This window comes from Pantherophis guttatus, chromosome 8 (genome assembly GCF_059756535.1).
Source record: "Pantherophis guttatus breed Tessera chromosome 8, ASM5975653v1, whole genome shotgun sequence".
Classification (NCBI taxonomy): domain Eukaryota; kingdom Metazoa; phylum Chordata; class Lepidosauria; order Squamata; family Colubridae; genus Pantherophis; species Pantherophis guttatus.
In genome coordinates this window covers 11,846,612-11,906,503 of record NC_142070.1, presented here as the reverse complement: position 1 = coordinate 11,906,503, position 59,892 = coordinate 11,846,612, and the positions used below count along the sequence as shown (strand labels likewise).

The 59,892-nt window shown below is 40.4% G+C and overlaps 3 protein-coding genes across 9 annotated transcripts; 2 read left to right on the top strand and 1 right to left on the bottom strand.

The window, feature by feature from the left end:
* Positions 1 to 8,172: 8,172 nt before the first annotated feature.
* On the top strand, positions 8,173 to 25,255 carry ABRAXAS1 (abraxas 1, BRCA1 A complex subunit). The gene is made up of 9 exons (XM_034431147.3): positions 8,173 to 8,349; positions 12,098 to 12,188; positions 13,072 to 13,108; positions 13,891 to 13,957; positions 16,215 to 16,408; positions 18,173 to 18,292; positions 18,760 to 18,844; positions 20,356 to 20,467; positions 23,055 to 25,255. Exons 1-9 carry the CDS (start codon positions 8,263 to 8,265, stop codon positions 23,438 to 23,440), a joined length of 1,179 nt encoding a protein of 392 aa, XP_034287038.1. The 5' UTR covers positions 8,173 to 8,262; the 3' UTR covers positions 23,441 to 25,255.
* MRPS18C (mitochondrial ribosomal protein S18C) lies at positions 23,953 to 36,066 on the bottom strand. The gene is made up of 6 exons (XM_034431148.3): positions 35,890 to 36,066; positions 28,356 to 28,414; positions 27,362 to 27,445; positions 25,122 to 25,179; positions 24,370 to 24,429; positions 23,953 to 24,290 (listed from the first exon to the last, which is right to left on the bottom strand). Exons 1-6 carry the CDS (start codon positions 35,987 to 35,989, stop codon positions 24,214 to 24,216), a joined length of 438 nt encoding a protein of 145 aa, XP_034287039.2. The 5' UTR covers positions 35,990 to 36,066; the 3' UTR covers positions 23,953 to 24,213.
* Positions 36,067 to 36,218: 152 nt separating this feature from the next.
* HELQ (helicase, POLQ like) lies at positions 36,219 to 59,427 on the top strand. Of its 7 annotated transcripts, none has more exons than XR_015729201.1 (18): positions 36,219 to 36,747; positions 38,696 to 39,410; positions 40,466 to 40,644; positions 42,024 to 42,224; positions 42,336 to 42,408; positions 43,987 to 44,084; positions 45,538 to 45,636; positions 47,808 to 47,953; positions 48,545 to 48,784; positions 49,117 to 49,258; positions 50,526 to 50,630; positions 51,045 to 51,264; positions 52,061 to 52,218; positions 53,933 to 54,031; positions 55,286 to 55,487; positions 56,109 to 56,222; positions 57,509 to 57,643; positions 59,115 to 59,374. XR_015729201.1 is itself a non-coding variant. In XM_034431149.3 (18 exons), the coding sequence occupies exons 1-18, from the start codon at positions 36,559 to 36,561 to the stop codon at positions 59,190 to 59,192; spliced, it is 3,165 nt and encodes a 1,054-aa protein (XP_034287040.2). In that variant the 5' UTR covers positions 36,219 to 36,558; the 3' UTR covers positions 59,193 to 59,427. The 7 variants fall into 7 exon arrangements, 6 of the variants coding, with proteins under 6 accessions (XP_034287040.2, XP_087731156.1, XP_087731154.1 ...); XM_034431149.3 differs by having other exon boundaries at positions 55,314 to 55,487; positions 59,115 to 59,427; XM_087875030.1 differs by lacking the exon at positions 42,336 to 42,408 and having other exon boundaries at positions 55,314 to 55,487; positions 59,115 to 59,427.
* Positions 59,428 to 59,892: the final 465 nt, after the last annotated feature.

Sequence of the window (59,892 nt, the reverse complement as noted above, 5' to 3'; positions counted from 1 at the left end):
TACTGCTTATAAGCGCTATGTGCTTAGAGCTCAAAGCATTGTTAGAGACCTTCACTTTTTCACCTGTTTCTATTGCTCCCCTCTGGGAGGAGGTTTCGAAGTATTTCTAGCAGGACTACCACAGATCCTGTAACAGCTTTGTTCCCTATACCATCCTTCTGGTAAACTCGCAAGATTCGTTTTTCTCGCCATGTACATGTATACATCCGAACTAGACTGTGTTTTTTCTCGGTGTCATATATGTGGGTATATGCATAATTTTGCACTTATTTATTTGGTCATGTTTATGTAGTGCAGGAGTGTCAAACTCACGTTGTCATGGTGGCATCACATAACGTATCAGGACTTTCTTCCCCTTCACTAAACTGGGCGTGGGTGTGGCCAGCGCATGACACATCCAGCCCACAGACTGGGAGTTTACCTGATGTAGTATATATTGGAGGTGGTGACCCTTTGAGAGCTGTATGCAACGAAATTTCATTTTAATGTATGCCGATTAGTGTACATTCAAAGTGACAATAAAGTCTGTCTATCTATCTATTACAACAGCACAGAAAAAAAGTGACTTGTGTCCAGTCTTCGCCCATAGAATCATCACAGCATCTCCAGTGATGTGATCAAAATTTGTGTGCTTGGCAACTGGCATGTATTTACAATGGTTGCATTATCCCGGGGGTCCTGTGACCATCTCCCTCCTTCTCAGCTGGCTTCCGACAAGCAAAGTTAATGGGAGAAGCCAGATTTGCTTAACAAACATGTGATTCATTTAACTGCAACAATCTGCTCAATAATCATGGCAAAACAGTGGTAAAAATCAGGTGTGACTCACTTAACCATGCTTAGCAATGGAAATTCTGGTCCTAATTCTGGTCATAAATCAAGGACTACCCATAAGCCAGGGGTCTGCAACCTTAAACACTCAAAGAGCCATTTGGACCCGTTTCCCACAGAAAAGAAAACATCGGGAGCCACAAAACCCTTCCCGTGCCTGACTATTTCTCGAGCGGCCAAAAAACTAGCCTATGTAGTTGAATTAAATGTTCTGTTTTCTTCTGAAACTTTTTTCTTCTCTTGGATTTATCCATGGTTGGCCTACCGGGGATTGAAAAGCTCAATAAATCCTGTGCTGGCGGGTGTTGCACATTGGCGGTTGACACATATTTTGAATGACGGAGCCGCAGCAGAGGGGTGAAAGAGCCACATGCGGCTCCAAAGCCGCAGGTTGCTGACCCCTGCCATAAGCCATGACATGATTTGGTTTTGGAATAGGTAGGCTTCCATATTGGTCTGTAAACCTTATTCACAGCTTAGTACATTACATGAACCCGCATGAGTTTGCTATGCAATCCAGTCTTTGGTGTTGTTTGATCCTCATCAGTCAATTTCATCACTTTGACTTCCTTTTAAGAAATCTGATGATTCCTAAATTTAGGAGAACAGTGAAAAATCTCTGCCAAAAGGCAGCATTTAGGCCTTTAAATCTCTGTAATCCTCTCTCTAAAGCAGCAGTCACCAACTGGTGGTCCGTGGTCTGCAAGAAAATTTTGGTGGTCCACAGAAAAATTATTTGCATTTTTTATATTGCATTAAATCAGGGGTCCTCAAACAAAGGCCATTGGGCCGGATACGTGCAATGAAAGTTTGTCTTGCTGCACCCTTCAGGATCTTTTTGTATGGGTCAGAGGGGGGGCAGATTTTTTTTTTTTTAATTGCACTTTATATGCCGCCCTTCTCCCGAAGGACTCAAGGCGGCTTACAAGATAAAAATTCAACAATATGAATTAAATATAAATTAAAATCCAATTAAAATTAATTAAAATTATTACAATGTAAAAACCCCCCTCAACGGGTCAGTCCATTTGATGAAAAAGCCACGTCTTCAGTTCCCGGCGTTTCCCTGTCACACAAAATTCCAACTCAGGGTCTGCTTTGGCCTCCTGATGTGGGGCTTTGGGCGAAGGCTGGAGGGAAGCACCGCTGGTGACGAAGAGCCGGAGGGCCTTGTTACATCATGGCCTGGAACTGGTTGACCATCTCAGCCCGCTGAGCCTCCAGGCGCAGGTACCTGGCCTGCATTCCCACATGTCTTCCCTCTGCTTGGAAAGCCTATGCTCCTAGTCCTCAGTGAGGTGCTTCTGCTGAGCTTCCTTCTCAGCCAGATCCAATTTGAACTGAGCTGTTTTGCCAACTCTTTCTCATGGTGGCTGCTTAGCTCCAACAACTGCTTCCTGTCGGGGCCCTAAGGAGCCCGGGCGGGCAGGCAAGGAGTAGTAAGTAGAGGCTGGCAAGGCGGCCCTCGATGTGAGTGACATCAAGTTGGCCACACCCACCTAGTCACATGACCACCTTGCCACGCCCACCCAGCCAGTCATTAGGCAGATCATATTAGTGGTCCGTGGGATTTAAAATTATGAATTTAGTGGTCCCTGAGGTCCAAAAGGTTGGTCAACCCTGCTCTAAAGAGAACCCTGCAAATTATTCCTTGCTGTTCAGGGTAGAATGAGAAAATGAGACACCTTCATCCTTAGTTTGAAAAGCACATGGAAATCTACCCTCACTGAAAAGCCATGGGGATCAAATCTCTATTCCCCTATTTGTTTGATCCAGTCATATCCATGTGCATCTTTCTTGCACCTTTGTTTCAAAAAGCTAGGGAGAGAAAAGCTACCTATCCTTGGCAAATATTTTTCCAGGGTAGTTCAGATTTCACTCACCTAAGCATCTGCCCTTGTCAAAGCCAGGAGCTGGCAAATTTTTCTTCAGGTCTATAGAAGCAGATGGAAATGAAGCTTTGAGAAACATGTCCCAAAGATGCTTTTTCAAGAGGCAACTGGACTTTCTTTGAAGACATTTCGCTTCTCATCCAAGAAGCTTCTTCAGTCAAAAGTCAGCTCTAAAATTTTGGTCGCGAGTCGAGGACTACCTATAGAGAAGCTCTGAAAGAGAAGCAGATAAAGAGATGCCTGGAACTACTGGAGGAATGCCACAGTGTTAATGGGTTAGAGCAGGGGTCGGCAACCTTAAACAGTCAAAGAGCCACAAACGTCCTAACCGGAAGCCCCCTGTTCAATTCTGGAGCCGACCGGAAGTCCGGTTCCCCCACCATAGAATCTCCTCCTGCGCGGCGTCCTTTTTCCTCTACCTGTCCTAACCGAAAGCCCTATCAATTGTGGAGCCGACTGGCAACAGGGAGCCGCAGCAGAAGGATGAAAGAGCCACATGTGGCTCCAGAGCCGTGAGTTGCTGACCCCTGGGTTAGAGCCACTATTAAGATCTATATTGTGACAGTAAGGGTGATAAAGCAGCCATATTTCCCAGCCCTTGTTGCATCTGCAAATAGATGTCCAGCAGTCTTGTTCTGGGTGACTCAAGTCCTTTTAGGAATGAGCAACTCAGAGGTTTCCCTTCAAGACCATGCAGAGAAATTTGAAAGCCATCTGATGGATAAAATACATGCACATACAAATACAAAAAAATGATAAGAGTGGCTTCAAAGGAATGATTTCTACATGCAGAGCAGTAAAAGGTACAAGGCCGAGATCTGTTAAGAATTTTAACCGACTGTAAAATGTCTCGTACACAGCAAAAAAATGTTCCTAATCTGAATAGTCTTTTATAATGCAGTTGTTGGCAAAACCCTGCCATAGAAGATGCTAAAGTTCACTTCTTGTACATTTATCTGCTTCCTCATCAAAATATAACTGGTGGTTAAACCAGCATAAAAATGCTGATTAAACAAGCAGTTATTTATGTACCTTGGCCTTTTTTTTCCCCACTCAGTGGCACAGATTTTCTTATTGTGCTCCAGAATTTAGACTCCCAATGACCTTCCATCAAGGAAAGATTGAAATTCTATGCTCCTTTCTCCACTAAATATCACAGGATTTCATTTCAAATAAATAAGCACAAATCAAAACAATTGCTATGTACATGGTTATATTGTCCATTTTTCCTAAATCTGCATATATAACTCCAGAGGAATCTATTTCATATATGAAAAAGAGAAAGTAGGATATACATTTTTTTCCAAATAAATATGGGTAATCCTGGGCTTAAGACCATAATTGGAATTAGAACTTCTTCACTAAGCAATGCAGTCATTAAATGAGTCCCACCCAATTTTACTTTTTTTACTGTGGTCATTAAGCAAATTTTGCAGTTGCTAAGCGAATCCAGCCTCCCCCCCTTGACTTCCCAGTCAGAAGTTGGCTGGGAAGATCACAAAAATGGTGATCACATTACCCCAGGATGCTATGATAACTATGGTAAATACATAATGGTTGCCAAGCACCTGAATTTTGATCATGTGACCAGTCCATCTTAATACGCTATTCCTGGTGTGTGATGTTTTGTATACATACAGAGAAAGAAGCACTTTTGTGATCTTTGACTTTTAGGCTTGCTGTCAAACATCAGCCATAATACTAATGACTGTTTTGAACAATATGCAGGTTGTATTACACGAATGGCTATTTTATATGTGAAATTATGACTGAAATATTTCTACACCTATATTGGTTCCCACTGTCAGGAAGTTTCTCCTTAGTTTCAGGTTGCTTCTCTCTTTGTTCAGTTTCCATCCATTGCTTCTTGTTTTGCCTTCTGGTGTTTTGGAAAATATATTGCCCCCCCCCTTCTTTCTGGCAGCCCCTTAAAAGCCTGTTGCCTATCACACCCTTGGGCAAAGCATGTGAGCCATTTCCTCCTTTCAGTGGTCCATGAAAGTGCATCTATAGTATGTAGATAATAAAGTTGAAAAAAGGTGAATATTTTTGCAGAACTACAGATACGTTGAGGCTGGGTGTGACAAGGAATGGCTGGGAGGGGAGGGGCCAGGCAAGGCACCCCTTGATGTGAGTGACATTGAGTTGGCCACGCCTACCCAGTCAAATGACCATCAAGCCACACCCAGTCACATGACCATCAAGCCATGCCCACAGAACCGATAATAAAAAAAATTAGAACCCACTCCTGGACCACAGGGATACTGCAACAGTACTAAGTGTGAAGACCAGTGTTGTTAACTTCAATCACTAAATAATGGTCATAGAGAACTATCTGTACCTTATTTAAAACCTAATCCACATTATAAATTAAATATTATCTAAAGATGCTATAATAAACGCATAATACATAAGCTAATTTTAAAGACATTCCTCTCTCTATTCTGCAGAATTTTGCAGTTCTATTGCAAAACTAGCTATGAATGCCATATATTGTTTTCAACAGATTCTATGGAGATTCTCAGTCATCCAGGTCATAGTTGTCTCGAAAGTGCTTTTTCAAGAAGCAATTGGACTTTCTTGGTTTTCTTTGAAGACTTCTCATCCAAAAAGCTTCTTCAGCTCTGACTGGATGGTGGGGAATGGAAAGATTGTCTCCTTGCAGACAGCTGGTCATTTGCATCCTTTTAGAGGGTCGTTGAGGCCACCTGGAGGTCACCTGAGTAGCGCAAATGGGTGTGGAGGCACCTTGGAACTACCGTATTGAAAGGACTGTTGTAGACTGGAGATAGATTGTTCTCAACAGATTCATTTCCTTGTATGTAGTAATTACACAGAATCAGGGGTATTATACGGATCGGTTTAGTTTTAAACTAGTTTAATACACTGTTATTGTTTGTTTAGTTACTTTTCTTCAGTGAAACTCAATTTTTCCCAAGTTTATTAGTAATTTGTAATGTATCTTTAAGACTTTGTTTCATGTAGTGGTTAAACAACCAAGTATTCTGCCCCAGCTACGGACCCCAAAGAACGCAGCACACACAAAGTCTGTACAAACCTTAGTTTACTAAATTAAATCAGTTTTTTTTCCAAACAAAGGCTGTTAATTAACTTTCTTAACAGCCTACAAGAATCCAAAGAATAAATAATCGTAATCTTACTATGGTTGGCAGAAAGCCCAGAAGCAATTTGCAGGAAACTGATAAGAGAACCAAGATCAAGACGCGAAGGAGAGTGAACGAAGTTGTTCCCTGCAAATTGCCTCAGTCGTCATCCTTCCTTAAATAGGCTAAGAGAGTGGCCAATTAGCCCCAAGCCTTACTGGGGGTTGTTGTTCTGGGGAAAACAGGAGTAGGAGGTATATTCACTACCTTATTTTTAAAAATAATAAAGTCGGAATTAAAATAAACAAAGACCTCCAGCTCATTTCCTCCGGGAGGGAAAGGCCATTAAAACACAGTGGCCTAATAAATATCATGCCTTAAACCAGTGGTGAAATCCAAATTTTTTTACTACCGGTTCTGTGGGCGTGGCTTAGTGGGCATGGCAGGGGAAGGATACTGCAAAATCTCCATTCCCCCCTCCTTCCAGGGGAAGGATACTGCAAAATCTCCATTCCCAACCCACTCCAGGGGAAGGATACTGCAAAATCTTCATTCCCTCCCCAATCTGGGGCCAGCCAGACATGGTATTTGCCAGTTCTCCGAACTACTCAAAATTTCCACTACCAATTCTCCAGAACCTGCTGGATTTCACCCCTGCCTTAAACCCTAACATTACAAGTAGTCCATAAGTTGTCGTTATGACCACAGTTGAGCCCAAATGTTTGCTAAATGAAACATTTGAGTTTTGCTGCCCTGGTCGTAAGTGTGAAAAACGGCCATAAATCCCTTTTTTTCCAGTGGCATTGTAACTTTGAACAGTCCCTACAAGAACTGTTGTAAATAGACGTCCCCAAAGGTGCTTTTTTTGGGAGTTGAAGTCCACCAGGCTTAAAGTTGCCAAGGTTGGAGACCCCTGACCTGGATGACTGACAGTCTCCATAGACATGTTGTAAACGGAGGACTACCCATATGCTTCCTTCCTCGTTGCCTTAAAGTCATTCTTGCTCACACCACGTCGTCCTCCTTAGTATAGGTCTCCTGAGTGAGCAGGGGGTTGGATTAGATGACCTCCAATGTCCCTTCCAAATCTGTTACTGTTACTTAACGAGTTCACATCATCCTCGCCTCCTTTATGGCTTACGCGCACCAAATTCCCCTATGGTTCTTTTCCCATCAAGGTTTACGAGATGTGATAAACCTAGAGAATAGGTTTGAACTGGTCTCGCCACATGTCACCCTTACTGGAGCGTGCAATCCAGCATCTGCATTTCCTATGTTGGATGAGGAGAGCACATCTTTTGCCTTCTTTCCTGGCCACTTTTTACAGAGGCACGATTGAGAGCGTTTTAACAAACTGCATCGCTGTTCGGTTTGGTGGCAGCAGTGCCTCAGATAGAAAGTCCATACAGAGAGTGGTAAGGACAGCCGAGATTATAGGAAGCTCGCTTCCTGTCATTCAGGATACTGCTTATAAGCGCTATGTGCTGGGAGTTGAAGTCCACCAGGCTTAAAGTTGCCAAGGCTGGAGACCCCTGACCTGGATGACTGAGTCTCCATAGACATGTTGTAAACAGAGGACTACCCATATACTTCCTTCCTCGTCATTCTTGCTCGCGCCACGTTGTCCTCCCTAGGATAGGTCTCTTGAGTGAGCAGGGGGTTGGATTAGATAACCTCCAAGCTCCCTTCCAAATCTGTTACTGTTACTTACCTAACGAGCTCACATCATCCTTGCCTCCTTTACGGTTTATGCGCACCAACCCCCCCCTCCTTTTCCCATCAAGGTTCCCATCAAACGGGCCTGCTGTGTTCAGCAGACTGATAGCATTGTGATTAACACCAGCTGTCTGCAATTACTGTAAGTTCGAATCTCACCAGGCTCAAGGTTGACTCAGCCTTCCATCCTTTCTAAGGTAGGTAAATTGAGGAGCCAGTTTGTGGGGGCAATAAGCTGACTTTGTATAAATATACAAAAGTATGAAGGCTATTGCTTAACCCATTGTAAGCCGCCCTGAGTCTCCGGAGAAGGGCGGCATATAAATCAAATTAAAAAAAAAAAAAGGTTTACGAGATGTGATAAACCTAGAGAATAGTAAGTTTACCCGGTGAAGCGAACCGTGGGTTGGAGGGGCTGCCTCAACCGAAGCGAGGACGGTCCCCCGCCCGGTGGACGCAAATGGGGAGGCCGCGCACCACAAGCGGGACGCGGGAGGGTCCAGCCAGCGGCGCTTTCCTCCCCCACAAGCGCGCAAAGGCGGCGGCGGGGCGCAGTGCCGCGCTCCCTTTGGGCGCTAGAGGTCTCTGCGCGCTCGCCTCCTCGCTGGCTGGCCGGGCGCGGCCATTGTTGCTCCGTCCTTCCTCCCAGCGAAGCCCTCCTCCTCCTCCTCCGACCCGGGGGTGGCGGGGTTGGGGGGGAGAAAGGCGGCTCGCCGGGGATGGAGGGGGAGACCACGACGGCGTTGCTGCCGGGCTTCCTCTTCGGCGCCCTCGCTTTCCACCACCTCAGCACCGACTCGGATTCGGTAGGTTTAAAAAAAAAAAAGGGGGGGGGGGCCGCGCCGCGCTTGGAGAGGTTGCCTTGCGCGCGCCCGCGCGCGCCTACGCCTCAAATCGGGGTCCCGCCGCGCCCCGAAGTAACAGTAACAAGAGTTGGAAGGGACCTTGGAGGTCATCTAGTCCAACCTCCCCCCCTCCCTGCTCACGCAGGAGACCGACCCGCCTCGCCCCGCGGTTGTTGGGTTTTGTTGTTGTTGTTGTTTTTGTTTGGAGAGACGCCTCCAAAGAAAGCCTTTCCAACGGGGGCAGCGCGCGTTGCCTTCCTTCCTTCCTTGGGGAAGGTTTAGTTTCAGTTTCATTTCGCCTGGAGCCAAATTATCACCCCGCCGGCATTTCTCCCCAAAACATTGTGGTTCCACCCCACCCCACCCCCGACTATTTTGGAGGAGTGAGGGGGCCAAATGGTGGACTTCAGCTTCTTTTTCCTCCTCCAGAAGCTCCAAAACGGGGAGGGGGGGAATCCTTTCCTTACTAATGGGTTTCCCACAACAACCCCGCGCGGTAGGCGGGAAGGAGCGCGCCCGCGCGCTTGGCGCAGTCCTTCTCCCCCCACAATTCATTCCCGTGGATTTGAACAAGGGATCCGCTTGCTTTTTTTTTTTTTTTTTTTTTTAAATGCAAGATCCTCTCAATGTTTCCACACTCTAAATACAAGTGCTTGTTTAAAGGTTTGGCGCCCTGGCTGGAAATCCTGGAGGAGTTTGTTTTTTTGCTTTTTTGCAAACACCCGAACTCTCCCAACCGAGAGTTGCTGCAAAACAGACCCGGGGATTGATTTCTTTGCAACAGTTGGCGGAAAATCTTGCGCGGGGATTTCCGACCCCGTGGAGGATTTGATTCGTGCCCCGCACGTGGCATCCCTGTTAATAGATATTAATAGTTAATATCTTAATAGATCTCCCCTTTGTGAGCAAACTGTTAAGTTGTCTGTGTGGTTCTCGGTGGCTGCTGCGTTGCGGTGTTATTTTGAATTTCCCTCGCCTTCAAACGCTGCTGATGGACAGCCTCCGCCGGCGCAAACTCTTCCCGCTGAAGAGACGGGATTTATTTCATGGACTTTTTTCAATCAATTGTATTTAATTTTCTATTTATTGCACGTCTTAGTGTTTAACAAACATCGTGTGGTCTGGGTATTTTAAGTTGCTTAACAATACAGATTCCCTTCCTTACTCCCCAACCATTGGTAAAATAAGTTCCATGTTTGAAAAATATTCTGTGGCTTCTTTCTGTTTGATTTTCAATGTGAGCCTCTCCGTTTCTGCACAATCTCCTCAAAAGCAGCCTCCCCCAGCGCAAAGTCTTCCCACTGAAGAAACTCTTTTGTTTCATTGACTTTTGACTGCTTCATTTGCAGTATAGGTCTCCTGCATGAGCAGGAGAAATTTCTGAAATTTCCTGACAATTAATCAATGGAACAACTTGCCTCCAGAAGTTGTGAATGCTCCCAACACTGGAAGTTTTTAAGAAGAGATTGGACAACCATTTGTCTGAAATAGTATAAAGTTTCCTGAAAGCCTGAGTAGGGGGGTTGGATTAGATGACCTCCAAGGTCCCTTCCAACTCTGTTACAGTTACTTCGAGAGGAAGTAATGCAATGCCATACCAAGGCTTCGGTGAGTCCCCCAGCTTTCCTAGCTGGGGCCCTATATATGTCAGTCTTCCCCCCACCTCACAAAAGCTTGATTTGCACAGAGCTGAAGAATATATGCGGATGATCCTGTCCTGTAAATTTGGGGTATGTAAAACAATGTAAAGCAAGGGGACGCAGCAAGGTTAAGATGCTGAGCTTGTCGATAGAAAGGTTGGCAGTTCAGTGGGTTCGAATCCCTAGTGCCACGTAACGGGGTGAGCTCCTGTTACTTGTCCCAGCTTCTGCCAACCTAGCAGTTTGAAAGCATGTAAAAAATGCAAGTAGAAAAATAGGGACCACCTTTGGTGGGAAGGTAACAGCGTTCCATGCGCCTTTGGCGTTTAGTCATGCCGGCCACATGACCACGGAGACGTCTTTGGACAGCGCTGGCTCTTCGGCTTTGAAACAGAAATGAGCACTGCCCTTTAGAGTTGGGAACAACTAGCACATATGTGTGAGGGGAACCTTTACCTTTAAAACAAAATAGAATGAATTAAAGTGTTGGGCATTTATAGTTGATCCATACAGCAAGGCTGGCAGGGAAGACCTTAGAAAAAGGATGCTTGGACCAAGTGAGCCTACAGGTAGTCCTCAACTCACAACCACAATCGAGCCCCAAAATTTATGTTGTTCAGTGAGAAATTCATTAAGTGAGCTTTTGACCCATTTTACGATTTTTCTGGCCACATTTGTTAAGTGAATCACTGCAGCTGTTAAATTAGTAACATGGTTGTTAAGTGAATCTGGTTTCCTCCTTGACTTGGCTTGTCAGAAAGTTGCAAAAGGGGATCACGTGACCCCGGGACATAAATGTGAGTCAGTTGTCACATATCCGAATGATCATGTGATTTTAGCATTATTATTATTATTATTATTATTATTATTATTATTATTATTATTATTATTATTATTGTTATTATTATTAATTTTATTTAGCATGATCACGTGATCATGCTAAAACGGTCCTAAGTGTGAAAAACATCAATGTCCCCTTTTTTAAAATGATGTTGTAACTTTGAGCAGACACTAAATGAACTGTTGTAAATTGAGGACTACCTGCATAAGGAACACACTGTCAGATATCACCCACTGGTTAGTTTGCAAAAGTTAAGATTTTTTTTGTTTTTGTTTCTCAACTTGTATTAACTACAACCCATTGTAGACTACTTGATGAAAACAATATAAGATGGTCGATTGATTATGAATACAAGTAGTCCTTGACTTATAACTGAATGTTATCCAGAATTTCCATCCTAAATTATGACAGTCATAAGTTGAAGCATTTACATGACCGGACCCAATTTTAACATTTTATTTGCAGCGGACGTTCAGTGAATCAATGTATTATGGCCGAGTTTTTTTTTTTTCCTGAAAACTGGACGAAAAAACTGGAAACTGTCCAGAAATGTTGTAAATAAAGGTGAATTTGTTGCCGAGCACCTGAAATACAGTAATTTGACCACAAAGATGCATGTGCAGCTGTTAGAAATCTGTCATAACTAACTTTTGGGGGTACATCATAACTTTGAACTGTTGCTAAGCAACCAATCATAAATCAAGGATTAACTGTACCTGTGATAGATATTGCATCTCCTGCATGAAGGAAACTTTCAAATATTGGGTAAGATTAAGAATTTATATTTGATGACGGCATTTATTCTGAACTATATTGCTTTTAAATGAATTATTTGTGTATTCATATTGAGTGACATGTATTTTTCTGTATTAAATAAAGCAATGTTTTCTTTCAAAAAAAATATAATTATTAACCAATATCTGCTAATGAATCCTCATTTCAATTGCTTGGTTCTCAAACCCATACATGCATAAAATAGGTTAACCCTTGCTCCCAATTTCATGTCAAGAGGAATAAAAATGAAGTAATAGAGACACTTAGAAAAAATATGTGCCATCTTTTTGAAAGTTAGCAATTTGCTATTCTACAACAGAGCATTGTCTTTTAAGTCGTCTCTTCAGCATTTTCCCAAAAAAACAAAAAAAAAATCTAGACTTACATTTGCATTTAAATCTTGGGATTTTCTAATACAGTCTTAGTTTGACACATGTTTTTATTTTGCTCACAGGAAGGTTTTCTTCTTGGAGATGTGAAAGGTGAAGCCAAAAACAGCATTACCGACTCTCAGATGGATGATGTTGAGGTTGTGTATACAATTGGTAAGTTCACCGATTTAAATAAAGAAAAGAGGTGCAAAATAATTCCTTTTTGAATAATTTCAGGCATAAAACTTTGGGGAACACCTGATTTCAAAGTGCAAAAACTTTCCAGCATTTTAGTGTAGTCTTTAGCTTGAAATATCACTGTTGCAAGCTTGGAAGGGTCCATTTTATTTAGGGCAGAAGGGTGGCTCAGATAGATGTTTTGTCACATGTGAATGAAAGATTTTGCACACCTGAATAGGTTTTTGCAAGGTTTCCCACTATCACTACCATCTGCCTTCTGAGATTTCTAAGACCATACAATCGATATGTAGTACCAATAAAACGGGAATATGTGCTATTTTAACGTAGTTTTCAGAAGGAACAAAATGGAACACAGTAATATTTTCCATCACATATAATTTCCTACATCTTCCTCCCATTTCTGAAATTATTCGAAAAGATCTTTAATTTCCCTGCTTCGTAAGAACTATAAAAAGCAAGGATACAAATGGGTTTGTTCTACACTATGAAAAACTGTTCAAGCCTTTAAAATTTGCCACTAATCCCATAAATGTCGATTATCATTAATTTTTAAAATTAATTTTAATGTTCGAAAAACCCAGCTTCATGCTGTCATTCCAAAGCTTCTTGACAATATGATTTTTAGCTCATCTGCACTTTTAAGTGCAGATAAACTAAAGTGATAGAAAAACTGAATGGTGTTGCATGAAATACTACATTAAGTGATTTTTCCAGGATTTACAAATCTCATATGATTATAATATAAAGCCATGTATTGAATAATACATAACTTTTATTTTAAATAAAAGAACATATCACAAGCATGTCTACATTACACTTTCTGGAAGAAGTAATATAATATCTTACTTTATTTCAGATATACAAAAGCACATTCCATGTTATCAACTCTTCAGGTAGGTAAAATAAATTGTATATCTTTTTATAAAACATAAGGTGATACATTTTAGAAGTGCAGGAGGGTGGAATTAGCTGTGATTGTGAATTAGAATCGTATCTGCAGGATAGTCTCAAGAAGTTCACGGAAGAATTAAATGACAGCATCTGTTTTCACTGAGAGCTTCATATCCATTTAATGTGACCCTAAAACAGAAATGTCAAGAAAGGAAACTGTAGCCCTGTAGATTATTCCAATATAAACTTGATTGAGAGTAATGTGAGTTTTATATGGTTGTGAGTTCCACTTAAATTTTTTTTAATCATCTTAATGTTACATTGAAAAATAATAAATTGACTATTGACTACATTGTAAAGAGTTTTATAGAACCTATGGGTATATTCTTGGAATAGCGTATTAATCATAGCAAATGATTGCAATGTAGTCAATAGTCAATTTATTATTTTTCAATTTATTATTTTTCAATGACGTTAAACATTTCGACTGGTTATTTTATGATATTGGCCCTTATCTCTTTGCAAATCAACCACAGAAACACATACATACAGCTCAGATTTTACTGTCGCCAAACCAAATTGTAATTCAATAATTTTGTTGGGAGAAGGAACATTTATTCTTCTTGTTGTCTACTTCCCAAGGCCAAAACTTTTGATTTCTGTGTTATTTTTTTATTTCCTATGAAATCCTCAGGGGGAAAAAATTAAAAATGACTAGAAACAATACTAACTGCAGATATATTTAACTCAGTATTTCTGTTCCTTCCCATTTCATCATTTTTAGCTTTTACAATGCAGCTGGAGAACTGAATAAACCAATGTTGAAGAAAATATTGTCAGGGTGCAAAAAGGTATTTTGTATTTAAATTTAATAGTATTGCATGAGCATATTCAGAAACATTTTTATTTAAACTCATCCCCAGTTCTCCATAGTTTGATTAATAGATGTAATTTGATTATGAGTTTATAAGTAATGTCTCAGCAAGGTTGGTAGGACTTGTTCCCAGATATATATGCCTAAATTTGCAGATAATAGGTCTATTTGTACAAATTTCCTCAAAAAGGAATTATATTTGACACCACTGTCAGAATTTTTGTACTTTGATTATGGATCATACTGGTAGTCCTCGACTTACAACCACAATTGAGCCTAAAATTTCTGTTGCTGCTTAAGAGAGTTGTTGAGTGAGTTTTGCCCGATTTTATGACCTTTCTTGCCACACGTTAAGCGAACCATTGCAGTTGTTAAGTTAGTAACACGGTTGTTAAATAAGTCTGGCTTCCCCATTGACTTTGCTTGTCAGAAAGTCGCAAAAGGGGATGATATGAGCCTAGGATACTGTAACCATCATAAATGTGAACCAGTTGCCAAATGCCCAAATTTTAATCACATGACCATAGGGGTGCTGCAAAACATTCACTTTTTCCACTGCCATTGTAACTTCAAATGGTCAATAAACAAACAGTTTTAAGTCGAGAACGACCTGTATTTAAATGCTTCTGAATTAACACGGACTAAGCAATGTACTCCCTAGATTGTATACTTGTACAAGCTGTCATAGTTCCGAGTAATGCTCCCAGTCAATTCAAGACTCGGAGGCTGTGGCTTTTCTCAAAGATCATCCTGTTTATTGGATACACATTCAAATGTGAAACCAACTCTGAACAATTCCCGCGCTTTGGTATAATTAAGGAATAGATATTGTCCACCTGCCTGGTGTCACAAGTCACATTAACCAACCAAGCAGGCAATGACCTTCTCATCATTCCCTCCTGCCATTGCTAGGGCAGGTTCAGCTGACCTTGGTTCTCATGAGCCTTATTGCTGTTACGTCTGGCACTGTAGAGGAAAATATTCTACATTCTTCACATCCTGTCCACATACACACACACACACACACACACCATACATGGCAACTTAGAAACGAAGCCAAGTAGAGTATGGTTTCAGCTAGAGTCGTTTCGAGAGTTGACACAAACTTGTTATCCATTATAATCATTATATTCCTTTGGCTGAATTTTTGTCCTATACATACATACATACATACATACATATATTTTTTTCTTTTTTAGCATTCTTCAGTTAGAAGTTAAGTTAAAATGTATATGCATAAAAGCAAAACGGTGTCCTTGAAATAAGTATTGTTAAACATAATTAGAAATTATAACCAGGCTTAAAATAAAGGCAGGCATAAAAGCTGGAGTCAGTAAATGTGAGTCAGTTCCTTAAATGATGCAACAAATTGTTTTGAAACTTATTAGCCATTAGGTTTTACTCTCTTGTTCATTTTGGATTTTGAGTTTAGATTATATGTTAGATGCAGAATCCCTGTTGAAAGATAAGTAGCTATATACCGGTAAATAGATTGAAAGAAAACATACATACATACATACTCAATTGCAAAATATAAATATGAAACTAGATAAATAAATACATTTTCAAAGCCAGTAACGTTTGTGAATTTCTTTGAAAGATTGGGTTAGATCAGGGGTCTGCAACCTTAAATACTCAAAGAGCCATTTGGACCTGTTTCCCATAGAAAAGAAAACACCGGGAGCCACAAAACCTGGGCGTGGCCAACTTTATGTCACTCAGTTCTACTGGTCACATGATGACCCCCCTAGCCACGCCTACCCAGCTGGTCATTAGGGCAGAGAACCAGTTGTTAAAAAACACCGGGAACCACAAAATCCTTTTGACATCTCTCTCTTTCCCCCTCCCTCCTTCTCTCCCCCCTCCCTCTCTCTCTATATCTCTTTATGTCTCTTTCCCCCTTTCTCCATATCTCCCTGTCTCTGCCCTGGCTGCTTCTCCCACCCCTCGCCGTCGCCCTTACCTTCTCAGGCCAGGCGAAGAGTGACTGGGAGGGGAGGGCGAGGGGTGGGGCCAGCCAGTGGTGGGATCACCCGACAGGGAGCCACAGGTTGCTGACCCCTGGGTTAGATATAATTACTGGAACTCATTTATCCCAGCTGTATTAGTTATTGTAGTGACTCGTGGATTAAAATGTTAATCACAGTTCTTTTTCATCATGTTCTCTTTGAAAGTAATAACACATTTCTACGTAGCCTTTTTTTTTTTTTTAAAGAATGCCCTTTCTTTTCCAGAATGTGATTGGTTGGTACAAGCTCAGGCGTAATACTGACCAGACAATGACGTTCAGAGAACAGCTTCTTCACCAGCACTTAAAATCACACTTATCAAATCAGGATCTTGTGTTTCTGTTACTCACTTCCAACGTAACCTCTTCAAGCTCATCCACTTACAAACTCGAATATGCCTTGCATAAGCCACAAGAGACGTAAGTAACAAATCTTGCACAATTTCTTTTCATTCAGTTCCTTATTCATTCTGGTCAGAAATAGCATCTTCCGATACAATAGCATGATCTGGCATTAATACCGTGTAACTCAAGGTAAGAGGACTAGATCAGTGCAGTGGTTAGAGCACTAGGCTAGAAACTGGGAGAGTTTGAGTTTTAGTCCTGCCTTAGGCACAAAGCCAGGTGGGTGACTTTGGTGCCAGTCACTCTCTCTCAGCCCTAAGAAGACAAGGCAGAACACTTCTGAAAATCTTGCCAAGAAAACGACAAAGTTATCCAGACAATTTCCAGGAATCAAGACTGACTCAAAGCCCACCCCACCCACCCCCCAAAATAACTTGGATTCTATGTCAAAGTCAAGGCCCGTGGGGTGCTTAAATCCGCCCTGAACATATGAAAGGACCGGCCCACGGTGCCTCTGCCGGCCAAAACAAGCCGTATGCCCCCTCCCCCGCCCATTTTCGGCCTTCCCGACCTCCTGCAGCATTCTGCCAGCCAAAAACGGGCTGCGTGGCGCCCCGTTTTCAGCCAGCAGAGTGCTGCAGGAGGCCATGGAGGGTGAAAATGAGGCACGAGGGGAGGCTGCACATGACTCCCCGCACCCTGTTTTGGCCAGTAAAATGCTGCAGGAGGCCATTCAGGCTAAAAACGGCAGAGGGAGCCACGCACAGCCTCCCCCCCTCACGCCCCGTTTTGGCGGGCAGGGTGCTAGAGGAGACGTCCAGCCTGTGTCCCTCCCGCTGCCTCCCCCTGCTGGCCCATGGAGGAGAACTACAATGCTGATCCAGCCATCGAAAAAATCCAGTTTGATACCCATGTTCTATGCATTCCGTTTGAAAATTGAAACAGTTTATTATAGCAGAAATTATTCATTTCAGTTAAAACTTTCATATTTTACTTTTATCATCTCTGGCAACATTAACCAACTGATTCTTACAAAAATTAAAACTGTAAATAAAGCCTGTAAGTTATTTTATCCGTCTATAACAGGGGTCTCTAAACTTGGCAACTTTTTAAGACTTGTGGACTTCAACTCCCAGAATTTCCCAGCCTTCTCGATATCAAAGTTTCCCAGAGGCCTCGTATGGCCTCTTGCCATGGTCATAAGAGCAACCACTACTTCCGTTGCTATGCAAAAAAAAGAAAAGTTTTGGTCTCCAAAGGTGGAAAACCCACCGGCCAGTTCGCTCCCACAGAGAGGGCCTCCTCAGGGTGCCGTCGGCCAGACAATGTCGGCTGGCGACCCCCAGGGGAAGAGCCTTCTCTGTGGTGGCACCTACCCTCTGGAACAATCTACCCCCAGAGATACGAGTGATCTCCGACCTCCGGACTTTTCGTTGGGCCCTAAAAACCTATTTTTTTCAGTTAGCCGGGCTGTCCTGATTTTATGGTTGGTTTTAGAATTTGATATGGATTTTAAATTGAAATGTTTTAAATTACGGGCCAAATTTATTTAATTATTTTAAATCTATTTTAACTTTTGTGTATAAATGTTTTATCTTGGCTGTTCACCGCCCTGAGTCCGAAAGGAGAAGGGCGGTATAGAAATCTGAAAATAAATAAATAAATAAATAAATAAATAAATAAATAAATAAATAAATAAATAAATAAATAAATAAATAAATAAATGAGTTTGCAAAAATCCTATGGTTCTTGGAGACAATTAACAAATTGCACATTTGTCATATGCAACAGAAAATAAAATCTCCAGTATTTCTAATTATGTACTTGGGTTTTCTGTAGGCTTTTTCAGAAAGTGCCAGTAGTTGTAGCCAATCTAGGAATGGGAGAACAACAAGGTTATCGAACTGTATCTGGTTCCTGTATCTCTTCGGGGCTTGGTAAAGTGATGGCAGAACACAGGTAGGAAAACAGCCTTCTCCTATTTTGCATGGTATTCTCAGTTATACTTCAGATTACGGGTCTCTAACGGTGGCAAGTTTATATATAGAAAGGTATTTCTATTATATTATATTGAATACATAATTTTAAAACACTGATAAAAGTTGCTTAAGACTGCTGGAATTTTGACTCTATATGGCTGATACTGTTGGATGTTTGAAATGATTACTATTTGTCTTAACTTTTGTTATGTTGACGCGATAGCCTTTAACTGTTTTTGTTTTTAACCTGAATGTCAATTAGCAATATCTTTACAAAATAAACTTGTCTATTTCGAAAGCACCTGATGGCATTTTCTTGTTTCAAATAAAGGTTTGTTAGTCTGTATGATTAGATTTTGAAATATCTACATTTCAGTACTGTATTTTCTGGAAATAAGATAAAAATAGTACATGCTATGGTTTTGTTTTGTTTTTTTTGTATCAAAGGTCAGAATTCTTTAATGAAGATGGGTCTCTAAAAGAGGTTCATAAGATAAACGAAATGTATTCTACTTTGCAGACAGAACTAAAGGTAAGTTATGAATACCTATTTTGTGACTTTTAAGTAGCGGTGGAAAATTTGAAACACAATTGTTAATACATCTCAAATAAATATTCAGGAAAATATTACTTATTAGGATATCGTAGTCTAGGAAAGATCCAAATACATCTATTAGAACTTTTGCCAGGTTCAGGTCATCCTCGACTTACAACCAGTTGCTTAGCAGTCATTCAAGGTTACAACGGATCCCCCTCAATATGTACTCATGACTCAGCTCCAGTGGCCACTCCCCCCACAGTCACCTGACTATAATTTGGGCACTTGGCAATCAGCCCACATTTACTTCCAGTTACAGGATCCTGTAGTCACATGACCTTAAATTACGATTATTATTATTTTTATTTTTATTTTTTGCTGAAAATCAATATTTATTTCTGGTCTCCAGCAAAACCACCCATAGCCAAAACAATGGGCTTGCTTAATGACCACTACAAAAAAAGATAATTAAAAACAAGCCGGTCGTGTTTTACAACTATCATGACTTATGACCATAATTGGCAAGTTCCATTACAAACATAAGTCAAAAACTATCTATATGGCATTATTTTTGAAAATACAGCCATCGTGCAAAAACACCACCATAATTTACACAAATTGTGGTAGTTGTGCAGCCTCCAAGGCTAAAATGATTGCGCATTCCTATGAAGAATATAGGAATTAGGGTAATGTAAGAACTAGTGCACCAACTAGGTTCGCCTGGTGCACCAATTGCGACCCTACTTGGGTCAGGGGGCTCTCCTCAGTCACTCATGCCCTTGTCATCTCACGGTTAGATTATTGCAACGCGTTCTACATGGGGCTATCCTTGAAAAGTGTTCGGAGAGTACAGTTGGTCCAGAACACAGCCGCGCGAGCTGTCGTGGGTGCACCTAGATACACCCACATTACACCAATTCTCCGCGAGCTGCACTGGCTCCCTATTGGTCTCCGGTCACAATTCAAGGTGTTGGTTATTACCTTTAAAGCCCTACACGGCTTAGGTCCAGGTTATCTTCGAGACCGCCTTCTGCTGCATAGCTCCCAGCCACCGGTAAGATCCCACAGAGTTGGTCTCCTCCGGGTCCCGTCAGCTAAACAATGCCGGCTGGCGGGCCCGCAGGGGAGGGCCTTCTCTGTGGCTGCCCCAGCTCTCTGGAACCAGTTACCTCCTGAGGTCCGGACCATCCCCACCCTATTGGCCTTCCGAAAGGCGGTGAAGACCTGGCTTTTCCGGCAGGTCTGGGGCCGTTGATCTCGCTCTTGTGATCTGGCGAGATCCGGCCGTGAATGGCGTGAATGAGTTTTTAATGTTTTTAATTTTTAAATGTTTTTTATAATGATTTTTTAAATGTATTGTGAGCCGCCCTGAGTCTTCGGAGTGGGGCGGCATATAAATTGAATTAATTAAATTAAATTAAATTAGAAAGCTACCCTTAAACATGTTTTGATTGCTGATAAAAAACCTTGCATTCCATAGAGGTGTTCTTTTTCTCTTCTTCTAGAACCTGTGCAGTAAAGTAGTGGATAGTGAAAAATCAGTAGAGAATCTATTATCACAAATAGATCAGCTGAGACAAGAAGTAAGAAGCAAAAAAGAACAAAAGAAAACTACAGGTAAGGTAGCTTATTGTGGCTAAAAAAGCTAAAGTCCTTCAGGCCCTTAAAACATACTACAAGTTTATTGTATAGAAAATTTTCTTAATTGGTTGTTATTACATTATTGGTTTTGCTATAAAAGACCTGCATACTTATCTCCCTTATTTTTCTCAGCAAAACATGGACAAGCTGTAATTTTAAAAAATTATTTGATAGTAAATAAAGTACTTCCAAAGACTGTGAAAATAACCATTTTAGTAAGCTGGTTCATAAATTGAGCTCTCCAGCTGGTTTTGTTTTTATGCATACAGATAAATGCTGCATATACCAATGTTTATAAAAGTTCATTGTTGTAGGTTATCTGACAAAATAACTTAAATGCGTGAAAGTTCTGGGTCATTTTGTCATGTTTGTTCTCATGAGAAAAGTGAACATAGAGAATAAATGGCTAGAGCACAGATAAACCTTTAATATAGTCAACCACAAATGCTTCATGTGTCTGAACTTGCTTGGTGCATTCCTTGCATGAGAATTGGGATCAGACAATAACCTACCCTTTCCCAAATTTCTTTACCTGCTCTCTTAATTATGCCCCAGCCATTTTGCCAAACCAGATCCAAGACAGTACAGGTAATTCTCATCTTACAACTGTAATGAAGCTTGCCTGTTACAGAAATCAGTCATGATAGTTGTAAAACGAGTCATCACATGACTGTATCCTTTTTTGCAGTGCTTATTAAGCAAATGCCACATCATGGTATTTAAGCAAACCTATTTGTTCACTATGGAGTATTTTTGCCAAAATTTGAAAGTAAAAGCTGGTTTTGAGCAAAAATGTCCTAAATCGTGGCCACATAGATACATTTCAAATGGCCATAAATTCAGGCTAGTTGCCAAGCAACATAAATATAGTGATGTGACCACAGGACCTCAGAACCAGGTCACAAGTACTTTTTGGGGAAGTCTATCGTAACTTTGAACTATCACTAAGTGACTGGTCATGCGTTGAGGACTACCTGTAACTAGCAAAAGGTGGCTTATAGAGAGGATCATGGTGCATGCAGGGGTGAAATGCTCCCGGTTCGGACCGGATCGCCCAATCCGGTAGCGATGGAGGTGGGTGGTTCGGAGAATCGGTAGCAAAAATCCCTGCCCCCCACCCCACCCCGTTGCCCAGCTGAGCCGCGCAATCATCAGAGGCTTTTTTTTTTAATTTTTAAAAGCATTTTTTCTACAACCTCTTTAGCCGAAAAAATGCTTTTAAAAGTAAAAAAAAAAGCCTCTGATGATCACAGAGACTTTTAAAAGGATCTTTTCTACAACCACTTGGGCCGAAGAGGTTATAGAAAAAATGTTTTTAAAAGGAAAAAAAGCCTCTGCCGATCAGGCAAGTCAGCTGGGATCGTCAGAGGCTTTAAAAGCGTTTTTTTTTTTACAACCTTTTCAACCTCTTTTTTTACAACCTCCATGCCCACTCAGTCATATTACCCCCCACCAAGCCACGACCACAGAACCAGTAGTAACAAATTTTACATTTCACCACTGGGTGCATGCCATAATTTCCATTTAATTTATACATCTCCATCCATGGTTTAAACTTGGCATTTAATAGGTATGTCAGGGGGCTGTCACAAACATCCATTTATGTTACAAGTAACTGTTACAAAAAACCAAAAACAATGATTTTCCCTTCTTATCCAATAATAAAGGATTTTACAAATGATACATGGATTTGTATGTGCATACATGTGTTGTATATATGTAAAGAAACCAAGGGGTGGTATATTGTAGGCGCTGTAGTGTATAGCCAGGCAGAAAAATAAAGAAAGATTTCATTCTTTAGCTACTTATTACATGTAATCAGAAAAAGTGATTTAAAATAAAATCTAGTTTGTTAAGGAAAGTAGAAAAATACTTTAAAATGTTGAAATTGGTTTGGCAATTTCTGCAGCATTTTAAAATTGTAGTCAATTGTTGAAAAATTTAATGACAATTCCTGTCTTGCCAACTAATGAGGAAACTACAGTATTCCAAGTCAGTTGGAAAAAATTCAGGAGAGCTACATTCCCTCACTAAATAAAAAATAGCTTTCTCTGAAATCCCTTGATACTATATACCAGTGTTGGCAATCCTTTTTGGCACCGAGTGCCAAAACAGGAGCACACGCAGGGGAGCACTGGAAACCGGAAGAGTAGTTACCCGGTGCGCACGCACGGGAGTGCCAGAAACCAGAAGCTCAGCTTCCCAGCGCGTGCACGCACACCAGGGAGCTGCTCTTCCGGTTTCCAGCGCACCCATTTGCGAAGACCAGCTGACTGGCGTGCATGTGTGCACCGCAATCTGGAAGAGCAACGGGCAATGGCTGGTGTGCCCGGAGAGATGGTTCTGCGTGCCACTTCCGGCACGCGTGCCATAGGTTCTCCATCACTGCTAAATACCTTATATTCTTATTTGGGCATCTAATATAAATTGTTTCCCTACAAGGGAAAAAAAAAACTGCTTTTCAGTTGATATATTCAGCCTACTGCTATGGTCTTTCCATCTAATGAAAATATCTTCTAATCTGATTCTCCCCCCCCCCTCCCCCTTTCTCTTTTCTTCTTAGGAAAGGCTAGAAATTACTCAGATGAGCCAAAAGAGAATATTTTTCTCTGTCAAGCTTTGCAGCACTTTTTCCCAAATTCTGGGCTGCAGACAAGCACGGTTACGTTGAAAGGAAGGCAGATTTCTAAGCAGGGATGCACTGCTGATCACAACATCCAAATCATGGACCAATTAACTTTAATGATCAAAGAAAGTAATTTCCCTGAAACTGAAACGAGGCAGGCGTCGAAGCGAAAAGCCACTGTGAACGCAAGTGGGCCAAAGGCATGCAAAAGACTGCGCTCTTTCCACCTTAATCAAAAACTATTTCAAGAAGACCAGGAAAACAATGACCAAGAATTAAATGTTACGACCAACAGCAATGCAACCGAAGATGTGACACCTTGATGGGCTCATGCTGTCCTCAACTCTTTAATCCCTTCCAGTGGCAAAGGATTTTAGTAGTTGTTATTCTCACCTCTGGTGCTGCTGGTGTTATCAGCACACTTCATTAATACGTGGAATACTTGAGGCAACGTTTTGGAAATAAAACCTCAACCCTTTTAAATCGGCATCATTCGTACAACATGGACAAAGGTTCAGGTTGCTTTTCATCACTAAATCTTAAATTGCTTACTCTCTTAGAGGGTATATCAGAAAACGGCAAAGACCAAGAACCTACCTGTTCTTTTTAATAAGAACTTTATTAAGAATGCAATGGTACTTCCTTTAAATAGCAAAGCTGGTTTTGAAATGGAACATTGATCCCAGAATCAAACACTTTAGTGAAAAAGACCAATCTATGAATTCCGTTCACAATTACCGCTTTACATTGTTTTAATACTTCGAATTTCTACAACCTTATTACGTATTTCAGCTAAAATGTCCAAGAGATGCTAATTCAAAGTAAGAATACAGTGTCAGTAGATAAAAAGATTTATTTATGCTGCATCTTAAACAACTGCATTCTGATAAGTCCAAAAGACCGCATACAAGTTGAAGCAAACATATTTACTACAAAGACACATTCTCTCCTGACAATGCTATAGTTGATGATCAATTTGTCATCAGAATGAATGAAATAATATTCTCATCATGGACATATTGATAGCTCATTAATTAACATTCTAATAATAAACATAGTCTAATTACAAAAATAGGCTAGGCATAATTGATACAATTTATTCTGGATATTTAATATTACATATTTTGGGGTCGTTGCGAAACATCGGGTCCTTGTGCATAATCGACATAAATCCTGTAAAAGAATAATTAGGTTTTAAAAACAAAATGTTTTTATAAATCATCCAAAGGTATGAGTATTTTATAATAATTACCCTTGCAATGGGCTCTTCTAATGGCTCTTCCCATTTCTTTTTGTTTCTTTGTACATAAGCCTAAGAAGCAAACAAAGTCATTTCAAAATACATTTCAAAAATACTAATTGCTCAATTTCATTTGAGCCTTTGTTTTAAAAAAATTAAAATTATTTTAAGTAACTTTTTTACTTTCTTATTTTAGAAAGCATGTACCGTATTTTTTGGAGTATAAGACACACCTACCTTTTTTGGTGAGGAAAACAAGAAAAAGAAATCTACCTCTGCTTTCCAGCAATTTTGCCTTGTTGCAGCAAATAGCCTGCTTTACTTTCATTTTTGTTTTCAGCATAGCTTGATTAGCACAAGGAAAAAAAAAAATCTGCTCCCAGCAATTTACCTCCTTGCAGCAAGCAGCAGAGGCCCACGCAAAACAGCTGAGAGTCAGGAGGCTGATCCAATCAACTTGTGCTAATTAAGCTGCGCTGAAGTGAGCTGTTTTTTCTTGCTGCAAGGAGATAAATTGCTGGGAGGTGGGGGCCAGTGGGTGGGCAGGGCTACATTTGGTGTATAAGACGCACCTAAATTTTCACCCCCTTTTTTGGGGGTGGAGGTGCGTCTTATATTCCGAAAAATACAGTACTTGGGCCAGAATAACTCAGAATGAGTATCAACGATTTAAAATTCTTATGTTAAAAGTACTGAATGGTATTTCACAATTTGGTCTGGAGATGAGTAGATATAATTCTGCTAAAATTGTTTTTTGTACATACCTGTTATATGACTACCAAGTATGCGACCGGTGTATGGTGAAATAAACTGTGATAAAAGCTGTTGGAGAAATAAGTTGGTTCAGTCTTCAAAGCAGTAAAAGAAAAATTTTAAATAAAATACTTTGGGTAGCAAATATTTGCAATTGGATAATATTTCATAGTTGTTTAAACAAAATGAGTGCATTGGTGTAAAATCATATTTTATTTGAAAATCTAAAACCATAACGTTTGGTTGTTTTAACCATTTAGTCATGTCTGATTCTTGACAGCTTTATAAGCAAGTGCTCTCCATGCTACCCTGTCCAGCACAAATTCTTTCAGTTGTTGGATAGTTTCTCTTTGAATCGGTTTTGATGTTATCAAGCCAGCGGGTTCTTTGCTTGCCCCTTCTTGTTCCCCTAACCTAGGGGTGTCAAACTCGATTTCATTGAGGGCTGCATCAGGGTTGTGTTTGACCTTGGGGGGGGGGTGAGGGGCAAGGGGGCATGGCCAGCATGATATCACTTGTGTCGGGGGCGCCTGTGGTGGCCAGAGCACTCTGCCAGTGAAAACGGGTTCCCAAGTTCCGTTTTCAGTTGGGACAGCCTCCTGCAATCCTCAGCCAGAGAAAACTGAGCTCGGGGGGTTGGGGGGGGACCATATGTGGCCTCCTGGATTGGATGGGATGGCCTCCTAGAACTCTTGTGAGCTCCGTTTTGGCTGGCAGAAACACCGCAGGCTGGTCCTTCACTATTTCCAGGGCAGCCCTGCAGGCCAGGTCTAAGTACCCGAGGGGCCACATCCAGACCCCAGGCCTCGTTTGATACCCCTACCCTAATCATACCTAGCATCATTCCCTTCTCCACTCATGACATAGCCAAAGTAAATCAGACGTAGTCTTATGATTTTATCCTCCAGTAATGTATCTGATTTTATACTATTTAACACCTCTCTGTTAGTTACTCTGGATGGCCATGGTATACACAATAACTATTTACCTGTGTAATTAAAATATGCAGTTTGATTTGGAACACCGTGGTCGATTGTAGCATAGAGGTTTGTTGTGGGTAAAATGCAGCCTATCAAACTAGATACACGAGTTGGGAGCAGGGTCACATATTCCATCTTTTTAACCATAGTTTTCTGATTAAGCAAAAATTGTCAAGCTATTTCTTAATAGTAAGAAAGTGGGTTCACATTGCTACAAGCCTTAAGAGTCGCTACATCTAGCCAGCAAGAAAGGTACAACAATAATTGAGCTATGGCAGTTATTAAATGGGTCGCCACATGACCACACTCGATACTATGTCCTTTTTTGCAGCAGTCATTAGGTGAATGCTGTGGTTGTTAAGCAATCTCTTTTTCACCAGTGGGAAATTTTTGCCAGAAACTGGAAGTAAATGCTGGAAACTGGCAAAAATTGTAGAAAATTGCAATCACGTGACTGGGCTGTGTATGCAGATGAGTGTGTGCAGCAGTTAGAACATAAAAAAACAGGTTATAAGTTATAACTAACTGGGGAGATCTGTCTTAACTTCAAATGTTCACTGAGCCATTGGTTGTTAAGCAAGGCCCGCCTGTATTTGTTACGCTACAACAATACAAGATTTGCCTTTCTTCATTTTTCACTTGTACTTAGATTTAAATAGGTTTTTTTTTAATTATTTAAATTTATTATATCAACTGCAACATACCCTGGGCTGCTTACAAAATATAATACTAAATTAAAACAATTGCAAACAGACAAAAGAAAGCAAGGCACCCCCTGAATAAAAAATGAATAAAATAAAACATGAAGCGTATCCAGAAAATTTCAGCTGGTGTAGAACACAGCTGCATGGGCAGTTTTGGGGGCGGGAGGGGAGAGGCTACAACGGCCCATGTTATACCATTGTTTTGCGAGCTGTACAGGTTGCCAATTTGCTTCTGGGTCCAATTCAAGGTGCTGGTTGTCACTTTTAAAGATCTTGGTGGTATGGATCCAAGTCACCTGAGAAACCAGCTCATCCCGATGTGATTAGCCCATCCCACACACCAGCAGAAGGGGCATACTAGGGACCCCGTCGGCCAGGTCATTTCAGTTGGTGGGTTCCAGAAGAGATAAAGTGACTGGCCCAAAGTCACCCAGCCATTCATTTCATTCCTACCAGAGGTCTAGAACTCCCCGTCTTCTGGTATCTAGGCCAACAGAATCTTGAAACAATTTCTGCTGTTTGTGTTGTAACATAACACAACATCAAGTTCTTAAGTTATTAATTTACCTGTACATTCTTGTAGTCAATTGTTACACCGCACAAGACACACTTTTTAGGAGGCTCCTTGTAGGGGTTTTCCATTGAAACAGGCTGAAACGACAGGAATTTTAGTTGGGGTTTTTTTTAGCTCTTCCTGAAGTCCTTCATCAAGGAGGGCATCTTTTTGCATAAACTCTGTCAGCCCAATTAGATGGACCAAACCAGGAAATAAAATCCACAAGAGGGCTAAAACTACTTTTTTTAGTTTTACTTTACTTTATTTTATTTATATTTTATTTATTTATTTATTTATTTATTTAGATTGGCTGTAATGACACAATAGTGGGTTGCAGTGGTTCAGTGGCTAAGAAGCTGAGCTTGTCTATTGAAAGGTCGGCAGTTCAGCAGTTCAAATCTCTAGTGCCACGTAACGGGGTGAGCTCCCATTACTTCTCCCAGCTTCTGCCAACCTAGCAGTTGGAAAGCACGTAAAAAAAATGCAAGTAAAAAAATAGGGACCACCTTTGGTGAGAAGGTAACAGCATTCTGTGCGCCTTTGGTGTTTAGTCATGCTGGCCACATGACCACAGAGACATCTTCAGACAGCGCTGGCTCTTCAGCTTTGAAACGGAGATGAGCACCGCCCCCTAGAGTCAGGAATGACTAGCACCTATGTGCGAGGGGAACTTTACCTTTTTTTAATGACACAATATTGAGGTTGCAAACTGGTGTAACTATAATGTCCTATATGTTCTTTTTCAATGCGCTTATCTGTAATATCACTTTAAATTTAGGATCAACTTTTCACAATTTTATTGGAAGAAATTAGAAACATCCCCATTTTATTTGTAGATATTTTATATTGGTCTCTATGAGTTATGGAAAGTGCAACCAGATTTCTTTCTTTTTTAAAATTAATTACACATATTACAAGTACTTTACTGTATTCACTATATTCTGACATTCTGTGTCAATTATTTAACAATCCATGGAGTTTAAGTATGTTATAGTAAGATCTTACCATATCTTCTTGATTGGATTCCTGTTCATGTGAACTACTCTCTCGTTTCCATGATCTACCTGAAAAGAAATACAAAAGTACAAACCTGTTAAAAGATACTAACCAGCCAAATAAAGAACTGAACAGAAATAGCTGACTTCCTGAAGATCTTTTTCCTTTTTGACCTTCTTGTCATCAATATAAAAAAACTGAGATGGACGCATGAATGATGTATTTGAAACTAGCAAAAATGCTGACAGCTCAGGTTTGCATTTAATCATATGGATAGCTACCATAAACAAAAAGCAACCCCATGCAAGCCAGTGGAAGAATAGCCTGCAAATAAGTAAGAAGCCTACCAGAGAAGTAGGCTTCTCTGGCTTGCTTGCTCCCAGCCATATTGGGAGAAATTCCCTCCAGAAGCATTATTAAAAAGATACAAACTGATGGAGGAAGACTTGATAGCTGTCCTCACTACAGATACCAAGCTCATAGAGTATGATCTAATTCTCTCCAGTAAAGCTGATAGTCAGAAGGCAACTTTTAAAAACTAGCCTAAGATTTTGCAAAGCTTACATTTCAATACTAAGTGTAGAGAAGTTTGTGTCTGTTCCTCCAGGAATAGCAGCAGAGTTTACTTCATATTAGGCTTCCAAAAAAAAAAGTTACTAATAGGTTTTATGCAGTGGTGGGATTCTGCCAGTTCGCACCACTTCGGGAGAACCGGTTGTTAACTTTCTGAGCAGTTTGGTGAACTGGTTGTTGGAAGAAATCATTAGGGTAGAGAACCGGTTGTTAAATTATTTAATCCCACCACTGCTTTTATGGACAAATTAATGACTGTGTTGTAGTAGCCATTTAAAAATGGTAACTAAACAATATGGTTGAAAAATAATAGTATGTGAAAGACCATAAAAACAGCCCTTCTGGATCAATCCAAGGTACGTCATGTTAAAAAGAAAAAGCTGTGGAGGGACAGAGAAAAGAGTATAATGTAAACTGCACAGCAGACCATATTTACAAAGCCTATTAACAACAAAAGCTATTTTATTATTCTACTGCAAGGTATGCCTCCCGCAAAGGCTCATAACATCCAAACTAGATAATTGTAACAGGTGTCATTTTGATGCATTAATTCCCAAAATTCACATTTGGCCCTTTTTTACTTAGGGTATCTGTAATTATTTTTTTTAAAAAAAATTTAAATTGCCCAATAGCCTATGGTCTCTGGGCAGTCTGCAATAAAAAGGTACACTTTAATAACTATATATACACATTAAAATGAAATACTATACAAAATGAAAATGACTGCTTGCCACGGTGGTCATTCAAAATAATAAGGCCGATTAAAAAGCCTGAAAAAAATAGAAAAGTGGCGCTATACATGCTAATGTGAGAGCTAGTTATGCTTCTCTGGAGAGACAATTCCGTTGTTGAGGTTCTTTCGTTTTAATGGACAAAGCCACGTTTTGATGTGGTTGCCCATTAAAACCACATCGCTCAAATGCCTGAATTCTTTCTGTCAGATGTAAATGCCTTATTCCCTATTGTGTAAATAATGTATATATGGGGTATCAGGGGTTAACTTATTCTTTGTTTCTTAATGTATTCATAATTCACCACTCCCACTCTTGGCTCCACCCTTTGTATATATAAGGAGCCACCTTCACCATTTTCTTTGCTTCTATCTGTGAATATTCAGTGAATATAGAATGCCTACTATAATTAAAGAGAAATATATTTGAAACTCTAACTCTCATTTTTATTATTGAGTCTGATCCTAAAAATATTGCAACAAACTGGTAGCAGAGGATGGTTAATTGACTCAATAAATAAATAAAAATGTCTAAGAAAGATAGGCCCAACACCAGGGCCTACAGCAAAGAAATAGAAACTGAACAAGAAATAATCAACGAATTCACAAACGCGATTTCGAGAGAATCCGAAGAATACACCACTGAAGAAGAAGAACTAATAAATGAAAATGATGGCCAGGAGGAAATCGAAATAGAAAATAACGAACTCAGGTCAGAGATACTGAAGCTTTTAAAAAGCCAGAAGAATGATGAAAGCCTCGTCGCGAACCTCCAAGAAATGCTGAAGAACAGCGGAGCAGCGAGAGAGAAAAACATCACTAAAGAGAAACCCAAAGACCAAAAAACCGTGAGTGAGATGACTACAGAGAAAGTCGTTATGAAAAAGAAAAGATGTGATCCCGCGCGAAATTTTGAATGGCAGCCATCTTGGTTTCAACAAGCCTCCAAAGTAAGCGAAGCAGAGCCAATCAAAATGCTCAGTTCAAAATTTCTGGCGCGAAAAACGTTATCAGACAACGAAAGTGAAAAGGAGGATTCAAACTCTTCGGAAGAGCCAGAATCAGAAAATGAAAACGACTTAACGAAATCCCAAGTAAAGTCAGCAATGAAGACGCTTTTTGCTGCATTCGGGCCAAAATTAAAAATTTCCAAAGCGCCAACGAAGAAGCAAGCGAACAAGCCGATACTTCAAGACCTGCACGCTCCCATCCTGACTTCGAGGACGACGACGCCCGAGCCCAGAGAGCCATGTCGATTCCGCCCTACACCGCAGACCGAAGCAAGTGCCAACGCACCCAAAAGAAAGAGAAGAACAACCGCCGCCATCAGGACTCCTAAGACCGAGCCAGAGACCGACTCGTCTGAAGAGGAACGGAGCGAGCGAGCTACAATGGAGAGAACCTTCCACGACGACGTCAAAGAAGAAATGAACAACGCGCATGTGCGAAACTACGTAGACGGTCCGGAAAGACTTGAACTGGCCAGAGAACCGCGCAGACTCGTTGCGAGCATTCCCATGCCGTTTTGCAATTTCCTACACTTGCGAGACCACGGACTACCTCAGGTTGTAAGTAATGGACAAAATAATGTGGGTAACTTACCCAGTGACTTCCCAAAACTTAGGGTTGATGGCATTAATTTACAAGAATGGTATCAACAGCTACAGGTTGTCTTTATGAAAGAAAATTTACTATTTTTTATCACTAGTCCCCCAAGAAGACCTTGGACTTTAAAAATAGATTGTTTACACCATAAGGCATTTTTCTTAATAATATCTAGCGTGTCTCCTGCAATGTATCATAGCATCAAACCAAATCTAACTGTTTCAGAAATAATTCAATGCATGTTTAATTTGTTTCACAGCGATAGTGTAGCTACCACCACAAGAATGTCTAAGGACTTCTTTTCTTCCAGAGTAAAACCAGGGGTTTCCATAAGTGAGCATTTAATATCTTTAAACAAAATAAGAGCTGAGCTGCATTTGAGGGGGGAAGTGATTTCAGATCAAACAATGAAAAGTGTTATTATCAACTCACTTGATTCATCATGGGATAGTTTTATGTCACACTTAGACACCATCAATCTAGGATATTTGTCAATAGAAAGTCTGTCTAACAAATTGATAGCAGAAGACAATTCAAGAAAAAATTGTTATAGCAATCACACAGAACACAAACCTTTTAGGAAGGTAGCTTTCCAAGAAAAATATAATGAAACTTTTAAATGCCACAATTGTGGGTCCAGAGAACACAATAGAAGAGATTGCCCCAAAATTTCAAAGGAAAGACATAGGTCAGAATATAGGGATAAATACAATTATAGACAGTCTTCCACAGATAGACATAAATATAGAAGCCCACCAAATTACAGAGAAAGTAGAGGGGGCAGAGAAAATTCAAAAGAGAGAAAATCTGGTTCACTGAATGGACTAAATAAACAAGATAGCACTAAAACGCAACCAAATGAGAACAATAATTGGCTTATTGATTCTGGAGCAACTAATCACACCACTAATAACAAAAATATATTGTCTTCATTTACAGAAGATAAGTTTGTAATAAAGGTAGCTAATCAAGAAAAAGTTCAAGTATTAGGCAGAGGGAATGTGACCTTGCCTGGTCTAGGAAAAATAGAGGGGGTATTGTTAATACCAGAAATACCTCATAACATACTAAGTGTCATAAAATTAAGCAGAGATTCTGACATCAATATAGTTTTCTCAAAGGGAAAAGCAACTTTAGAGAAGAATAAAACAAATGTAGGCACTGTGATGATTAAAGGAGGCCTACCCTATCTGATAACAAAAGAAAGATGGTTACATAACATTGATTCAAATATGGAAGATTGCATTGAGGCAGATGATGAAAATATTAGTAACAGTGACAATGATGAATGTAAAATATCTCATGATCACACAGATACACACAATGAGAAGAAACCAAAAATAGGTAAACCAATTCATGACGAGTGTGCTCATATCTTACATAGGAAGTTAGGACATGCAAGTTTTCCTGTAGTACAAAAAATGACTGAACACGCAGAAGGTGTCAAAATAAAAAATTGTGAAAATTATTTGGAATGCTCAGTATGTAAATCTACTAAATTAAAAACTAGTCCCAGGCCAAAAAAATCCACCAGATCAACTAACAAAATTTTTGACTTAGTACACATGGACTTAGTTGGTCCATTAACTCCATCAATCACTTATAGAAAACGTTACTTCCTAACAATAGTAGACGATTACAGTCGCTATGGTTTTGTTTACACATTAAAACACAAGGATGAAACCTTTCAAAAATTTAAGGAATTTTACAAACGCATAGAAACACAACATAATATCAGAATAAAACAAATTATGACAGATAGGGGATGTGAATTCATGTCTAAAGAATTCTCTCAATGGTTAAAGGATAGAGGAATGCTACATTACACGTCTAGTCCATTTTCTGCGTTCCAAAACGGGATTGCAGAGAGAAAAAATTCCACATTACAAACCATGATTAGATGCACATTAGAGGATGCTGGTTTAGGCAAACAATTTTGGTCAGAAGCCCTACATTATTCAAATTACACTCAAAATAGAACCTGGTCCAGTATTGTGAATAAGACACCATATGAGGTGATGTATAATAGGAAACCAAAATTAGCACACATGCACATATTTGGGGTCACTGCAGACGTACACATACCCAAACAATTGAGAAGAAAGGGAGAAAACGTATCCAGAAGATTAAGATTTATGGGATATGAAACTGGCACCAAAGGGTACAGATTCATTGATAATAATAATAAATTTATAGTTTCCAGAACAGCTGTGTTCCATGAACAGGCCAACTGGTCTAAATTACATCTTAATGAAATATTTCCGAATAAATGCAAGGATACCAAATCTCGTGAGGAAGGGACGATAGAAAATCAAAATATTAACAAAAATAAAAGCAAAACCAAAACATGGACAAATAGTCAACACAAAATAAAGACAGACACATTAACAAAAAAGGAAGCAAGATATTTGCATGACTACCATAGCAAACCAGAAAGAGCTATTAGGAACAACAGAAATCAAATACCAAATAAATACAAAGATTACATAATGCATATGGATAGTGAACAAATAACACCTAATACATATGAGGAAGTATTAAAACTACCTCGTGAAGAAAAAGAAAAATGGGAACTAGCTATGAAAAAAGAGATGGAGAGTTTGCAAGAATTAAATGTATTCACACCTGCGATTGCACCCAAAGATAAAACAATTATTGGTACCAGGTGGATTTATAAAATTAAGAATCTAGAAGGAGGCAATACCTTATACAAAGCTAGATTGGTTGCACAAGGTTATGCACAAAAATATCCGGAGGACTATACTGACACATACTCCCCCACAGTAAGAACAGAGAGTGTTAAAACAGCTCTAGTAGTAGCATCCACACTCAATCTTGATGTATTTCAGTATGACATACAGACTGCGTACCTACACGCAAAACTAGATAAGGAAATATACGTAAGAGCACCTCACAGTCAATACACCAACAAAAATGAAATTTGGCTATTGAACAAGAGTTTATACGGATTAAAGCAATCTGGCAAAAGATGGTACGATTGCTTGGTAAAAGTACTTAAGACCATGGATTTCAACGCTACCACTGCTGATAACTGTTTCTTTGTCAAAAAGAGTGATGATCACGTCGAGTTCGTATTGATTTATGTAGATGATATTTTATATATAGGAAAACACAGAGAGAAAAGAGAAATCTTTGTAAATAAGTTAAATGAACATTTCTCGTTGAAATCTCTAGGTAAAGTAAACAAATACCTTGGTGTACAAATTAACAAAACTAGAAGGGGATTCAAACTTACTCAGAAAGATAAGATTATTGAACTTCTAAACAAATGCAATTTAAACAATGCCAAACCCTGTGACACTCCTATGCAAACTGATTTCCTTAGAAATACTGATGAATCTTCCCCTGAATTCAAGGATAATACATTTTATAGATCAGTCATAGGTTCACTTCTTTATATATCTAATTGGACCAGGCCAGATATTGCATTACCACTCAATTTATTATCAAGGCACGTTAGTAAACCAACAATGTATCACTGGGAAGCTGTCAAAAGAATTTTAAGATATCTGAAAAGTACATTAGACTTTTGTCTAGTATTAGAGCCTAGTGATAATAAAGAACCAAGACTTACATGTTACGCAGATGCGGATTGGGCTGGAGATACATCATGCAGAAAAAGTACTTCTGGTTATATTTTTCTGTTAAATGACTGTCCAGTTTACTGGTACACTGGTAAACAAGAACTGGTAGCCACTTCAACCACAGAAGCGGAATATGTTTGTTTATCCAAAGCTGCAAATAACCTTGTATGGTTTAATGATTTAATTTCAGATGTTTGGAAAAAACCTGCTTTGCCTTTTGTTATGCATGAAGACAATAAAGCGGCCATTGAAATATCTAGATCCGATGCCATTGGTCAAAGATCCAGGCATATAGATATAAAATTTAAGCATGTGAGACAATTATCTCAAGATGGATTTATCAAAGCAGTGCATTGCGATACCTCTGAACAATTAGCTGACATATTGACGAAGCCTTTACCTTCTAAACAGCACAAATACTTAACTTCCAAATTGTATGTCTTATATTGTCCTGAATCTGAATGTAATTGGTGTTGTATAGCGAACCGGCATTTAGAGGGGGATTTGTCAGATGTAAATGCCTTATTCCCTATTGTGTAAATAATGTATATATGGGGTATCAGGGGTTAACTTATTCTTTGTTTCTTAATGTATTCATAATTCACCACTCCCACTCTTGGCTCCACCCTTTGTATATATAAGGAGCCACCTTCACCATTTTCTTTGCTTCTATCTGTGAATATTCAGTGAATATAGAATGCCTACTATAATTAAAGAGAAATATATTTGAAACTCTAACTCTCATTTTTATTATTGAGTCTGATCCTAAAAATATTGCAACACTTTCGTTCTTCTATCCCAGGAGTCTCCAACCTTGGCCACTTTAAGACTCGTGGACTTCAACTCCCAGAATTCCTCAGCCAGCAAACCTGGCTGAGGAATTCTGGGAGTTGAAGTCCACACGTCTTAAAGTGGCCAAGGTTGGAGACCCCTGTTCTATCCTATCCTGTCCTAAGTTAATGGCTCAACCACATGGGAAAAGATTATCATGATCTTCCTCGCAGGTTCCGCAGGGTTGTTTTTCGCTTACCCGGGCCAGGCGCACACCTTCCGTTTCTTACAGCGGCGAAGAGATAATAAAATCTCCCCGAAATCTTGGGAGAAGAAATCAAGTTTACCACGGCAGCCATCTTTCTTTTTTTCCCCTTCCGGTAGTTCCGAGGTTAGGAGAGTAACATCCAATCCAGTCCCCCTCACAACACGTCCGGCTTTGAGGAAAGAAAAGCTTTCGCGCCTCTGTTGGCCGTTGGCTGCTCCAACGGCCAATAGAGTTCGCTTAGCGGCTAGCCAATCCTTTCAAGGACGTTTCCCTTCCGCTCAACCAATCCGGAGCCCTTTCGTCATAGAAGAACGTGATTCATCCCATTTTTTTTTGTTCGAACCCAAGTCCCATCAACCTTTGCTGCCCAATGCGAAGGATGCCGGGAGTTGTAGTTCACTCATCGGAAGCTTACTTTCAATAGGGCTTGAGTGCCTTTTCGGGGTTCCGCGTTAATGAAACCTTGCCCCCTTTTTTCTAGTAGATGGTACAGTCCTCGCTCAGAGGCGGACGGTTCCTTTTCCCGAAAAAGGGGGGGAAATCAGAGAAAATGGAGTCGCTGCATCTCGTAAGAAGCGACCCAATTCTCCACCTGCCCGTCTGGTGCAGCACCGGCTGACCCGGGGGGGTTGAGCCCAGCGAGGGCTATACCCCTTTTCCATGGAGGGCGGTGGGGCTGTCAGGAGAAGGACGCAGGAGCGAAGGAGGCGGCGGCGACAGAGACCGGGTCAAGGGGCGGACTCGCCCGGCATAAATTGCAGAGCCCGGTCCCGGTCGACTTCCCCGCCGGTCCGCAAGAAACTAAATTCGGACGAAGGCGAGGAAGAGCTGGAGGAGCCGAAGGCGGAGGTACGTACAGAGCAGATTTGAGGCTGGGTGGCTCCATTATAACAGAGTTGGAAAGGGACCCTTAGAGGTCCTCTAGCCCAACCCAAATGGGGTAGGGTTTCCTGCTTGAGTTTCCTTGTCAAACCCTGCCCCATTTCAGACAAACGTTTGTCCAATCTCTTCTTTTTTAAAAATAATTTTTATCGCAGTTTTGACTTTTAAAAACAAAATAAAGAAAAATACAACAAAAGCACATTAAAAGCACCTAACAAACATAACATTACATCATATATTATTTTACAGCTTACTGTATCCACATGGATATATATTCTCTTATTTTTATTCAATTGTTCATCTACGTACTTTCTATTTACATTTGTATCATTGTCAGGTTAACACTGTTCAGTAATTTACACTTCCTAGTTTTAACCCGATTAATTTAACATTCCGAATTACTGTTTTGATTCCTTTTTTCTAACCATTGATATAATTTGTTCCACACTCCGACTCTTCCCTCTCCTTAATTTCCAACGTTTGTCCAATCTCTTTATTTATTTATTTAAATAAATTTTTATTTTATTTTAATACAAACGTTTCATCTTTCATTAAATATTATTGTTAATGTATTGTTAATTTTTTTAATTTTTTTATTTTAAAAAGTTTTTTATTAGTAGTTCAAAATTAAAAATACTGGACATAGATATGACATCACTGGTCCCAAGCGTCTTCCAACACTTTAAACTAATACATAATATACTAATGATAATATGATAATATATTCCTTAAACCTTAATATATTATTTAAACATAGTATAATAATAGTCATTTATACCTTATTCCTATACAATTATACATATCTATACCTACATATACCTATCTATACAATTCACATACATATTTATCCATAATAACATATATAATTCTAGTCTAACTACATTTTTTTATTTTATTATTATATCATCATCATCATCATCTGTCGTGCATTCAGCCAGAAGTTTAGCCTGGATTTGGAATGAGTGGCATTCTGAATAATGTTGTTGTTGTATGCTTGGAGTACAAGGAATTTACCTTTACAGAGGATAGGGGAAATTTAATGGATGTATTATGTCCTCTTCAATCCCCTCCCCGATTACACGTAAGATCAGAATTTTGCTCCTGTCCAATTTGGAATTTTATTGAAGTAGGTCGCTCTTTCCAATATCCTTTCCCCCAATCTCCCCTTAGACACCATCACTGAGCATCAATGGCCTTCGAGTATGGCAAATCCATCTGGCACACCGGCTCCTCCCTGGCTCAAGTTTGCACGATTTGCTTAGTTGCATAATAACATTAATGATAATAATACTACTAATGGGTAACCGGAGCACCACTTGAACACCATAAGGTAAAGGTAAAGGTTCCCCTTGCACATATATGCTAGTCGTTCCTGACTCTAGGGGGCGGTGCTCATCTCCGTTTCAAAGCCAAAGAGCCAGCACTGTCCAAAGACGTCTCCGTGGTCATGTGGCTGGCATGACTCAACGCCAAAGGCGCACGGAATGCTGTTACCTTCCCACCAAAGGTGGTCCCTATTTTTCTACTTGCATTTTTTATGTGCTTTCGAACTGCTAGGTTGGCAGAAGCTGGGACAAGGAACGGGAGCTCACCCCATTATGCGGCACTAGGGATTCGAACCGCTGAACTGCTGACCTTTCGATCGACAAGCTCAGCATCTTAGCCACTGAGCCATAGGCATTGACAAATTTACCATCAGTGAATTACAGATGGCCGCTTTACTCAGACCAGCTTACATCTCTTAACATCACCTGCCTATCCCAGATCCTTGGGAAGGACTCTGAAGTTTATAAAAATGACAAAATCTATTTAATCCTCATAGTTGTATGTTTTGCCAAAAGAATGAATATTTTATCATCCAATATATAAATTCTTAGTATTTAGAAGTCTCATTCACCTTTTTTTTTCCTTTCAGTATTTTGACAGCGATGATATGTTTGCAGACTATGACAGTTTTTCTGCCAACAACTCTTTCTTAACTGAAATAGATGATTTAGAGCAAAAGCACGTGCACTTTAGTACAAATAGTCCGAATTCTGACAGTTTAGATCGCAACATTGCTGTGCAGCCTGTAGGTGGAGTTACTCAGATGTCAAATGCCAGGAACCTGGCACAGGTATTTTCGGAGACAAACACTGCAATTAGCTCCAGAGACATACGAGAATATGATTCTTGGAAAAGGATGAAGGAACAGGATAATAGCTCAGAGCCTCAGGATAATGATTTAGAAAGCCTTCCGTCCTCCCAGCTTTTCTTTCGTCAACATTCAGAGGAATGTTCTCAGACAGCAATGGTCATAAAAGAAATACCCTGTCAGCTCGACTTCTCAGATCTGCCGTACCGCAGTGACACAGAGGTTAATGAACAAGACTGTAAGTCAGTGTTTGAACCAGGTAGACGGAAGAGTCTCAAAGACCATCTCAAAAATGCCATGGCTGGGAATGCCAGATCCTCTGCTTCGTTGGTTTCTAAAAGCAAACAGCGGAAAGAAGCTATTGCAACTGAAGAAATGGCCATTGCAGAGACAACTGACGACAGCTTGGCTTTCGTAGACATTGGCCCTTTCTACGGTTTACCCACCAAAGTCAAGGAGCTACTGCTACAGATCAGAGGAATTGAAAAGCTTTATGGTAATATCACCAATCTCTGTTTGCTATGACCTTTGCTATTATGATAAATTCCAGTTCGGTGCTATCTTTGCTTGTTCTGTTTCTGAAACCAATTATTATACATTATTTTACAACCATAACTGTGATTACAGTTACACAGGTTTGTCAATACAATGTCAGACATATTGAAACATAATATTGACATTAATTTCATAATCATCATCTTTTAACAACCCCATAATCCCATGGGGGGTGGAGTCTGGACAACTGAATGGAGCTAGCCGGATGCCCTTCTTGTCGCCAATGCAAAGTTTTGTTCAGCAGATATATTCTCATTGCGGCCAGAGAGAGAAATAATTGCCTCTAAAAGGGTAAAGGTTCCCCTCGAACATATGTGCTAGTTGTTCCCGACTCTAGGGGGCAGTGCTCATCTCCGTTTCAAAGCCAAAGAGCCAGCGCTGTCCGAAGACATCTCCGTGGTCATGTGGCTGGCATGACTAAACGCCAAAGGCACACGGAACGCTGTTACCTTCCCATCAAAGGTGGTCCCTATTTTTCTACTTGCATTTTTTATGTACTTTCGAACTGCTAGGTTGGCAGAAGCTGGGACAAGTAACGGGAGCTCACCCCGTTACGCGGCACTAGGGATTTGAACCGCTAAATTGCCAACCTTTTGATTGACAAGCTCAGCATCTTAGCCACTGAGCCACCGTGTCCCTCTACCTAGGATCTACCTAGGTAGATCCTACACTGCGTCCCTCTATGTAGGATCACTGCCTCTACCTAGGATCAAACTCACAGGCTCCTGATTGGCCACCGCACCACTCCCACATTAATTTCATAATACTGACATTAATTTCATATATCTACTATGGCAACACTTCAATAGCAAGTTCTTTTTAATTGTTTTCCAGGTACTTATAAAATAGTGCCATTTATAAGTGAGTTTTTGTTAAAGGTCCTGTAGTTTGCCAAGTTTTGATAGAATCCCCAAACAGATTAATTTTCATCGTGAACCACTTGTGAATGCTCACCCAGGAAAGGAAAACTATAAGAAATGCCTTTTAATTTTACAGACTGGCAGCATGACTGCTTAACGTTTGAATCACTACAAAAGCGAAAGAACTTGATATATTCCTTGCCGACCAGTGGTGGAAAAACACTTGTCGCCGAGATTCTAATTCTTCGAGAGTTACTCTGCAAACAAATGGATGTTTTGATGATCCTGCCTTACGTGGCTTTAGTCCAGGAGAAGGTGCGAAAACCAGCTTGATATTCATCCACCTCATGATTTTTGTTTAACTTCCATCCACAGGGAGGGCTCCAGTTGTGGCAGGATAAAATGCTGGGTTGGATTTGAACAGCTGAAATTTCAATTCTGCGGTACGGGTAGTCCTTGACTTACAGCTATTCATTTCGTGACCATTAGAAGTTACAATGGTACTGTACAAATTGACTTAACGGCCATTTTTCACATTGCTGCAGCATCCCCATGATCACATGATCAAAATTTGGATGCTTGGCAACTGGCTCATATTTGTGACGGTTAAAGTGTCCGGGGGGGATCACATGACCCCCTCCCCTTTGGCGACCTTCTGACCAGCAAAGTCAATGGGGAAGCCAGATTCACTTAACAACCATGTTACCAACTTAACAACCGCAGTGATTTCACACTAACAGCTACGGCAAGAAAGGTCGTAAAATGAAACAAAATTCACTTAGTGACTGTCTGACTTAGCAATGGAAATTTGGGGCTGAATTCTGGTCGTAAGTTGAGGACTACCTGTATTAGAGGTCGGGCGGCGGACAGCCTACATTTTATTTGCTGTTGTGAAATTGTACCATTGTAAAATTAGCCTCGGTGGCGGAGCGATTAAGAGTGCAGTACTCCAGGCTACTTCTGCTGACTACCGGCTGCCTGCAATTTGGCAGTTCAAATCCCATCAGGCTCAAGGTTGACTCAGCCTTCCATCCTTCCGAGGTCTGTAAAATGAGGACCCAAATTGTTGGGGGCAATATGCTGACTTTAAACAGCTTAGAGGGCTGTAAAGCACTGTGAAGCAATTGTGGCCCTCCAGCAGAGCTGGCAGCAGTTTCAGACATGAGGAGGTTGGGGAGGAACATGGGCCAGTCCTGGAGTCTGGGGAAGGCTCTGACGAGTGCTCTGCATCAGAGGCAGAGATGGGGCCAGGGCCATATGACAGGTATCAGCTGCCTTCGGAGTGAGACATCAGTGAGACAGACAAACAACTGGAGCCTCTTCCCAGTGTGCGCATGCGCAGAGTTGCCAGATGAAGGGAACAGATAAGGAACAAGGGTCAACTTGGGAGTAAGGCCACAGGTGGACGATGAAGGGCCCCTCCCAGAGAGAATAAAAGAGGAGCGAAAGGGGAGGGGTGTTTGCAGGAGACAATTAGTTCATTCCTGCATTCTTGCCAAGTATTGTGGCGTCTGGTAATTGTGAACTATCTTGAAAGACTGGGGGAGAGGAAAGAGTTTGCTGGAGAGGAATTCACTGTAAATTAAATAAAAAGGGTTTATCGGGACGAGGACTCGGCTTCTGGGGAAGCCTAGGTCACAACAGCAGTATATAAATCTTAATTGCTATTGCTATTTTTTTCCTTCATATTCTAGGTTGGGAGTTTGTGCGGTTTTGGAATGGAACTCGGTTTCTTGGTGGAAGAATATGCAGGGAGTAAAGGAAGGATTCCTCCAATCAAGAGAAGGCAAAAGAAATCCGTGTACATTGCTACTATTGAAAAGGGACACAGCCTGGTGAATGCCTTGATAGAAGCAGGAAGAATCGACATCCTGGGTCTAGTAGTGGTTGACGAGGTTTGTTACTAAACAATGATAAAAAACGTTGTGTTTCCAACTTGTTTGTACTCCGTAAATTAATTTGCAGCCTTGTGATTTTTTTTAATATATTTTTTTTCTCATTTAAAGTTGCATATGCTTGGAGAAGGTGGCCGTGGCGGGATACTAGAAATGACCCTTTCTAAGATTTTATATGCAAGCAGTAAGTTAACTCTGTATAATATCTGGAAAGACATCTTCTGAATTTCCTATACTGTTTACTCATAGGTTAGTTATGACTATTTCAGAAACCTACAAAAGAGACCACGCACTGTTATTTACCTGAAAAGAAAACTCTTCCCCAAATACCCATCCATGGTTCCCCAAAAATAAGACCCAGTCTTATTTTATTTTGGCCTCTGAAATAAGTACTAGAGGATGTCTTATTTTTTCCATGTACAGGAGGCCCACTTCTTCTACTTGCTCGTGGCAGGGCAGGAGACAGCATGGTGTGTCACTGCTGCTGCTGTGAGGCAAGGCATAGGGGTAAACTGCCACTCTCCCTTACAATAATTTCAGGAAATTTAAGATAATCCTTTTATGTTATCTGTTTTCCCCAAAATAAGACCTATCCCAAAAATAAGCCCTAGCATGTTTTTTTACGCATGCACCTAATATAAGCCCTATCCCCCCAAATAAGCCTTACTTAAATGCCTGCACACCCGCCCATTCTGTCTGGTTGCTCGCGGTGCCGACATGAAGTGGGGGGGGATGGAACTGCCCCATGCACCCCGCACCGGCTTACCTCAGGGCCCCCACAATAAGGCCATCCACGCTCCAACAACTGCCTTGTGGCCACGGCACTGGTGTGTCGTTCGGCTTCTACTCCGTTGCGGCCACGAGCAGTAGAAGTGGGCCAGCAGCCACGCAGTGTTCTGCCGGACAAGGCTGCCAGAGCCGCTGCCCTGAGGCAGGTGTTGGGACGTGCATGGCCTGGCCGCGGGGGCCCTGATGTAAGCCAGTGCAGGGCGCATGGGGCAGCTCCATCCCCCCCGCACCTCATGTCGGCACCGCGAGCCACCAGACAGAATGGGCAGACGGACGGCTGCGCAGGCATTTAAATAGGGCTTATTTGGGGAGGTAGGGCTTATATTAGATGCATGGGTTAAAAAAAATGCTGGGCTTATTTTTTTGGATAGGTCTTATTTTGGGGGAAACAGATAACATGAAAGGATTTCCGTATTTTTCAGACTATAAGGCGTACTTTTTTAGTATAGTTGGAAAAATTTATTTATTTATTTGTTGGTTGGTTGGTTGGTTGGTTGGTTGGTTGGTTGGTTGGTTGGTTGGTTGGTTGGTTCGATTTATATGCCGCCCTTCTCCGGAGACTCAGGGCAGCTTACAATGCGCTAAGCAATAGCCTTCATACTTTTGTATATACCTGCTTAGTAGGGCTTTCGCCCCCCCCCCCCGCCCCCCCAAGCGGTGTTCTTTTTTATACAGAGTCAGCTTATTGCCCCCACAAACCGGGTCCTCATTTTACCTACCTCGAAAGGATGGAAGGCTGAGTCAACCTTGAGCCTGATGAGATTTTAATTTGCAGTAATTGCAGGCAGCTGGTGCTACTTAACAGCACTTTAGTCTGCTGCGCCACCAAGGCTCTTAATCGTATTGATCTTGAGATGAAAGCATAATATTTTTATGTAAGACGTTTTGTTTGTAATAATAGATTCTTGCATATTTAAATTCTTAAGCATGCATGTTTAGGATTTAAGCCTGATTCTGTTTCATTCTTGCATAGAAACAGCTCAGATCATTGGAATGAGTGCAACCTTAAGAAATGTTGAAGACTTACAGCGGTTCCTGAAAGCAGAATTCTACACAAGTAATTTCAGACCTGTAGGTTATTGAATTTTTAAAAATGTATTGAACTTTCTCAGAAATAATTGTTACATAATAACAGAGTGTCATAAATTCTATAGAGAATTTGGTGTGTTCACCTTGCAAAAAATGGAGAAATTGATTTGAAAATGTAGGTTGGATCTGTTGTTAAGTCACTTTGATGTTTGCATTTATTTTATGAAAGACCTGAAAATATTTTTACTTTCTTGTCACAACTGTTTGTAGAAGAAGAAACATAAAGGTTTTTTTTTTTTCTTAAAACAGTAGGGGAAATGCTCATCTTAATTTAATTTGTATTCTACTAGGAAATATCTAGTTTGCTATATTTAAAAAAGCCAACAAGAACAATGGATGTGCTTACTCGGGAGAAAAATCTAGGAACTATAGGTAGTCATCGATTTACGACCATAATTGCCCCAAAATTAAAGTTGTAAATCATTGCAGTCATTAAATGGGTCACCATATGACTGGATCTTATTTTACATTTTTTTGCAATGGTCGCTAAGCAAATGCTACAGTTGTTAAACGAGCGCCACAGTCATTAAGCGAATCCAAAAAAAAAACAATTGGTGTTTTTTGCCGGAAAATCAGAAATAAATGCCAGAAACAGGCAAAAAAATAGGTTTGGTCACATACTAAGTGCCCAAATGCAGAGAGGAGTTCAGCCATTGTAACTTTGAAATCAAGTTGTAAGTACCTTTGTGGGGGTGGAGGGTGTCCATTGTAACTTCAAACAGTCACTAAGCATCCAGTCGTAAGTGGAAGACAATCTGTACAGGAGTTCAGTTGTTGGACTGAAATCAAAGGAGATTTAAATATAAGTCCTCAGTCCTGGAGGTCATTGGTGATTTGGACCAGTCACTGAATATTAAAACACCTCACAGGAATAAAAAAAAAGTCACGTCACATAGATTCCTTGGGCTTGCATAGGAAAGGTGAGATGTAAATATGTTTATGTCGCTGTGATTACAGTATGAAAAATTATTTTCTAACAGCCTTTTCCAATTACAGTTAGTCCTCGACTTACAACAGTTCATTTAGTGACCATTCAAAGTTACAATGCCACTGGGGAAAAACAGTGACACTTAGGACCGTTTTTCGCACTTACGACCGTTGCAGCCTCCCTATGGTCACATGATCAAAATTCAAACACTTGGCCACTATTGACGAAGGTTGCAGGGTCCCAAGGTCACGTGATCCCCTTTTGCGACCTTCCAACAAGCAAAATCAATGGGGAAGCCAGATTCACTTAACAACGGGGTTACTAATTTATGAGCTGCAGCAATTCGCTTAACAACGGAGGCAAGAAAAGTCAAATGGGGCAAAACTCACTTCACAAATGCCTCATTTAACAGCGAAAATTTTGGGCTCAGTTGTGGTTGCAAGTCAAGGATTTACCTGCACATTCATGGTCTAATCCAAATATTTAATCTACTTTTCCATAATACAGGTTGAATTGAAAGAATATGTTAAAATACAGGACAGCATCTACGAAACCGATAGCAAAGCGGAAAATGGCCTTAAGTTTTCACGGCTCCTTGATTTCAAGGTAATGTAGCTAAATCTGCAGATATTTCCTTTTCCGTTGGCAGCTTCATTTTCAACCACAGCTTTTTCCAAAGCTATTTTTCATGTCACTTGTTATTATTAAGCACCATAACAGTCTCTAAAACGGGGCCTCCCGAAGTGTACCGCACACCTTCCTTGAGGAGGTGCAGACAGTGTCCAGGAGATACGTGAAGAATCTTTTAATGGTACTGTCAGATTTCCAAGTAACACCCCCAACAAAATCAAACTCCGAGGCTTAAATTTCCTCAAAGCTAATTTTTATTAGAGATGTCATATTGGCACATCTGGGAGAACCCGAATCTGAGAGCTTCCAGGTTTTCTTCACCCAAAAGAAAGTTCAAGTCCTTGCCTTTCACCCACATGTCCATCACATGAACCAATCAGGTACCCTCCTGAACAGAAGATACCTCCCCATTCTTCTCAGCACAGCTGCAGGACACAACGGCCTTGACTGTCTAGAAAGAGTGTTATTTTGACTACATATCATCTTCACTCCATACAATCCCCCCTCCCATTTTCCCACAGTAGAATTTTTGGCAGGCCTGAAGTCTCAAAGGCCAAAAGATGGCTTCCAGGTCTGACAGGTACATTGTTAAAATAAATTTACTTTTCTCCAAATATTTCAAATGAGTAACATGGTGCTAGAAGAGGCACAAACTTTGGCCTTTTTTTTTATTTTTTATGTCTTCTTTATTAAAATAAAGCTCTATTTTATTCATTGCTCATTTGTATTTGTGTTTTTAGGGGAACTGTGTTTATGAAGATGACACTAAAGCAGTATTTTCCAACCTTAGCAATTTTAAGATGTATGGACTTCAACTCCCAGAATACCGTATTTTTCGGACTATAAGACGCACCAGAGTATAAGATGCACCTTAGTTTTTGGGGAGGAAAATAAGAAAAAAGCTGATTGGCGGGTGGATCAACCTCCCAGAATACCCCCAATCACCTGTTCCCAGAGGTGAATTTTAGCAACAGGTTCGTTGGTTGTGAGCTCTGCGCCTTGCTTTTTCAGCCTCTGAAACCTGTTTCAGAGGCTTTTTTTCTGAAGCTTTTTTTCAGAGGCTTTTTTTCTGAAGCTCCGTTTCAGAGGCTTTTTTTCTGAAGCTTCGGAGGCTTTTTTTTCTGAAGCTTCGTTTCAGAGGCTTTTTTTCTGAAGCTCCGTTTCAGAGGCTTTTTTTCTGAAGCTCCATTTGAGAGGCTGGGCGGGGCTACATTGGGAGTATAAGACACACCCAGATTTTCACCCTCTTTTTGGGGGGAAAAAGGTGCGTCTTATACTCCGAAAAATACGGTACATTGCTGGCTGGGGTATTGTGGAAATTGAAGTCCACAGATCTTCCAATGGCTAAGATTGGGAAATGCTGCACTAAAGGAAAGTATGATGGCAAAAAGTTTAGGAACCTGTACTCTAAAATATCATAAATAAACAACATATACAGTTAGTCCTTGACTTACAACAGCTCATTTAGTGACTGTTCGAAGATACAACAGCACTGAAAAAAGTGACCGAAGACCAATTTTCACACTTATGACAGTTGCAGCATCCCCATGGGTCATGTGATTTATATTCGGATGCTTGACAATTGACTCACATTTATGACAGTTGCACTGTCCCGGGGTCACGTGATCCCTTTTTGCGACCTTCTGACGAGCAAAGTCAATCTGGGAAACCAGATTTGTGTTACTAATTTAAGAACTGCAGTGATTCACTTAATAAATGTGGTGGGGAAAGTTGTAAAATGGGGCAAAACTCATTTAACAAATTTCTCACTTAGCAACGTAAACTTCGTGCTCAATTGTGGTCATAAGTTGAGGACTACCTGTACTTAATATTCAAATTATTTGTTCCCTTTTTTGTGCATGATTTAATTGTGGTGCTTTGCTGAACTTGATTCTACTGCCTCAAGCGGGAGATTTAACCCACTGAAGAATTAAATGCTTATCTTGTATTTCTTTTTTTAGAAATTATTTAGTAGATTAAGCACATCAAAAGCAAGTATTAAGAACTCAGTTATGAAGTAGGGATAGTTTTGTCATTTGCTTTCTTTATATTCCATTAGAGATACTGAAGCTTAGAATGAATACTTTGACAAATTGAGATTACAACAATTTGCTTCCATGTAGAAATAACTCTGCTTAATATTTTAGTATTCTAGTGAACTGCAGAAGGTAGATCCTGATCATCTTATTGCATTGGTCACGGAGGTTATTCCCAAGTACTCCTGCCTTGTCTTCTGCCCTACTAAAAAGAACTGTGAAAATGTAGCAAGCATGATATGCAAACACATAAACGGGTACGTCTCTTACATGCACTTTAGTTATTAAATCAGTGTTTCTCAACCCTGGACAGTTTTAAGTTGAGTAAACCCCAGAATTTGCCCAAAAAAACCCCTTCAAAAATCAAGATCACATAACCACAGAATGTGGCCGTGAAAGTGAAAAATCAGTCATGTGAATCCAGTCTCCGGGTATTTCGCTGTGCACTGAAGACCCTGTTGTTCCGCCAGGCCAGGCTATCAACATGATAATTTTAAATTGGGGTATTTTAAATTTCTGGGGTTTTAAATGGAGCCAAATTTATTTAATAATTTTAAATTTTAAATTGATGTTTGTCTTGTGTTTTTAAATAGACTGTACACCACCCTGAGTCCTTCGGGAGAAGGGCGGTATAGAAATAAAATAATAATAATAATAATAATAATAATAATAATAATAATAATAATAATAATAATAATAATAATAATAATAATATTACATTTGAACTTTTGGTACATGTTGTAATTGATCGCTCCTTGTTCATCCTAGATGAAAAGAATAGTTATGTTTGCCACAAAAAATCCCAAGAAGTATACCCCTTTGTCTAATACTACCTTTTCTTTCCTTAGAGACCTTAAAAAGGTCAAGGAGAAAGAAAAATACCATCTTCTAAAAGAGTTAAGAAACATCTGCAGTGGGAAACTTTGCCCGGTTTTGAAGCGGACGATTCCGTTTGGAATTGCTTACCACCACAGCGGTCTCACCAGCGATGAGCGGAAGTGTATAGAAGCGGCTTATTCCTCAGGCCTCCTCTGCCTGCTAACCTGCACATCTACGCTTGCTGCGGGAGTGAACCTGCCCGCTCGAAGGTTGTAGTACTGGCTTTTCTTTTCAGTGTTCATTGTGTGAAATGTGGTAAAAACTCGTAATGTTTCTTTCACTCAATCCACAAAAAAGCGATCTCGTGGCGTGACCCAAGAGCTGAGCGATGCTCCTTAAGTAGCCAAATCGGCTTTTTCAAACAGAAGTTATGGAAATTCTAATGATTCGTCTGTTGTTGAAGAACGTTCAGTAAAATCTTTTTTTTTTTTTTGCACTAATTGCCTTAACAGTATTTTCAAGCACTTTTGCTTAATGACAAAAGAAAAAAAAATGGACATAAGTGAGAAGTAATGAAAGTACATGTTCATGGATTCCACAGGGTTATTTTAAGAGCACCGTATGTTGCTACAGACTTCTTGAAGAAGAACCAGTATAAACAGATGATTGGTCGAGCTGGTCGTGCTGGCATTGACAAGGCTGGTGAAAGCATTCTGATTGTACAAGAGAAAGACAAAGAACTGGTAACTTAAGTCATCAGGATTAATTGATTAAATAGTAGTGGGAGGAGTTCTATATAAGGCCTTAGTCTGAAATAATTTATTTTTTCTTTTACCAAGTACATTTAAAGATAGATCCACTTTAGAAGACGGGTGTCAAACTCGATTGCGTCACGTGACGTATTGCGATGTATCGCGACATTTTTGCCTTTGCGGAGCCAGGGTGAACATGGCCTGTGCGTGACACATCCAGTCCGTGGGCCGCCGGTTTGACACCCCTGCTTTAGAAGGACAAATACCCTGTTTTCCTGAAAATAAGCCCTCCCTGGGAGACAGAGCTGGAAATCAGGTAAGATGGCAAGAGGAGCCCCATCTTGCTCCACGCACCCCAAAATAATAAGACCTCCTCAAAAATAAGGCCAAGTGTTTATTTTGGGGTTCAAAAAAATATAAGACAGGGCCTTATTTTCGGGGAAACATGGTAAGTTCCTCATAATTATGTCACTGCCAAGTAATATCATAATCTAAGTTTACAAATGTTTGCTTCTTTGCTTTAGTAGAAAGAGTGCCCTCTTTTCATCACTTTAGGACAGGATCATGGCATTCAAGGACAATTGTATTTATTCATTAATTAAAACAATTAAGTAATCCCGTGTAGGGATGCTATTTAGCAGGTTCTAACAGATTCTGGAGAACGGGTAGCGGAAATTTGGAGGAGTTTGGAGAACCGGCAAATACCATCTCTGGCTGCCCCCGCCCCCATCTATTCTCTGCCTCCCGAGTCCCAGCTGATTGGGAGGAAATGGGGATTTTGCTGTAACCTTCCCCCGGGAGTGGGAAGGGAATGGAGATTTTGCAGTATCCTTCCCCTGCCACGCCCACCAAGCCACGCCCACAGAACCAGTAGGGAAAATTTTTGAATTTCACCCCTGGTCCTGCATCACAAAAACTTAAAAGCAGGTCTTTTTTCTATTCTCCTGTATCTTCTTGAACAGGTTGATATTACAATGCAGTCACTATAAAGCCAGTGTTAATGCATAGTTATATATCTTGAGAAAAGATACTGCAAAAGCATAGGGCTACCTTTGAGAAGATAATGTTCCTAATGATAAATGACTTGGATTGGTGAGACAATACAGAGCAAGGCTTTAATTGCGAGAGATAATTAAAATAATGCTCAGGATATAATGGAGCAGGCATTTCGTAAGGTTAAAAACACATGTCAGAATCATAACTTTTTTTTCCCACAGTTACTATGTTTCATTAATACATGCTATAAATTTGTTTTAAGGTTCAAAATTTAATAACCAGTCCCTTAGAAAGCTGTTACAGCACTCTTCTGCTTGATTCCAACAAGGGCATCCGAAGTTTACTCTTATCGGTGGTTGGTTTAAAGGTTGGTAATTCTAAAATGTTAATTTTTAGCTACTATGCTTTAATGATAAATCAAAGAGAGCAGTTTCGTAAGTAAGAACTTAGAAATAATAGCAAAAACACACCACTTTACAGTCCTCTCTAAATGGCTTACAGAGTCAGCTTCTTGCCCCCAACAATCCGGCTCCTCTTTTACCGACCTCGGAAGGATGGAAGGCTGAGTCAACCTTGAGCCCTATCAAGATCGAACTCCAGGCTGTGGGCAGAATTTGTCTTGCAATACTGCATTCTAACCACTGTGCCATCAAGGCTCCTTTTACTCTCTTAAGTAAAACAACTAATGATAAAATTATCTTCTGTCATGGCTATAAATTGTTTTTCTCTCAAACTAAGCCTTTAGTTACTTTAATATTTGACTCTTGGTATTCTGTTACAGATAGCAAACAATCCTGAGGAAATTTACCAGTTCATGTGTGCCACCTTACTTAGTATACAGCCACAGCTCCTGCCCAACAAGAGCCTGCGGGATGTAACAATGGAAGCATTACAATGGCTGAAAGAAAACGGGCTGCTAAAAGAGAGAGAAAATTCTGACGGCGAAAAGAACTGTCAGAATAATCTAGGGATCACTCAGTTGGGCCGAGCTACCTACAAAGGTAAAAGGTGTTGACGTTACTGGTTAAAATGAAGTTAAGCAGAATAGGCCTTACCAATAAGCAGAATGAAGTTGTCACTTCCAGAAGTATTCACAGGAAGATCATGGGGCAGAGGGAGGAAATGATAAAAGTGACAGGGCAGTGCAAGCTCCACCCCTTTTGAGCATGCATAAGAAAGTGTCCTGCCCCCATCGGAGACTGAATCCGCGGAGGACGATGAGCCGGAGCTGGGGCCGACAGAGATCGAGGGGAGGGGGGCGGCCTCGTTTGCTTCGGAGGAATGCAGGACGAAGCACACCTGGGGACTGAGACTTAAGGAGACGCTGTGGGGAGCGGCGTTTGTCGGGAACAAATGCTGAATTTGTGGAGTTTTGTGTGTCGTTGCCGATGTCTGCCATTTGCAGGACTGCTTGCCTTCTTCCTTGCTTCGTGGACTCATTGCTTCTTCCTTGCTTCGTGGATTCATTTCCTTGTTCCTTTGCCTCGCTGGACTTCTTGCTTTGAAGCCGTTGTGCTAACAGCATTTTGCTGGACTACTCACAACCAGGGGCTGCTCTGTGTGTGTGTGAGCGTGCTTTGACCTGGGACTTGCATAACGTGGGAGTGTTTGGGGGAAAGTTGGAGCATTAAAGGGGAGTTTGAACTCTCAGCTGGCTGTGTGGCCTTCATGCCTTGTCTCGGGTCATCACAGAAAGGATGGAGCTGCTTTCGTTGTTTTAGGGTCAGATCCTGTGGATGCCTCTACTCACCTCTGAATGCAGATTGCATGTAATCCTTAATTTTAATCCTATTTTAGGTTCAGTGGAATTGGCACACTGTGAGACCCTCTACGCAGACTTGAAGAAAGGACTTGAGGGACTAATTCTCGAAAGCTACCTTCATTTGATCTACCTGATAACACCCTATGATATGATTCCTCAGTGTAGCCCAAATTGGATGGTCTATTTTAAAAAGGTAAGATGCTCCCCAAAAAAGGCAGCAATGGGTATTTTCTCCCTAAGCCTAGAATAATAGAAAGGAGTATTCCTAAAAACACCAGGACAATTAAAACCCTGTCTTCTGTGGCACTAAATTTCATTGGGAAGAGATTTTTGCTTGTTTTATTTTTTACAGCCTCTCTGTCTATACAAAAATTGTGTGTTTGGTCTCCTTGGCACTCTCATTACAGTATAAATAAAATTGATTGATTTATACATACACTACTGACAAAAGGCTAAATGAAGAAATTAAAATCATACAGATACGGGATTCAGATCTTTTGAAAGTTCGTTTGCTGTTGGGAGATATTTTTTACCTTATGAGTTAAAAATTAAGGGCTTTTATGAAGAGATTCAGATTTTACCAAATACATCGTAAGTGTTTTTATTTAAGGGAAAAACATATGTGAAGTACTAACTGTATTTAATATGTATTCATTTATTTCATACATGTATATACCAGTTCCGTACAATCGTATTTCAAAGCGGTGTGCAAGTTTAAAAAAATGAGATACAGTGATTAAAATGACAAAATACTTCCGTGAAACCCAAGTTCATTGAAACAATCAGGTTAACCTAAGGTAGGGATCTGCAACCTTGGCAACTTTTAAGACTTGTGGACTTCAACTCCGAGAGTTCTAAGTCCACAAGTCTTAAAAGTTGCTACGGTTGCAGACCTCTGACCTAAGGGGAGCAAAAACGGAGATCATTTATTCAAGGACAGCACAAAATGGCCCAGGGGGAAGATCTAGGTCTTTGCCATGCACCTGCCTGGAGAAGGAGGATAGGCAATTTGGGGTGTCACTGCCATCACAGAGAAAGCTTACTTAACAGGATTGTCACTTGCCCAGCTTTTATAAGTGTCCACTTTCAGTAGCTTCCCCTATTGTGTATGGAAATCCCTCTTAGCAGAAATTCAGTCTATTTCACCCCACTTGAGCTTCAGGAAAATGATAAAGACTTTTTGTTCCATCTCGCTTAGGAGGTGGGTGTATTACAGATGAAGGTGAAGTTTTTGCTGGTGCAGGTTTCTAAGTTCTGGTTTCTTATCTTTTTTTTTTATTTTTTTATTTTTTAATACATTTCTGGGTATTATGTAATGTTGACATTGTGAGCCACCCATATCCTTCCCACCAGGATGCCCATATCTTTGCATTCACCCCTCCTTGAAGCTGAATAAATACAACAGCTCGGTTTTAATATTTCTCATGTAGAATAGGATAGATCAGTGTTGGCAAACTTTTTCGGTACTGAGAGCCGCCAGAAAGCGGAAGAGCAGCTGCCTGGTGCGCATGCACACTCTGGGAAGATAATCTTCTGGTTTCAGGCACGCACATGCACACCGGCACTTAATCCTCCTGTTTCTGGCACACATGTGCTGGCAAAGATCAGCTGACCAGTGGGCATGTGCATGCCAGAAACCGGAAGATCATCTTCCCTGCGTGCACATGTGCACCGGGCGGCTGCTCTTCCAATTTCTGGCGCTCCCATGCGCGTGAAGACCAGCTAGCCGGCACGCTGGAACCCAGAAGGGCAACAGGCAACGGCTCCCGTGCCTGGAGAGATGGCTCTGCGTGCCACTTCTGGCACGCGTGCGATAGGCCCGCCATCATAGGGATAGATTGGGTCCTATCATTGCTATTTGCTTAACACTGAAGCTGAGCTGATTATAATTTGTTTGTTTGTTTTAGTTCAATCAACTAAGTCCAATAGAACAACAAGTAACCAGCACTGTTGGAGTGCCAGAGAGCTTTATTACCAAGAAGGCATCTGGACAAGCCATCAAGAATGTAAGAGAAAGATTTGTTTAATTAAACAGTGTATCTGAATGACCGCCACAAAAATACACTTTATTTCTCTTTCTTCTCTTCCCCACTTTCTCTTTCCATTTAAGCTCCTTGTTAAATTTAGCAACAGCTAAATAAGAGGATTTTGAAAATATTGCAAGGATTGCTGAAATTCTGGAGAATCCCATGTTGAAATCTCCATGCTGATGTATCATAAAACACATCGAGTGACACTCCTTGAGGGATTGTCGTTATTGCTCTAGCGACAGTTGGTAGAGTCTGTGGGAGAGAGAAAAACCCAGATATGTTGCCTTTAGTTCTTTGGTGGCGCAGTGGTTAGAATACAGTACTGCAGCTAATTCTGCTGACTGCAGGCTGCCAGTAGTTTGGCAGTTTGATCCTGACCGGCTCCAGGTTGACTCAACCTTCCATCCTTCCGAGGTCGGTAAAATGAGGACCCAAATTGTTGGGGGCCAAAATGCTGATTTTGTAAACGGCTTAAAGAGGGCTGTAAAACACTGTAAAGCGGTATATAAGTCTCTAAGTGCTAATGCTATTGAAGTAAAGGTGAAATTCAATTGTAATCTTATGTATGCATGATCTAATGATCAGAATTTGGAGGCATGATCTAAAAATATTATAAATACAACAGAATTAAACTAATTGTATATATTGAATGAATTAGCAGGAAAATGTTTTTAACTGTAATCTCAGAATCAGCAGAAAAATTCTACAGTTACATTTCCCTTATTTATATTGCAAATTCTATTTTGGGAATGAGTGTAACTATGTCCCTTAGAGGACACGGTGGCTAAGATGCTGAGCTTGTCGATTAAAAGGTCAGCAGTTCAGCGGTTTGAATCCCTAGTGCCATGTAATGGGGTGAGTTCCCGTTACTTGTCCCAGCTTCTGCCAACCTAGCAGTTTGAAAACATGTAAAAAAATGCAAGTAGAAAAATAGGGACCACCTTTGGTGGGAAGGTAACAGCACTCCTTGCGCCTTTGATGTTAAGTCATACCGGCCACATGAACACGGAGACGTCTTCGGACAGTGCTGGTTCTTCGACTTTGAAACGGAGATGAGCACCGCCCCCTAGAGTCGGGAACGACTAGCACATATGTGCAACAGGAATCTTTACCTTTATGTCCCTTAGATATACACTTCATTGTTTCTACATTGTGAAATATGCTGTCATTATTTAAGGAACTTAAAGAAATAGAAGCTTGCAAAAGATATTTTTTTTATGTTGTTTTCAGTTTCTTTATGAACTTGGTATCTTCTTAGGAACTGGATAGTAATACTGTTAATAGACTTTACCTGTCCCTCATCCTTCATACCTTGTTAAGAGAGACCAACATATGGGACGTGTCAGAAAAATTTAATATACCGCGAGGATTTGTTCAATCTCTTCTCAATTCAGCGGCTTCATTCTCCTCCTCCGTTTTGCATTTTTGTGAGGTAACGTACAACAGCTAAATAATTCACTGCAAGGCAAAAATATAATTCCTTTTCTTTGGGGGAAAACGTTATTTCTTTGGTAATCATCTTATACAATTTCTCTTCTTAAATTTAGAACCAATTATCAGTGCATTACTTTGCTCCCCTGTTAAACAGTTTTCAAATTGAAAATAAGACTCAGGCTTCTTGAAATTTTGTGTATCTCATTTTGAAACCAATCGATTGATTGATTGATTGATTGATTGATTGATTGATTGATTGATTGATTGATTGATTGAAATTTATATAGTCACCCACTCACTCTCAATGACTCTGGGTGGCTTGCAAAACTCAAATTTCCCCTTCGCAAATACACTAATGTATTGACATTCTCCAACAGCTGGTTTTTCTTTCGTTATCACAACATGAAAGATGTTATGTTATCACATAGTAATATGTAATATTACACATTGTAATATGCCCCAAATATGTAGGGCCCGATTTAATCCTTTTATCCATTGCATTTATCCATTAGATTCGACTAATGGATCCCAGTAAGAGAAGAAACTGAGCAGGGTTTGATTGATAACTTTCTAAATAAAAGTGACCAACAGAGATGTTGCTAAATGTGTTTTCTTACAGGAGCTGGATGAGTTTTGGGTTTATAAGGCCCTCCTGCCAGAACTTACCAAGAGACTAAGCTATTGTGTCAAAGCAGAACTTATTCCTCTTATGGAGGTGGCAGGAGTTTTGGAGGTTAGTAAAGTCTAGTTTGACAGTTTATATATGAATTATTTTTACAAATAGACTAACCGTGAGGGTTTTCAGAAATTGAAGCAGAATGTAAGGATGACTTCTAAAATTTCTTCTGGTTGGTCACTACAGGTAGTCCTCGACTTTCAACAGTTCATCTAGTGCAGGGGTGTCAAACTCAAGGCCCACGGGCCAGATCCAACCCATGGGGTGTTTAGATCTGGCCCACGGGGCCACCCTGGAAACAGCGAAGGACCGGCCCACGGTGCCTCTGATGGAGAAAATGGACCTCGGGAGGGTCACACATGGCTCTCCCAAGCTCCGTTTTTGCTAGCAGAGGGCTGCAAGAGGCCGTCGCAACCAAAAATGGATGTCAAACTGACCATGCCCCCACACACACCCCAGCCCGCCCGTTCCCCCCCCCGCCCCCGAGGTCAAACACAACCCTGATGTGACGCGCAATGAAATTGATTTTGACACCCCTGATCTAGTGACTGAACAGCACTGAAAAAAAGTCACTTATGATCATTTTTCACACTTATGACCATTGCAGCATTCCCATGGCCCCATGATCATAATTCAGACGTTTGGCAACTGTCTCGTATTTATGACGATTGCAATATCCCGGGATCATTGCAACCTCCTGACAAGGCAAAGTCAATGGGGAAGCCAGATTCACTTAACAACTTGCAGTGATTCACTGAACAACTGTGGCAAGAAAGGTTGTAAAATGAAGCAAAGCTCACTTAATGAATGTCTCACTTAGCGACAGAAATTTTGGGCTCAATTGTGGACATAAATCGAGGACCACCTGTGCTTCCTGAAATTTTTCAGTTGCAGAGAGGAATTTAATTTAATTTAATTTAATTTAATTTAATTTATCGTATTTCTATGCCGCCCAACTCCCGAGGGACTCTGGGCGGCTTATAGCAAAAATAATGCGAACATAGAAAAATTGTTAAAAAACATTGTAATGGCACATTGACAGGTGTCTTCAAGGTAAAGCTCACACCTGAATTCAGAAGTACCTTGATTGGGTGCTTTTCCTTCAACTTTTGCCTCCTTAGCTATTGGAGATCAAGTTCCGCTTTACAGAACTGGGTGAAGATAGATACTAGGAGCTATTTATTTTTCAGCAGAGAGACATTGTGGGTCTGTTGTGGTGGGGGAATTCTGGGAATTGGGAGTCCACAGGTCTTAAAGCTGCCAAGGTTGGACACCCCTGATGTGTAATGTCTTGAACCATTCTTTAGCTCTCTCCTTTAATTAGCTTCTCCACTGCTTCACAGGCTCGAGCTAAGCAACTCTACAATTTAGGCTATAAAACTTTAGCTCACTTGGCCAATGCAGATCCAGAACTTCTAGTCAAGAGTGTTGTACACATGTCCAGAACTCAGGCCAGGAAAATAGTTTCATCTGCAAAGGTAAGTAAATCAGTAGTGAGACACTCTGGACCAACTTCTATTTTAAGTGGGAAGAGATCTTACGTAGTCCTCGGTAGAAATCAGGATGAAAATAATCTCCATCTTTGGCAAGTGGCCATCCTGTCACTGTTTAAATAGCTGTTCTAAGTCTTATGGATGGGGGCAGTTGGGATGAAGTCCAGTGCTGTTTTTGAGAGAGATGTATTGATATCTGTGATGAACTGTGTGGGTTGCTTAAAAAACAGACAATCCTTCAGTACTAGGATCAGTAGTTGGGATCATATCTATCTATTGCTAGGATCTGCAGCACACTTGCGCTGATTGTGGATGAGGCATAAATACATGGTAGATTTTGCCTTTGTTGTAAGTCTCATCACGCGATCATCAACTTTGTTGTAAGTAAAGCAAGTACTTTGGTATTTTTTTTTAACCTAAATGCTTTGATTGATCTGGGAGAAAATAAAATTGGAGGTCTCATAAGCATTAAGGTTCAGTCCAGTGGTGAAATGTAAAATTTGTTACTACCGGTTCTGTGGGCATGGCTTTTGGGGGGGGGGGGTAATGTGATTGGGTGAGCGTGGCCAACTTTTTTTTTTTTTACACTTTTAAAAGTGGCAGAAGAGGTTGTAAAAAAATGCTTATAAAAGCCTCTGATGATCAGGCAACTCAGCTGGGATCGTCAGAGGCTTTTAAAAGCATTTTTTTCTACAACCTATTCGGCCGAAGGGGTTGCAGAAATAAATGCTTTTAAAAGCCTCTGACGATCCCAGCTGAGCCGTGTGATCATCAGAGGCTTTTTTTTTTTTTTTTACTTTTAAAAGCATTTTTTCAGCCAAAGAGGTTGTAGAAACAATGCTTTTAAAAGTAAAAAAAAAAGCCTCTGATGATCGCGTGGCTCAGCTGGGCATGGGGAGGAGGGATTTTTGCTACCGGTTCTCCGAACCACCTGCCGCCATCGCTACCAGATCGGGCGATCCGGTCCTAACCGGGAGCATTTCATCCCTGGTTCAGTCTAGTCTCTGCTCCAGTGAGCCTTCTAAGAAATGAATGCTGTCCCAAAGGTGATTTGTCAGGAGGCAACTGAACTTTCTGGTTTTTTCTTTGAAGATGTTTCGCTTCTCACCCAAGAAGCTTTTTCAGCTCTGACTCGATGGTGGGGAATGGAAGGATTTACACAAAGAATGCAAACGACCAGCTGTCTGCAAGGAGTATAAATCCTTCCATTCCCCACCATCCAGTCAGAGCTGAAGAAGCTTCTTGGATGAGAAGCGAAAGGTCTTCAAAGAAAAACCAGAAAGTCCAGTCTCCTCTTGGAAAAAGCATCTTTGGGACAACCATGACCTGGATGACTGAGAATCTCCACAGACAAATGAATGCTATATAAGCCACCTTGGGAGCTATGGGGTCTCAGATACACAGTAAATACACTACAGTACAAAGTTGTTTGACTTTTTTTTGTCTTTGAATGCAGATGCTCCTGGCTGAGAAGACTGAGGCTTTACAAGAAGAAGTTGAAGAATTACTGCGGATACCCACGGATGTTCCATGAGGCTTTTTATTTTTCCGTAAATCCAAGAATCAATAGATTATCTCCTGCCTTGATCACTGCTTGTACTTACTGTATATATTAATGTAATAAAGTCTATACACCAGAAAATATTTTTTAAAAAAAAAATAATAATCATGTTTTGTTTTGTACATAATGAAATTACATTTTTTTTCCAATCTGCATTGTATTTTATCTTTCAGAGATATTGCCATTAATGACAAGATTTTGCATTTCATTTCAATGTCACTATTTTTATTAGATTTCTTCATGACTCTTAAGATCATCTTGGAAAATTAAGTTTATTCTTTTATTTGAAATCTATTTTGGAGATTATGGAGAGGATTATAATGGCATAATTGACACGGTTTGTCTATATTTGCTCAATTATATATGAAATGTGTTTTCACATAGTTTAGTCTATCTGGGTAATTAGCTCCCTAGCTATGCTCACGCCATATATTAGTGCCACAAATTAGCCAACCATATTTTACCATGGAGTACCATACCAAATCATGTCTAATGGTTAATTCATAATAATAAATAATAATAATAATTTTATTTCTATACTGCCCTTCTCCCGAAGGACTCAGGGCGGTGTACAGCCTATTAAAAACACAAAACAACATCAGTTAAAATAGTTTAAAATTATTAAATAAATTCGGCTAAATTTTAAAACCCCAGAAATTTAAAACCCAATTTA

Coding starts and splice junctions, on each gene's coding strand:
- ABRAXAS1 (XM_034431147.3), top strand. CDS start 8,263: ATGGAGGGGGAGACCACGACGGCGTTGCTGCCGGGCTTCCTCTTCGGC. Junction 13,958..16,214: donor TATTGTCAGGGTGCAAAAAG/GTATTTTGTATT, acceptor TTTCTTTTCCAG/AATGTGATTGGTTGGTACAA. Junction 20,468..23,054: donor AGAACAAAAGAAAACTACAG/GTAAGGTAGCTT, acceptor TTTTCTTCTTAG/GAAAGGCTAGAAATTACTCA.
- MRPS18C (XM_034431148.3), bottom strand. CDS start 35,989: ATGGCTGCCGTGGTAAACTTGATTTCTTCTCCCAAGATTTCGGGGAGA. Junction 27,446..28,355: donor AATCCAATCAAGAAGATATG/GTAAGATCTTAC, acceptor CTGTCGTTTCAG/CCTGTTTCAATGGAAAACCC. Junction 25,180..27,361: donor TTGACTACAAGAATGTACAG/GTAAATTAATAA, acceptor TTTCTCCAACAG/CTTTTATCACAGTTTATTTC.
- HELQ (XM_034431149.3), top strand. CDS start 36,559: ATGGAGGGCGGTGGGGCTGTCAGGAGAAGGACGCAGGAGCGAAGGAGG. Junction 42,409..43,986: donor TAAGATTTTATATGCAAGCA/GTAAGTTAACTC, acceptor ATTCTTGCATAG/AAACAGCTCAGATCATTGGA. Junction 51,265..52,060: donor GGGCCGAGCTACCTACAAAG/GTAAAAGGTGTT, acceptor ATCCTATTTTAG/GTTCAGTGGAATTGGCACAC.